This window comes from Oncorhynchus gorbuscha, linkage group LG23 (assembly GCF_021184085.1).
Source record: "Oncorhynchus gorbuscha isolate QuinsamMale2020 ecotype Even-year linkage group LG23, OgorEven_v1.0, whole genome shotgun sequence".
In the NCBI taxonomy this organism is placed as follows: domain Eukaryota; kingdom Metazoa; phylum Chordata; class Actinopteri; order Salmoniformes; family Salmonidae; genus Oncorhynchus; species Oncorhynchus gorbuscha.
In genome coordinates this window covers 43526443-43598531 of record NC_060195.1, presented here as the reverse complement: position 1 = coordinate 43598531, position 72089 = coordinate 43526443, and the positions used below count along the sequence as shown (strand labels likewise).

Here is a 72089-nt window from a genome sequence, read left to right as displayed (position 1 = left end):
ACATCGTTACCGTGAGCTAGCTCGCAAAGTCTGTTACACTGATTATGACCAAAGTCCATAGTAGTGAATACTCTCTCTCTCTCTGTTCTAACTTACCTCAAATTCACATCGTAGCCTATTTGCATGAATCCGTACTGTTAAAGCCTTTTCCTGTCAGTTTACTGTTAGCTAGCAGTCTCAAGCCACAGCAGTAGCTAACGTTAACGTTAACCAAAATGTTAGATACAAGTAGACCTAACTGTCACTAGCGCCTGCAGCAACCTCTGCAGCAGCAGCCCCCTGTCCCCCCAGGTCCTAGTGCCAGCCCGTAAGAAGTTGCAATGGAACGGTTGACAAAAAATAAGAAATAACTGAGAAAATATATTGACTGATATATTGATTTATTTAGGGGGGCTAATGAAAAATAGGCCTAGCGAAATCCCTGGTCAACACATTGTAAATTAATATTAATGAGAATCACATACAGGCTAAAACAACAGCAACACCAGAAAACATTGCTTACTTGTGTAAAGTGTAGCCTAAGGGCCTATTGAGAGAATGTATGATGCTGCTATTCATTAGCCATCTTGACTTATGCTCCACCGTTGAAGTCTAAAGGTTTATTTTTTGTTCAAATCCTAGCTTATTTCCCAGCAGTGTGATTTTATCAGAGGAATTTCTTCTCTGGAAGCAGGCAGCTGAACCAACAAGATGGGTCTAGTAATATCTTTGGATCATAATTATGTGTGCTAAAAGATAAATAAAATGTAATACACCATAAACATTTATTTGCTTTACTCTTCTCTTGTGGTTTAACTGCCACCTGGAAGCATAATAGCCTACCTTTGAATGTAATGTAAAAACCAAAAGAGCTTTACAACCCAACATATTTTTCCTCTCCCAGCACCACTTTGGCACAAAATTATATTTTAAAAAATTCAGTTAAGCAAATTCTTATTTACAAAGACAGCCTACCCCAGCAACACTGGGCCAGTTGCGCGTCGCCCTATGGGACTCCCAATCACAGCCGGTTGGGATACAGCCTGTACAGGACTGGACTGTAGTGACAAACCTAGCACTGAGATGCAGTGGCTAAGATCACTGCACCACTCAGGAGCCCAGAATTCACTCTAATTAATTTAAAAATATGTCACTCTGCATCAGTAAACTGCTTGGAGTCTATGAAAAAGAGAACCCTCCATGTTCTGATCAAGAAGAAACGACACCCACTCCCTGTATGTCCTCAGGCCATGTGAATAATCCATGATCCCCAGTTATCCCACCCAGGTTACAAACACTGGAGACCCAGGCCATGACATTGCCCTACCTACTGACCGAGCCTCCACCCTGGGTAACCAACTACAGTTAGCCTTTTGTGGAGAAAACACTGACTCATGCGTAATGAATGCATTGGTAAACCATGTATGGCCATTTATAAAGGACCATTACAGCAAAATTGTCTTTATACTGCTACAGTTAAAGCTGATGAGGAATGAGGCTTTGAAAAGATGATTGTCGACACACCTTGCTGCTCTAGAAAATACAATTGTAAATCAAATCAAATGTTATTGGTCACATTCACATGGTTAGCAGATGTTAATGGGAGTGTACCGAAATGCTTGTGCTGCTAGTTCTGACCATGCAGTAATATCTAACAAGTAATCTAACAATTTCACAACAACAAATGAATGAATAAGAAAATGTACATATATATATGATGAGTGATGGCCAAACGGCATAGGCAAGATGCAGTAGATGGTATAGTATATACATATATGAGATGAGTAATGTAGAGTATGTAAACATTATATGAAGTGGCAATGTTTAAAGTGACCAGTGATACATTTATTACATCCCATTTTTAATTATTAAAGTGGCTAGAGATTTGAGTCAGTATGTTGGCAGCAGCCACTCATTGTTAGTGATGACTGCTTAACAGTCTGATGGTCTTGAGGTAGAAGCTGTTTTTCAGTCTCTCAGTCCCTGCTTTGATGCACCTGCACTGACCTCGCCTTCTGGATAATAGCGGAGTGAACAGGCAGTGGCTCGTGTGGCTGTTGTCCTTGATTATCTGTTTGACCTTCCTGTGACATTGGGTATTGTAGGTGTCCTAGAGGGCAGGTAGTTTGCCCCCGGTGATGCATTGTGTAGATCTCACTACCCTCTGGAGAGCCTTGCAGTTGTGTGCGGAGCAATTGCCGTACCAGGCGGTGATACAGCACGACAGGATGCTCTCGATTGTGCATCTGTAAAAGTTTGAGTGTTTTTGGTGTCAAGCCAAATTTCTTCAGCCTCCTGAAGCCTCTGTTGTAGTTATTGTTACATATTGAGACATATATAATACTATTGAGCAAAGAAATGTGTACATGAGACCACACGAGGAAGAGAACACACTTTGTGTGCATTTGCCATTCTTGTAAAAACAGGAAACTAAGAAATAACAGACGTAATGGCCAAAGCCATAAAATGCATTATGTTTAGGGTAAAATGCATTGTCTATTGTACAGGTCAGGAAACCAAAGTAAGGTCATGAGAGCATAGGACAGCTGGACATACCAAGGTCAGAGGGACACACAAAGGAGGGGGTCAGCCAACTGACCAACTAATGGAATATAGACATAGTACATATATTATTCTTAGGACAAGAAAGGGTCCTGCAACCATTGTAATCTAATCAAGAGCAGATACAGGCGTTATTGGGCATGAACAAATAGGAAGCCTGAACTGAAAGATAATGGTGGCAGATGACCTGAGGGAAGTAACTTCATAAACATATGGAATGGACTCATATGCTGTGTGTGTATAAAGACAAGAGGGAGTGCTCTGGAAAAGTGTGTGTTCCGGGGACCATCTAGGCTTCTGATATGGTTGTATTAAAAGCCTACATTGAATTCACAAGTTCTTGTAAGTTATATTTTGTAACGATACTCCACGACACCTCCAGCCTTCTTCACCACGCTGTCTGTGTGGGGGGACCATTTCAGATGTGTACACCTTCTCCACTACTGTCCCATCGATGTGGATAGGGGGTGCTGCCTCTGCTGTTTCCTGAAGTCCAAGATCATCTCCTGTGTTTTATTGACTTTGAGTGTGAGGTTATTTTCCTGACACCACACTCCGAGGGCCCTCACCTCCTCCCTGTAGGCCATCTCGTCATTGTTGGTAATCAAGCCTAGCACTATAGTGCTGTCTGCAAACTTGATGATTGATTTGGAGGCGTGCATTGCCATGCAGTCACGGGTGAACAGGGAGTACAGGAGAGGGATGAGAACGCACCCTTGTGGGGCCCCAGTGTTGATGATCAGCGGGGTGGAGATGTTGTTTCCAAACCTCACCACCCGGGGGCGTCCCATCAGAATGTCCAAGACCCAGTTGCACAGGGCGGCAGGGTAGCCTAGTGGTTAGAGCATTGGACTAGTAGCCGCAAGGTTGCAATTTCAATTCCCCGAGCTGACAAGGTACAAATTGTCGTTCTGCCCCTGAGCAGGCAGTTAACCCACTGTTCCTTGGCTGTTTTTGAAAATATGAATTTGTTTTTAACTGACTTGCCTAGTTAAACAAAGGTAAAAAAACATATATTTTAAAAAAGGGCGGGGTCGAGACCCAGTGTCTCGAGCTTAATGACGAGTTCAGAGGGTACTATTGTGTTAAATGCTGGGCTGTAGTCGATGAACAGTGTTCTTACATAGCTTTCCTCTTGTCCAGATGGGTTAGGGCAGTGTGATTGTGATTGCATTGTCAGTGGTCCTATTGGGGCTGTTAGCAAATTTGAGTGAGTCTAGGGTATCAGGTAAGGTGGAGGTGATATGATCCTTGACTAGTCTCTCAAAGCACATCATGATGATGGAAGTGAGTGCTACTGGGTGATAGTTGTTTAGCTCAGTTACCTTAGCTTTCTTGGGAACAGGAACAATGCTGGTCCTCTTGAAGCATGTTGGAACAGCAGACTGGGATAGGGATTGATTTAATATGTCTGTAAACACACCAGCCAGCTGGTCTTCACATGCTCTGAGGACACGGCTGCGAATGCCATCTGGGCCGGTAGCCCTGCGAGGGTTAAAACGTTTAAATGTTTTACTCACCTTGGCTGCGGGGAAGGAGAGCCCGTAGGTTTTTGAAGTGGGCCATGCCGGTGACACTGTATTGTCATCAAAGCGAGCAAAGTAGTTGTTTAGTTTGTCTGGGAGCAAGACATTGGGGTCCGTAACAGGGCTGGTTTTCTTTTTGTAGTCCGTGATTGATTGTAGACCCTGCCACATACCTTTTGTCTCTGAGCCGTTGAATTGCGACTCTACTTTGTCTCTATACTGATTCTTAGCTTGTTTGATTGCCTTGCGGAGGGAATAGCTACACTGTTTGTATTCGGGTCATGTTTCTGGACGCCTTATCCTTGTTTAAAAAATATACATTTTACCCCCTTTTCTCCCCAATTTCGTGGTATCCAATTGTTAGTATGGGCTCGGGAGAGACGAATGTGGAAAGCCATGCATCCTCCGAAATACAACCCAGCCAAGCCGCACTGCTTTTTAGCACAGTGCGCATCCAACCCGGAAGCCAACCGCACCAATGTGTCGGAGGAAACTCTGTGCACCTGGCGACCTTGGTTAGCGTGCACTGCGCCCGGCCTGCTACAGGAGTCGCTGGTGCGCGATGAGACAAGGATATCCCTACAGGCCTAACCCTCCCTAACCTGGACGACGCCGGACCTCCCGGTCGCGGCCGGCTGTGGAGGAGACCTAGACCACTGCGTCACCCGGGAGGTCACCTTATCCTGATTTAAAGCAGTGGTTTGCTCTTTCAGTTTTGCACGAATGCTGCCATTCTGATTGGGGAAGGTTTTAATATTTGCAGTGGGTACAACATCACTGATGCACTTGCTAATAAACTCGCTCACCGAATCAGCGTATACATCAATGTTGTTGTTCGGCGCTATCCGGAACATATCCCAGTACACGTGATCGAAGCAATCTTGTCGCATTGAATCAGATTGGTCGGACCAGCGTTGAACAGACCTGAGCACGGGCGTTTCCTGTTTTAGTTTCTGTCTATAGGCTGGGAGCAACAAAATGGAGTCATGGTCAGATTTTCCGAAAGGAGGGCGAGGGAGGGCTTGTATGCGTCACGGAGGTTAGAGTAACAATGATCCAGGATCTTATCGGCCCGGATTGTGCATTCGATATGCTGATCAAATTTAGGGAGCATTGTTTTCAGATTAGTCTTGTTAAAATCCCAAGCTACAATAAATGCAGCCTCAAGACAGGTTTCCAGTTTATGTAGAGTCCAATGAAGTCCTTTCAGGGTCATCTAGGTGTCTGCTTGGGGGGAATATACATGGTATAGTCGAAGAGAATTATCTTGGTAGATAATGCGGTCGACATTTGATTGTAACGGATTCTAGGTCAGGTGACTTGAGTCCTTTTATGTTGTTATGATCACACTACAACTCGTTAATCATGAGGCATACACCCCCACCCTTCTTCTTACCAGAGAGATGTTTGTTTCTGTCGGAACGCATGAAGAAACCAGGTGGCTGTACCGACTCTGCTAACGTATCCCGAGTGAGCCATATTTCCACGAAACAGAGAATGTTACAATCTCTGATCTCTCTCTGGAAGGCAGCCCTTGCTCGGACTTCGTCTACCTTGTTGTCAAGAGACTGGACATTGGCAAGTAGTATACTCGGGAGCAAGATATCAGATTGTGGACTGTTGGCCACCATATCAACATTTGTCAATGACATCTTTGAGAGAATTACGTAAAAATATACGCCATAATTCCAATAAAACAGGATTTATCTGGTTGAAATTTCTCTCATGTCCTCTTAACACATATAAAAGGTTTCTAAAGGACTACATTGCAAGAAGCATGGGAGGTTTATTGGTGGTAGGAAATGGAATTGTCTAATATGTTGCTAGGGAGAACAGGCCTGTCCCTGTCCTGATATTTACTTCTAGGTACTTGAGTCTCAAATTACATTCAATAGGACAGAACACACTATAATAGATATATTCTGTAGTTATACAGCCAAGAGATGAATAATGATTGTTCCCTCATCTACCAATCAGCAAATCATCCGCAGAAGGGAAATAAAACGGGAGCACTGCCACTTCCCGAATCCCGATCATCTAGCCGGCTTGCTCTTTAGCTCCCTCAGTAGATGCCTACTGGACAACTTGTTTGTATTGCTGTTCATCTTTTTAATGAATGTATCTAATTAACACTTTGTTCTAGCTAGCTAAAAAGATGATGTGTTACTAATCTAACTAGGACAGGGTGGTGTGTGTGTGTGTGTGTGTGGCAGTAGGAGAGTCGGAGGAAACTGCTTGACATGCATTGCATAGATCTTTTGGACAGTGTTTCTTTGGCACCAGGGGGCTCATTTATTAAAGGTGCTTGCGCACCAAAAAATACTAAACCTTGCGTGCGCCAGTTGTTTTCCTCAAATGTTGATATTTATCCATTTTGAACTTGAAGGGAACGTGTGCGTATCACCACACAAATCTCAGACCATGCGTAAGCAAAATTTATTGTGGTTGATAAATTGTTCTGCAAGCAAATATAGTTATTTTTCGGGAAATGGAGAAGTTTGGACAGTATTTAGAATAATGGTAGGCTAATATAAACATCAAAACTTAGGCCTCTAGACCTAACCCTAATGATAGAACAGATGCATTTTCCGTTGGTAAGGAGATTGCATAGCAGCATGTTGCCTAATATATTTATTTTACTTTTATTATATATGTCACGACTCCTACCGAAGGTGGCTCGCCTTTCTGTTCAGGTGGTGCTCAGTGGTCGTTGTCACCGGCCTACTGGCTGCCACCGATCCCCTTTTCCCTTTTCTGTTGGTTTGGTCTGATTTGTTTCACCTGTTTCTTGTTTAGACTTTAGATAATTAAGTCGGTAGGCCCGCCTGCTCTTCGTGCGGGCTTGTTTATTCTCACTTTGTATGTGTGGTAATGCGATCTTGGTTTGGTTCCTGTTTTGGGCACTTGTTTTATGCGTTGTATAGACTATTTTGCCCGGTGCTGAATAAAGCGCTATTCAGAACTTTCTACCTCCTGCACCTGACTCCGCACCCACTACGCCTAAGATTGTCACAATATAGGCCTAAATCATAATAATTTGGCAGGGAATGTCTCTCCTTTTTTCTCAGTACTGGTTAATTTCTGCACAACAAATATTGGGCTAACATTTATCCATCGCTCATTCAATAGCCAACCATAATGAATGTAAATAGACCGGTAGCCTATGACAGTATGGATATGCTACTGTATTGCAATACTAAAGACAGCAACATGATAGCCTATTTAATCTCAGAACCTATACCAAGGCAGGAGATACACAATCATGTATTGATCAGCAAAAAATTGAACAATTAATCTGTTGCATAAAAGTGTGGGCTGATGCATTATTTACTTTTAAATTATAGAAACTGTCCTGGCCCAGTTCCAACATCTCCAAATCATACAGCAAGTTAGGGTGTTTTTGTAAAAGGGGAGTCTCATAATGCTGAGAAACTATAGCATCACCTCAGCAAACAGCTTTAGAGTTGTTATTCCCATTGTAACGGCAGGCTTATCAAACCCAACAAGCCAGCCCTTAGAGAGCTGGAAAGGTGAGATCATTCAGAGAGATCAGTGTGGGACAGAGAGGCAGAGACAAGGTGCAGTCTGCTGAGATCTGGCTCCCTGGGAAACACTCCACACTCCCCCCTCTCCTTAATGTTCTCATCCTTACCTGGCTGCTGAACTAAGCCTGTGGATGATTGCACTGAGACAGCACATCAACTACACTCTAATATTTAGTTTATTCTCAAACCACCAGAAACATCACATCTTCTCAACATCTAAGCTAGTTCATTCTCACAGCCACAAAAGTAAAGAACTTAAAATCAATGTTTAAATGATTCTCACACAAGAAGACACGTGTCCTTGAGTGGAGTTGTTACTGTAAGCTTTTTGCTATGCATTAGGGGTGCTATAACATTTTTGGGATGAAAAATGTTCCGTTTCAAAACAAGATATTTTGTCACGAAAAGATGCTCGACTATGCATATAATTGACAGCTTTGGAAAGAAAACACTTTGGCGTTTCCAAATCTGTAAAGATATTGTCTGTGAGTGCCACAGAACTGATGTTACAGGCGAAACCCAGATAAAAATCCATTGTGACGTCTTTTTAGGCATTTCCATTGAAGAATGGCCGTAAGGGACCATATATAGCATGTGGTCACATGTTGTCTCCCGCAGAAAATCTCGCGTAAAATACTGAGGTAGCCATTTTCCAATCGCTTCATATGAGAAACCAATTGCCTCGACGGATATATTATCGAATATATATGTTAAAAACACATTGAGGATGGATCCTAAACAACGTTTGCTGTGTTTCTGTCGATATTATGGAGCACATTTTGAAAAAGTTTGGCGTTATAGTTGTAGCATTTTCCGGTTGACTTCTCAGCCAAGCATGATAAAGAAACGGGAGCTATTTCGCCTACAAAAATAATATTTTTGGAAAAAAGGAACATTTGCTATCCAATTGGGAGTCTCCTGAGTGAAAGCATCTGAAGTTCTTCAAAGGTAAATGATTTAATTTGGTTACTTTTCTTATTTTCGTGAAAATGTTGCCTGCTGCCAGCAGAGCTAGCATAGCATTATGCCATGATAAACTTACACAAATGCTTGTCTAGCGTTGTAACATATATTTTGAAAATCTGAGATGACAGTGTTGTCAACAAAAGGCTAAGCTTGTGTTTGAATGTATTTATTTCATTTCATTTGCGATTTTCATGAACAGGAAAAGTTTCTAGGGGTATTTATGTCCGCTGCGTTATGCTAATGCGTTTGAGGCTATGATTACACTCCCAGATACGGGAATGCTCGTTGCAAGAGGTTAATTTAGCCCTGCTTACTGTTCTGTATGTCTGGAGCCGTACTGTAGCTGATATGCAGAGAGACCATGTCGGCTCCAAGTAACAAGCTTGCTCTCTGTGCAACACACCCCTCAAAGCTAAATAGGCAAAGCTATTTATTACTGTAAATGTCGACGAGAACAATAGCACATTACAAATCACTACAGAGGAGTAGAATAATAATTGTTTCAGGGGATTAAAAAGATGGCGTTATTTATTTATGGCATCAGCCAATGATGGCCCTGTCACTCCTCCACGTGATTTAGAGGCTCATCGTGTAAAGCAGGGCGGCAGCATGCTGGGCAGAGAGAGAGAGAGAGGGGGGGGTGTATCAGTGTGGTACACTAGTCCCCTGCCCAGGTCTGCACATCCTGTCCCTCCCAGCATCTCAGTCTGCACACCAGCCAACCAAACCAGCACCCAGGTGACTGTAGCAATTAAACTATAAAGGTTAATGAGAATCAATGGGGGTGTTAAAAGTACTTGCATTGCATCTTAGTAGGTGCTCCTGAGCTCTCATTTTTTTGCCTGTAAACAGAGTTCTGGGGCCTCATTTACAAAACTGTGCAGAGGATTCACGTCAAAAGGTGGTGTATGGACGAAACACAGAAAGTTCTTGCTTACGCACAAACATATTCTGATTTGTAACACAGTGCACATGCATGCCGGTTTCCCTTTAAAAATCACAATCAATTTGGCGCATGTGAGCAAGCGCCTTGTCCCACCCTTTTAACGCCCATAGTTGCCAAGTGTGTCTGCTACACACTTTAAACCTGTTGCGACGAGCAATCCCGTATCCGGGATCTTAAATATAGCCTAAAGCTCATTAGCATAACGCCACGTTAGCTATTCATGAAAATCGCAAATGAAATAAATATATTGGCTCTCAAGCTTAGCCTTTTGTTAACAACACTGTCATCTCAGATTTTCAAAACATGCTTTTCAACCATAGCAAAACAAGCATTTGTGTAAGAGTATTGATAGCTAGCATAGCATTAAGCCTAGCATTCAGCAGGCAACAATTTCACAAAAACAAGAAAAGCATTCAAATAAAATAATTTACCTTTGAAGAACTTCAGATGTTTTCAATGAGGAGACTCTCAGTTAGATAGCAAATGTTCAGTTTTTCCAAAAATATTATTTGTGTAGGAGAAATCGCTCCATTTTGTTCATCACGTTTGGCTGAGAAAAAAACCTGAAAATTCAGTCATTAAAACGCAAACGTTTTTTCCAAATGAACTCCATAATATCGACAGAAACATGGCAAACGTTGTTTAGAATCAATCCTCAAGGTGTTTTTCATATATCTATTCGATGATAAGTCACTCGTGGCAGTTTAGTTTCTCCTCTCTTCAAAATGGAAACATGCACACACCTGGAGATTACGCAATAGTTTCGACGGAGGACACCGAGCGGACACCTGGTAAATGTAGTCTCTTATGGTCAATCTTCCAATGATATGCCTACAAATATGTCACAATGCTGCAGACACCTTGGGGAAACGACAGAAAGTGTAGGCCCATTCCTTGCGCATTCACAGCCATATAAGGCGACATTGGAATAAAGCACCTCCCAAATCTGGGGAATTTCCTGTTTGAAATTTCATCTTGGTTTCGCCTGTAGCATCAGTTCTGTGACACTCACAGATAATATCTTTGCAGATTTGGAAACAGAGTGTTTTCTTTCCAAAGCTGTCAATTATATGCATAGTCAAGCATCTTTTTGTGAAAAAATATCTTGTTTAATACCTATAGTTTTCGATAAAACTCAAACTTTCATTAAAACACACATGCAAGGTACTGAATTAAAGCTACACTCGTTGTGGATCTAGCCACCAAGTCAGATTTGTAAAATGCTTTTTGGCGAAAGCATGAGAAGCTATTATCTGATAGCATGCACCCCCCAAAATACCGGAACGTCACCTAAACAACAGATTTTGCGGTAGCCGGCGCTACCCAAAATGCAGAAATAAAATACAAAACATTCCTTTGACGAGCTTCTTTGTTGGCACTCCTATATGTCCCATAAACATCACAATTGGGTCTTTTTCCCGATTAAATCAGTCATTGTATACCCAAAATGTCATTTGCTGAATACCGGTCTGATCCAGGAAAAAAAATGCCCCTTTACAAGAGGCAACGTCAATTTTTAAAATGACAAAAGTTGCCTATAAACTTTTACAAATCACTTCAATTTCACAACATCCTGTGGTGAGCCCCAAGAAAGGAAGTGCCTATACGTCATCTAACCAAGGATAAAGCCGCCAAAAAAATGCCAGTACTGGCGACATCGTGTGGAAGCTGTAGGCATTGTAATGGTGGCCTCGTTTTTTTGTCTGTCACCTTAGACAATACATTGACTGGCGGATTAATATTATTTTGTGCTTTTTACTCCTAAACACGTTCTGTTATAGCCACAGACACCAGTTTTAGAGACTTCAGAGTGTTTTCTATACACACATACTTATCGTATGCATATACTATATTCCTGGCATGAGTAGCAGGACGTTGAAATGTTGCGCGATTTTTTACAAAAAGCTGCGAAAATTCGCATCATCCCTAACAGGTTTTAACAACCTTCAACACCACAGGTAGTATACTAATGGGCCTGTAGTTACTCGCGTCAGCAGGGTCGCCCAATTTAAAGAATACTTATAACACACCAGTAGAGACTTTCTTCTGAAAGTAATATATGGGTTACTTGAAATAGTAGCTGTAATAATGTTACAATATTTGAAGACAGTAACTTGTTATATTACTCATAAGATTAATATATTACTGTGAGTAAATATTACCCAAAACACTGGTCCCAAGTGAATATGTGAAATGTGTCTACTTTTCCATGTTAAAACTTGGAAATTGAACTCTGTTGTGTATTGTTTTGGTATAACTGGGGCATCATCATTGCTTCAATGACAAATGTGAGAAAGTACATATGCTGCTGTAAATATACTAATTTCTGAAATTCTGAGAATATGGTAATCATGTTCTGGGTATTTTTTTTTCAATAGCAACACTACCACTTGAGCCATGTTTTGGCAACATTTTAGGAATTTTACAGATAAAGCTGAGATGTGATTCCTTATAAGAGACATATGTTTGTTCTACATGGTATAGACAGGTTAATTGTTTAGCAACACAACCAACGTGTATCAGAGACGCATGTTTGTTCTACATGGTAGAGATGGGTTGATTGTTCAGCAACACAACTGACGCCTGCGCAACTATGGGGAAAAACATACAGGGTTGGCTTAGATTGTTGACAACATATAAACTATATTTCTTCTCCAATGTTTATTCAAAGCATAAATACATTTGCACAATGAGTACTTTTCTCTAAAATACATTATTACGGTTGAAATCAGTCTAAACACCTAAAAACACATGGTATGAAGAACAAGTTGAAACTAGCATAAACGAGTCACTTACGATTCCCCACATGGCAGTTTCTTATTATTGTTGGTAGTTACCTAGCCATTCAGAATCGCAACGACTCACAGACTGCCCCATTTGAAGCGTGACAGTTACACTGAGTGTACAAAACATTAGAAACACCTGCTCCTTTCTACTACATGATAGACTGTAAGATATGAAAGACATGATCCTTTCTTAATGTAACCTGTTAAATCTACTTCAATCAGTGTAGATGAAGAGGAGGAGACAGGTTAGAGAAAGATTTTTAATAGGGGTGTGTCGAAGTTTGTCAAAACGAGCATCGTAACGGATATGGACAATTTTCCTGATACGATTATTATCAGACTATTTCAAGTTATTTTTGGGTGCCAGCGTGCAGCTTACAATCAAGTGCGAGGTGTATTATGGTCTAACTAACTCAACTGTCTAGAAAGGCTGGCTGTACATTGATCCTGCTGCTCTGATTGGATAAATTGAAGATGTATTTCTCCATCTACTCGCTATGCTCAATAATTTCACCCGATCACTTCTCCTCACATGTTTCGGTCTGATCATTTAGATTGCTACTGCCTCCTGTTACCATGATACTACGATAAATCAAAATTTGATGAGGACGTTTGCTAACCTAGTAAGCTATCAATGTGAATAATATCTATCAAGTGGGGTGAAGGTAGGGGGAAAAATGAGCTGCTGATGCGCATTATGACAGTGACAGCAAACTTGTCATAACAGCTGCTCCAAATCTGAAGATAGTTTGGTCTATAAACACGCAGGGTGACAGGAATTTTGACAACATCTACTTAGGCATCTTAAAACACTTCAGATTTTTCCAGTCATGAGTATCATCCAATCTGATCTAACCATCAACCGTCGGATACGTATATTATTACAGTTTAGCCTACTACATGTTTAGGCTACTACTACTACATACATACATACATACATACATTTAGGCTACTAAATGTCCCCTATAAACATCATAAGGTTGCTACAACCTAGCCTATGACATTTTACAACGTAGGTGCACACAGGTCGGGAGACAAATTTGAAGTGACAGACAGTGACACATGGCCTGCATCTAGCCAATATAATAATGGCGCCGGATGGGATGGCTGTTGTTTTACGGGCTCCTAACCAACTGTGCTATTTTGGATGGTGGACTTCTAGGTAGAGTCTGTCCAGTGTCTTTGTTCTTTTGCCCATCTTTTTATTGGCAGTCTGAGATATGGCGTTTTCTTTGCAACTCTGCCTAGAAGGACAGCATCCTGGAGTTGCCTCTTCAATGTTGATGTTGAAATTGGTGAATTGCAGGTACTATTTAATGAAGCTGCCAGTTGAGGACTTGTGAGGCGTCTGTTTCTCAAACTAGACACTGTAATGTACTTGTCCTCTTGCTCAGTTGTGCACCGGGGCCTCTCACTCCTCTTTCTATTCTGGTTAGAGCCAGTTTGCAGTTCTGTGAAGGGAGTAGTACACAGCGTTGTATGATATCTAAAGTTTCTTGGAAATATCTCGCATGGAATAGCCTTCATTTCTCAGAAGAAAGTTCTTTGTTTCTGGCCATTTGAGCGTGTAATCAAACACACAAATGCTGATGCTTCAGATACTCAACCAGTCTAAAGAAGGCCAGTTTATTGCTTATTTAATAAGCTCAGCTGTCCTAACATAATTGCAAAAGAGTTATCTAATGATCAATTAGCCTTTTAAAATGATAAACTTGGATTAGCTAACACAGCGTGCCATTGGAACACAGGAATGATGGTTGCTGATAATGGGCATCTGTACGCATACAGTATGTATACATTCCATAAAAAATCTGACATTTCCAGGTAAAATAGTTATTTACAACATTAACAATGTCTACACTGTATTTTTGAACAACCTGATGTTATTTTAATGGACCAAATATGTTCTTTACTTTAAAAAACTAGGACATTTCTAAGTGACCATAAATGTTTGAACAGTAGTGTACATATCCCAAACAGAAGCCATGGATTCCAAGCAACATCCAGACTGAGCTATAGGTTTGAGCTGATGCTTTTAAGGAGCGGGACACTATTATAAGAAATCCTGCTATGCCCACAGACAAACAATAAAACAAGCAAAGCATCAATAGGACTAATCAGGACTAAGATTAAATCCCACTACACCGGCTCTGACGCTTGTCGGATGTGGCAGGGCTTGCAAACTTTTAACTACAAAAGAAAATCCAGCCGTGAGGTGCCCAGTGACACGAGCCTACCAGATGAGCTAAATGCCTTTTAGGCTCGCTTCAAGGCAAGCAACACTGAAGCATGCATGAGAGCACCAACTGTTCCGGACGAGAGTGTCATCATGTTCTCCGCAGCCGATGTGAGCAAGACCTTTAAACAGGTCAACATTCACAAGGCCGAGGGGCCAAAAGGATTACCAGGACGTGTACTTAAAGCATGCATGGACCAACTGGAAAGTGTCTTCACTGAAATTATCAAACTCTCCCTGACCGAGTCTGTAATATCTACATGTTTCAAGCAGAGTACCGTAGTCCCTGTACCTAAGAAAGCGAAGGTAACCTGCCTAAATGACTACCGCCCAATAGCCATCACGTCGGTAACCATGAAGTGCTTTGAAAGCCTGGTCATGGCTTACATCAACACCATTATCCCGGAAACCCCAGACCCAATCAAATTCACATAGCGCCAACAGATCCACAGATGACGTAACCTCAATCGCACGTCACACTGCCCTTTCCCACCTGGACAAAAGGAACACCTTCTTTACAGGTCCTCTCAAGCTCTGTCAGGTTGGATGGGGAGCGTTGCTGCACAGCTATTTTCAGGTCTTTCCAGAGATGTTTGATCGGGATCAAATCCGGGCTCTGGCTGGGCCACTCAAGGACATTCAGAGCCTTGTCCTGAAGCCACTCCTGCTTTGACTTGGCTGTGTGCTTAGGGTCGTTGTCTTGCTGGAAGGTGAACCTTCGCCCCAGTCTGAGGTCCTGAGCACTCTGGATAAGATTTTCATCAAGGATCTCTCTTTTCTTTGCTCCATTCATCTTTCCCTCGATTCTGACTAGTCTTCCAGTCCCTACCGCTGAAAGACATCCCATCTGCATGCTGCCATCACCACCATCCCTAGGGATAGTGCCAGGTTTCACCCAGACATGACGCTTGTCATTCAGGCCAAAGAGTTCAATCATGGTTTCATCAGACCAGAGAATTTTGTTTCTCATGGTGTCTTTTGGCAAACTCCAAGCAGGCTGTCATGTGCATTTTACTGAGGAATGGCTTCCGTCTGGCCACTTTACCATAACGGCCTGATTGTCCCAAAGAAAAAAATGGTCCCCCAAGAAAATTGTTGCACATCACCCCTTGTTACTGTTGACAAGCCAATCAAGGTCCTGATTGATAAACTACTGATCCATGCACAGATCATTTTGTGTATTGGCAAGGTCAGGAATACTCACTCATGGTGCTTTTAACTTACATATTTGATACACTTTTAACTTACCTATTTGACACAGTTATCAGACCCCTTTACTTTGTCCACATTTTGTTACATTACAGCCGTATTCTAAAATGGATTAAATAAGTACAAATCCTCAGCAATCTACACACAATTCCCCATAATGACAAAGTGAAAGCAGGTTTTTATACATTTTTGCTAATGAAAATAAACGTATTTACATAAGTTTCAGACCCTTTGTATGAGACTCGAAATTGACTGCATTATCTGCAAAATGAAACAATCCTTAGTAATTTACTCTTTTGACGGACTGATTGTATTATTTGGTGTTAATAGACTGGTTTTACAGAGCACAAACTTTCTTTCCAAGCTGCAAGAGAGCTCGAGGACAACTAAAGTATGCTATTGGCCTACAGGACAGTTGTATTTAAAAAAGTATATGTTTATTGGTTAATGATAAGTATGCTGTTGTATCAAAAATTCATTTCACAATCTGCAATGTTTGAATTCCCCACTTGACTTTTTGAACAAGTAGGCTAAATAAATACATTATTGCCACCAGCCAGCATTCTAAATAGCAGCTTTGCGACACTGTAGCTCTATAGCTTCGTGAAACATACACTTTAGGATTAGGGTGCTCATAGGGCGGCGCACAATTGGCCCAGCGCCGTTCGGATTAGGGGTGGTTTTGGGCTGGGTGGGCTGTCATTGTAAATACAATTTTTTCCTAACTGATTTGCCTAGTTAAATAGACCCGCAGCTAGAACGTAACTACGTGTTTTATGTTTTTTTATGGTTTGAACCGAAGGCGTTGTGAATTTTGGGCCAGCTCTGAAGTATGTGATAGTTGGCTACTAAACGAGTTGGAAAAAGTGGGTTTGGTGTCAGTTTGTATCAGTTTGGTGTCAGAATGATATCTAATTGACTGATGGACGGTGACTTGCTGGTGACTCTTGTCCATTTGCAATATGCTTAAACAGTGAGGTACCATCACCAAAATGACATTCTGAAATCAACCCTAACGAGCGATTGAGATGAACCAGAATCACTGCCCAGCCATCCCGAGTTCATCGGGCCAGTCAATTTCGCATTCCTGCAGGATTTTTATAGCATGACAAAATCGTGATGGTTCATGCCCATTGAACCATATTGCAAATGCACAGTGACTTTGCAAAAGTGAGAAAACATAAACAAATGGACATAATGAAATCAACACAAGGGGCGATTGAGAAGACCCTCTATCAATGCCCGGCCATCCCGAGTTCATCTGGCCAGTCAATTTTGCATTTCTGCAGGATTTTTGAGCATGTCAAATTCGTGATGGTAAATGATGTCATTTGGTAAATGATGTCAATGATGGCATTTGGCCCCAAAAAAGTGACTTTTGACTTCCTATGAAATCATATTGCAAATGGACAAATCATATTCCTTATGCACAAGTTAAAAAAAAATATGATATTAAAATTTTACAAAAGCATATTCATACAGTTCTTACACATGATTATTTGACATAAAATCGAAACAATTTCGAAAAACGGTCCATAAGAACTTTTTTACGAGGGTGATACGTTTTTTTTTTAAAGTTCACATTTTCGACTTTTGACTTCCTAGGAAATCATATTGTAAATGGACAAAACATATGCCTTATGCACAAGTAAAAAAAAATGTTTTTAAATAATGATAATAAAATACGACTGAAGTATATTGATACAGTTCTTATACGTGTGTAATTGACACAAATTTCAAAAGAATTTCGAAAAACGGTCCAGAAAGCACTTTTTTAACGGTGTATGAAGTTTTTTACAAAATTTTAAAATTTTTGACTTTTGACTTTTGACTTCGTATGAAATCATATTGAAAATGGACAAAACATATTCCTTCTGCGCATGTAAAAAATAAAATAATAATAATGATAATAAAATTGGACAAAAGTATATTCATACAGTTCTTACACATGTGTAATTGACAAAAAAAATCGAAAGAATTTCGAAAAACGGTCCAGAAAGTACTTTTTTTGAAAAATCATTTTTTCTAAATTTGGCTTTTGGATGTTGACTTGGGTTACATTTCCAATATGAAAAACCAAGGTGAAACACATTTGCCACCTGTTGGATTTTTAAAGTGTCACAACCGGCAATTGCCATATGGCATTTGCAATACACTTTCCATGAATCAACGCCGAATTGGGTGGTATTGGACAATGTGTATATGGTTTGTCCGATGCCAATGACTTCCCATTCATTTTTGTCCAATACAGGGGGGGTATTCCATTTACATTTACATTTAAGTCATTTAGCAGACGCTCTTATCCAGAGCGACTTACAAATTGGTGCATTCACCTTATGACATCCAGTGGAACAGCAACTTTACAATAGTGCATCTAAATATTTTAAGGGGGGGGAGAGGGGGGGGGTGCGAAGGATTACTTTATCCTATCCAAGGTATTCCTTAAAGAGGTGGGGTATCAGGTGTCTCCGGAAGGTGGTGATTGACTCCGCTGTCCTGGCGTCGTGAGGGAGTTTGTTCCACCATTGTGGAGCCAGAGCAGCGAACAGTTTTGACTGGGCTGAGCGGGAACTGTACTTCCTCAGTGGTAGGGAGGCGAGCAGGCCAGAGGTGGATGAACGCAGTGCCCTTATTTGGGTATAGGGCCTGATCAGAGCCTGGAGGTACTGAGGTGCCGTTCCCCTCACAGCTCCGTAGGCAAGCACCATGGTCTTGTAGCGGATGCGAGCTTCAACTGGAAGCCAGTGGAGAGAGCGGAGGAGCGGGGTGACGTGAGAGAACTTGGGAAGGTTGAACACTAGACGGGCTGCGGCGTTCTGGATGAGTTGTAGGGGTTTAATGGCACAGGCAGGGAGCCCAGCCAACAGCGAGTTGCAGTAATCCAGACGGGAGATGACAAGTGCCTGGATTAGGACCTGCGCCGCTTCCTGTGTGAGGCAGGGTCGTACTCTGCGGATGTTGTAGAGCATGAACCTACAGGAACGGGCCACCGCCTTGATGTTAGTTGAGAACGACAGGGTATTGTCCAGGATCACGCCAAGGTTCTTAGCGCTCTGGTAGGAGGACACAATGAAGTTGTCAACCGTGATGGCGAGATCATGGAACGGGCAGTCCTTCCCCGGGAGGAAGAGCAGCTCCGTCTTGCCGAAGTTCAGCTTGAGGTGGTGATCCGTCATCCACACTGATATGTCTGCCAGACATGCAGAGATGCGATTCGCCACCTGGTCATCAGAAGGGGGAAAGGAGAATATTAATTGTGTGTCGTCTGCATAGCAATGATAGGAGAGACCATGTGAGGTTATGACAGAGCCAAGTGACTTGGTGTATAGCGAGAATAGGAGAGGGCCTAGAACAGAGCCCTGGGGGACACCAGTGGTGAGAGCGCGTGGTGAGGAGACAGATTCTCGCCACGCCACCTGGTAGGAGCGACCTGTCAGGTAGGACGCAATCCAAGCGTGGGCCGCGCCGGAGATGCCCAACTCGGAGAGGGTGGAGAGGAGGATCTGATGGTTCACAGTATCGAAGGCAGCCGATAGGTCTAGAAGGATGAGAGCAGAGGAGAGAGAGTTAGCTTTAGCGGTGCGGAGCACCTCCGTGATACAGAGAAGAGCAGTCTCAGTTGAATGACTAGTCTTGAAACCTGACTGATTTGGATCAAGAAGGTCATTCTGAGAGAGATAGCGGGAGAGCTGACCAAGGACGGCACGTTCAAGAGTTTTGGAGAGAAAAGAAAGAAGGGATACTGGTCTGTAGTTGTTGACATCGGAGGGATCGAGTGTAGGTTTTTTCAGAAGGGGTGAAACTCTCGCTCTCTTGAAGACGGAAGGGACGTAGCCAGCGGTCAGGGATAAGTTGATGAGCGAGGTGAGGTAAGGGAGAAGGTCTCCGGAAATGGTCTGGAGAAGAGAGGAGGGGATAGGGTCGAGCGGGCAGGTTGTTGGGCAGCCGGCCGTCACAAGACGCGAGATTTCATCTGGAGAGAGGGGAGAAAGAGGTCAGAGCACAGGGTAGGGCAGTGTGAGCAGAACCAGCGGTGTCGTTTGACTTAGCAAACGAGGATCGGATGTCCTCGACCTTCTTTTCAAAATGGTTGACGAAGTCATCTGCAGAGAGGGAGGAGGAGGGGGGAGGGGGAGGAGGATTCAGGAGGGAGGAGAAGGTGGCAAAGAGCTTCCTAGAGTTAGAGGCAGATGCTTGGAATTTAGAGTGGTAGAAAGTGGCTTTAGCAGCAGAGACAGAGGAGGAAAATGTAGAGAGGAGGGAGTGAAAGGATGCTAGGTCCGCAGGGAGGCGAGTTTTCCTCCATTTCCGCTCGGCTGCCCGGAGCCCTGTTCTGTGAGCTCGCAATGAGTCGTCAAGCCACGGAGCGGGAGGGGAGGACCGAGCCGGCCTGGAAGATAGGGGACATAGAGAGTCAAAGGATGCAGAAAGGGAGGAGAGGAGGGTTGAGGAGGCAGAATCAGGAGATAGGTTGGAGAAGGTTTGAGCAGAGGGAAGAGATGATAGGATGGAAGAGGAGAGAGTAGCGGGGGAGAGAGAGCGAAGGTTGGGACGGCGCGATACCATCCGAGTAGGGGCAGTGTGGGAAGTGTTGGATGAGAGCGAGAGGGAAAAGGATACAAGGTAGTGGTCGGAGACTTGGAGGGGAGTTGCAATGAGGTTAGTGGAAGAACAGCATCTAGTAAAGATGAGGTCGAGCGTATTGCCTGCCTTGTGAGTAGGGGGGGAAGGTGAGAGGGTGAGGTTAAAAGAGGAGAGGAGTGGAAAGAAGGAGGCAGAGAGGAATGAGTCAAAGTTAGACGTGGGGAGGTTAAAGTCGCCCAGAACTGTGAGAGGTGAGCCGTCCTCAGGAAAGGAGCTTATCAAGGCATCAAGCTCATTGATGAACTCTCCGAGGGGACCTGGAGGGCGATAAATGATAAGGATGTTAAGCTTGAAAGTGCTGGTAACTGTGACAGCATGAAATTCAAAGGAGGCGATAGACAGATGGGTAAGGGGAGAAAGAGAGAATGACCACTTGGGAGAGATAAGGATCCCGATGCCACCACCCCGCTGACCAGAAGCTCTCGGGGTGTGTATTCCCTTACATACACTTAGGTTGGAGTCATTAAAGTTTGTTTTTCACTCAACAAACAATAATTTTGGCAATTCGGTTAGGACATCTACTTTTTGCATGGCGCAAGTAATTTTTTACAGACAGATTATTTCACTTATAATTCACTGTATCACAATTCCAGTGGGTCAGACGTTTACATACACTAAGTTGACTGTGCCTTTAAACAGTTTGGAAAATTCCAGAAAAGTATGTCATGGTTTTAGAAGCTTCTGATTAGGCTAATTGACATCATTTTAACCAACTGGAGGTGCACCTGTGGATGTATTTCAAGGCCTACCTTCAAACACAGTGCCTCTTTGCTTGACATAATAATGGGAAGAAAAAAAATCAGCCAAGACCTCAGAAACAAAATTTCCAAACTCCTGAAGGTACCACATTGATCTGTACAAACAACAGTACGCAAGTACAAACACCATGGGGACCATGCAGCCAGAAAGGGGACCATACCGCTCAGAAAGGAGACGCATTCTGTCTCCTAGAGATTAACGTACTTTGGTGCGAAAAGTGCAAATCAATCCCAGAACGACAGCAAAGGACCTTGTGAAGAAGCTGGAGGAAACAGTTGCTAAAGTATCTATATCCATAGTAAAACGAGTCCTATATTGACATAATCTGGAAGGCCTCTCAGCAAGGAAGAAGCTCCAAACTAAAAGACTACGGTTTGCAACTGCACATGGGGACAAAGAACATACCTTTTGCAGAAATGTCCTCTGGTCTGATGAAACAAAAAATAGAACTGTTTGGCAATAATGACCATCGTTATGTTTGGAGGAAAAAGGGAGACGCTTGCAAGCCGAAGAACACCATCCCAACTGTGAAGCACAGGGGGGATGCTTGTGGGGGTGCTTTGCTGCAGGAGGGACTGGTGCATTTCACAAAATAGATGACATCATGAGGAGGAAAATTATGTGGATATATTGAAGTAACATCAGTCAGAAGTTAAATCTTGGTCCAAATGTACAATAACCCCAAGCATACCTCCAAAGTTGTGGCAAAATGGCTTAAGGACAACAAAGTCAAGGTATTGGAGTGGCCATCACAAAGCCCTGAGCTCAGTCCAAAAGAACATTTGTGGGCAGAACTGTAAGTCGCTCTGGATACGAGCGTCTGCTAAATGACTTAAATGTAAATGTAAAAGCGTGTGTGAGCAAGGAGGCTTATTAACCTGACTAAGGTACACCAGCTCTGTCAGGAGGAATGGACCACAATGCACCCAACTTATTGTGGGATGCTTGTGGAAGGCTACCCAAAACGTTTGACCAAAGTTAAACAATTTAAAGTCAATGCAACCAAATACTAATTGAGTTTATGTAAACTTCTGACACAATGGGAATGCAATGAAATAAATAAAAGCTGAAATAAATAATTCTCTCTATTTTTCTGACATTTTACATTCTTAAAATATAAGGTGGGATCCAAACTCACCTAAAACAGGGAATTTGTCCTAGGATTAAATGTCAGGAATTAAACTAAGTATGTAAACCTCCAACTTCAACTGTATATACACTGCTCAAAAAAACAAAGGGAACACTTAAACAACACAATGTAACTCCAAGTCAATCACACTTCTGTGAAATCAAACTGTCCACTTAGGAAGGAACACTGATTGACAATAAATGTCACATGCTGTTGTGCAAATGGAATAGACAACAGGTGGAAATTATAGGCAATTAGCAAGACACCCCCAATAAAGGAGTGGTTCTGCAGGTGGTGACCACAAACCACTTCTCAGTTCCTATGCTTCCTGGCTGATGTTTTGGTCACGTTTGCATGCTGGCGGTGCTTTCACTCTAGTGGTAGCATGAGACGGTGTCTACAACCCACACAAGTGGCTCAGGTAGTGCAGCTCATCCAGGATGAGACATCAATGCGAGCTGTGGCAAGAAGGTTTGCTGTGTCTGTCAGCGTAGTGTCCAGAGCATGGAGGTGCTACCAGGAGACAGGCCAGTACATCAGGTGACGTGGAGGAGGCCGTAGGAGTGCAACAACCCAGCAGCAGGACCGCTACCTCCGCCTTTGTGCAAGGAAGAGGAGGAGGAGCATAGCCAGAGCACTGCAAAATGACCTCCAGCAGGCCACAAATGTGCATGTGTCAGAAACAGACTCCATGAGGGTGGTATGAGGGCCCGACGTCCACAGGTGGGGGTTGTGCTTACAGCCCAACACCGTGCAGGTGTTTGGCATTTGCCAGAGAACACCAAGACTGGCAAATTCACCACTGGCGCCCTGTGCTCTTCAGATGAAAGCAGGTTCACACTGAGCACGTGACAGACGTGCCAGAGTCTGGAGATGCCGTGGAGCACGTTCTGCTGCCTGCAACATCCTCCAGCATGACCGGTTTGGCGGTGGGTCAGTCATAGTGTGGGGTGGCATTTCTTTGGGGGGCCGCACAGCTCTCCATGTGCTCGCCAGAGGTAGCCTGACTGCCATTAGGTACCGAGATGAGACCCTCAGACCCCTTGTGAGACCATATGCTGGTGCGGTTGGCCCTGAGTTCCTCCTAATGCAAGCCAATGCTAGACCTCATGTGGCTGGAGTGTGTCAGCAGTTCATGCAAGAGGAAGGCATTGATGCTATGGACTTGCCCGCCCGTTCCCCAGACCTGAATCCAATTGAGCACATCTGGGACATCATGTCTCGCTCCATCCACCAATGCCACGTTGCACCACAGGCTGCCCAGGAGTTGGAGGATGCTTTAGTCCAGGTCTGGGAGGAGATCCCTCAGGAGACCATCTGCCACCTCATCAGGAGCATGCCCAGTCGTTGTAGGGAGGTCATACAGTCACGTGGAGGCCACACACACACTACTGAGCCTCATTTTGACTTGTTTTAAGGACATTACATCAAAGTTGGATCAGCCTGTAGTGTGGTTTTCCACTTTCATTTTGAGTGTGACTCATAAATCCAGACCTCCATGGGTTGATACATTTGATTTCCATTGATAATTTGTGTGATTTTTGTTGTCAGCACATTCAACTATGTCAAGAAAAAAGTATTTAATAAGAATATTTCATTCATTCAGATGTGGATGTGTTATTTTAGTGTTCCCTTTATTTTTTGAGCAGTGTATATTTGTAAAGTAAATCTAGTACCTGATTTCGGGAACTGTCAGCTTGAGAAGTTTTTACGGACAGAAAGTGAGCATATTGATTCAGAGTTCCAGTATATTTTGCAGTTAATGAAACAAATGTGTATTGGAAATTCAGTCATCATGACATTGTTTTTCAGAGGGCAGAGATGGTGCATCTTCTCTGACAGAGAAGAACCGACTATAAAAGCTGCATATTGATTGGTCAGGATGGCATCTTCTCACATCTACATAAAGTATTTTTCTCATTTTGCAAAATGCCCTTGAGGGTCAACCAAGTGTCTTTGGTAATGAGATATGCCAAAACAAGGATTTACTTATTTTCAGCCAAAATGGGCAATAAATAGGGGTAATATTTCCAACATTGTATTTGCTAGCTAAGCATTGAATATGTTTGCCTGAGGCTGTGGAAATCTTGTTCCATTAAGGTCAGGTCTGACCAAAACCCCAGAGTAGAGTGGAATATGACACAGACTAGAATAACACTGCAGTAAGGTTAATCCTACGATTGTGAAGAGAAGGAGGATAACTCTGTAAATAACCCTCTCCAATAACAGTGACTTAAATAGTTTTGTTTTCATGAAAACTATAAAAAACTAATATGATTTGAAAACTTCAAGGGGGCAGAAAATTAGACCATTAGCAACTGTGGCCTACCTGCTATTACATCAAATCAAGCATTATTTGTACAGCACATTTCAGACATAGAATGCAACACAATGTGCTTCACAGCATAAAACGAATATAAAACAATTAAAATAAAAACGGAAATATTTACTATTACAACAAACACAAGATAAAAAAAGGAATGACAAACACTTATGACTAAAAAAGCAGCCCAAAGGAAAAGCAAAGCTAAAAATCTAAGTTTTAAGATCTATTTGAAATATATTCATAGTTTCGGCCCTCCTCCGGTTCTCTGGCAGGCTGTTCTAGAGGCTGGAGGCGTAATAACTGAAGGCTGCCTCTCGATGCCCCTTGTTCTTAAAAGGCCAGTGCCAGAGGACCTGAGGGACCTACTGGGTACATAACTTAAAAGCATGTCTGACATATTGGGGTGCACAATCGTGGATTGATTTAAAACTCACAGGCAGCGAAGTGCAAAGACCTTCAAACCGATGTAATACCTGTTCTTCGTCTCGCCTTGGTCATTACCCATGCAGCAGAATTCTGTATGATTTGCAGTTGACCAATGGCTTTCTTGGGTAGACCAGACAAGAGGGCATTACAGTAGTCAAGCCTGCTTCTGAAAAAAGCGTGGATGAGTCTCTCTGTATCAGCCTGAGAGAGAAACGACAAACGGACGCACTATGGCAATGTTCCTGTTTTGGTCACATTCCTAATGTTTGAATTCAAATTTAATTCAGAATCTAAATGAACACCTAGGTTTTTACCTGGTGTTTTATCTTTATTGCCCTTGAATTAAAATGTGGGGTCAGATTTTCTTTCTGTGCTTTGGCTTCAAGAATAGGTACCTCGATCTTGTATTGATTTAGCTGGAGGAAGTTGTGAGCCACCCAAGTATTTACATTTACTAAAACAGTCTAATAATGTATCTGCACACCTAAAATCCTCTGCTGATCCTATGATAAATCCTCTGGCTCTGCAATATATTGTGTTTTGTACAATCACCAATGGCAGGTCAATAGTGCAGACGTCCACATCCTAGACTAATAATAAGACGAACGCTAACTGACACAGTCCTAATGGGTCAGCTGAGAAGTATCAGAGCTCTCTGTACAAGCCTCTCCATTACATATAAGTAACATGCATGGATTTCTGTGCTTGAGGAGACCCAGACCCACTGGAGTAGTTAGGGCTGCAGCACAAAGCAATATTCAGCAGGGCTAATCCTCTGCTGCTGACAGTCTTACATCCCTCTTTGAACTGACTTTAACTCACTGCATAATGCTACAGCGGCAGGCTAAATTTGTATGCAAAACTGACTGACATCCCACTTTCATCCCAATTTATAATGCTAATGCAAAGCCATCCACTACCTACTCTGAGAGAGAGTTACCGTACTCCTTTTGGACAGTGAGGATACCCAAACCAGTTGACAGAGCTGATATGCACTTCATATCCTAAATGTTAGAGTTGCTGAGAAGGACACAAATAAGTATCTTATCCAAATTTGATATCTAAATTCAGAAATTCCCCTTTCATTGATGCATGTCAGCATATCCTGGTTTAATAAATGAAAGAAGGGGTATTGCTTCTAATCCTGAAGGTCTGATTATGTTTATTCAGTATCATATTGTCAGTTCAAACACAACCAGAGCTTTTGCGGAGTGACCTTTGAAGTTGCAGAAGAAGTTATTCAGAAACTTGATTAAAATATTTTTCACTTCAATTTTATTGACAGTTAGTATGTGGAAAAGATAACAACAAAATGTACTGCAAGTCGTTATGTCTCAAATAATTTTTAACAGGTTTGACAGCCTTTTTCATTAAAAGTTTTACACCGACAATAGTAAAACTCAAGCACCGATTGTATTACTAGCTGCTAGTAAAGGTGAACAGAACTATGAAGGCCTAACCTTCCCATGGATACCTTAGGCATCACCCATAAGGGATCATAGTGCTCAAACATTTCCATGATCTGAGCTGTCAATAAATTCATCCCATGCATCAACAAAGCAGTATATCCGGTGACATGCTGTCATGGATTCATGTGTTTTTCGTGCCGTATGAGGATTTTGGAGCCATCATTTAGAGAGATTCATGAAGCAGATCCTGCTGAAATGATGGATCCAGAGGCTCCCGTTACCTCCAGCTGCTGCAGTAACTGATCACTACTCAGCTCACATAGACATATTAAAATATACACATTTGAAACACTTGAAACATTACGGGACATTTTTCATGACGGAAACGTAAATATTCAATTTCTTGGGGGAACCATTTAAGAGCTAGAGTTATTTTACAGTCTGATAGCAGTGGGTAGAGTGGCGTTTCACAGGTTGTTTGAATGGGCAGTTGTACAGGACAGTTTGTGGCTGTTTCTCAGGAGCCTGGTGGTGCAATTACCTCTTTTTGGAGGGAGCAGGTCATTAAGTGGATGGCCAAGAGTGTGCAGCCTGCTCTGCAGTGAGGGAAACTGTGGTTGGACTGCTCCACCGCTGGAGATGATCCTCAAGCCCCTCCTCTGCACCCTGTCTAGTTGGGCCTACTGCCTTTTTCTGCATCCAACTAACAACACTGTATTCCAAATAAGACTTGGCCAGTTTAGTATAGACTGTGACCAGATCTTCATTTCTGTCAGGCGTTTTGAGGCCTTCTTCACTGACTGCTCCACATGTGTGGCACCACTGAGGTTAGAGTCTAGATGAAAACCAAGATACTTAGTTGTTGTTACCACTGGTACTTCCTGTCCTCCTAGGATTAGTGGTGCAGGTTGTGGATGGTCTCTAGAAAAACATATCAGAATTTCAACAGACTTTTTCCTCATTCTGGAGCATGTTGTTGCATGTGGCCCACTCTTCCAGCTGCTTTGCCTCCAAGCCCATGGTACAGTGTCCTCTTTGATGCTGGTTAATGGTATGGCTCAGGACAGCCCTACATCATCTAAATACCCAGTGTCCAGAGTGTCACTGAAGACAACTTTTCGGGTGGACATGGTGCAGGATGTGGATGGTCTCTAGAAAACATATCAGAATTTCCACAGACTTTTTCTCATCCTGGAGCATGTTGTTGGAGGAGAAACAGATATGGTGAAACCACGTCCCCTTGTGGCACACCAGAGGTGACCTCTGACCATGGGCTAAATATCATTTGCCATCACACTATGCCTTCTTACGGTGGTGTAGCTGTGGTGCTAGGATAGTAACCTTGGACACAGTTCAATGTCAGATAGACATTGCAGGAACTTTGAGTGATCTACTCAAAGGCTTTGGACATATCATCAAGTAACACCCTCAACATTGTTGTTTTTTGGAGTCTATAGCTGTTAGACAGGAGAGTGTGGCTTTCACAAGGGTTGTATTTGTGCTGGGATTTAGTAGGTAGGCATATTGATATGTGCACTCAGATAAAACTGTAGGCATGAGTTTCTTTTTAATGAAGCTCTCCTGAATTTTTTCCAAGGCATGAAGTTAGAAGGCCCATCTCTCTATCACTCATTGTACATGGTTTTGACACTTTAGGTATGGAACACACATTGGCAATCTTCCCAGGCAGCAGGAACAGTCCACCGCCAAGTGGATGTGTTAACAATGGGTGATGAAAGGGGCTAGATCTTCTGTACACTCTTTTAGTAGCAAGGCTGGATTGCCATCAGGCCCACACGCTTTACGTGGGCTAAGTCAGAACTTGCTTTATCTGGCCAATGCTGCACAGCTCAACCTGCCTTGTAGGCATGGGCAGTGGGAAGATGGCAAGAGGTGTGGTGCTTGTACATGCTTCAGCAAAAACACATGAAAACATCAGCGTCTTCAATTCCCTCGACCAGATCTCCCTCCTGACGTTTCCTTTCTCCCCAGTCCTTCGTTAATGTACTCCTGCCAGAAAGACAGATCCCCTGATGAACACAAAAAGAAGCCTTGCATTTAATCCCAGTCTTATTTGCAAACCCTGGCAGCCATCAACTGAAGATAACTTCATTAGCTGGCATTCAAACTGTGCATTTCAAAACTCTGTTTAATCTTTGGCTAGCAACACAAACCTCAAAGCAATTCTACTCTTAGCTGGATTTCATGCATAAATTGAACAGCAAAAGTTAGGAAATGGGTTGAGATTTAATTTACGATTATCTTTGTTCTACATGGACGTCTAATTCAGACATCCATGTAGATGCAGTTTCATAGATAATCTCATGCTATTATCATGACACAAGGCGAGACCCAGATGCAGACGCAGATGGTTGAAGTCTTACAATATTTATTGATCCAACAGGGTAAGGCAAGAGAATGGTCGTGGACAGGCAAAATGGTCAAAACTAGTTCAGAGTCAAAAGGTACCAAAGGGCAGGCAGAATCAAGGTCAGGGCAGGCAGGATGATCAGGCAGGCGGGAAAGTAGTCCAGAGTCAGTCTTCCCAGTTTTAACCCTTTGCCTATCAAAGGAAAAACACGCTGGTTGACTTGACTAATATACAAGACGTACTGGCACAGAGACAGGAAACACAGGGATAAATACACTGGGGAAAACAAGCGACACCTGGAGGGGGTGGAGACAATAATGAGGACAGCTGAAACTGATCAGGGTGTGACGGCTATTTTATACATTTTGTCAAAAGGCTGAGATAATTTTGCTGTTTTAGAGTTCAGGGATTCTTGAAAGACCGGACAAACTTTACTTTTTTAACAACAATTCTTCTTAATATTAACAACATTTGAAACAGATTTTTATATACCAGTATCAGCTATCACACCATGTGAAGGAAAAATCTATTTTTTTTTCTTCAGAAAATTAAACTAACTTATGTCAACTCCGTCAGACGCTATAAAACATTTATAAAGCGAACATCATCCCTTACGTCTAGCATAGCAAATACTTAAATTGTTTAAGCATGTGTTGCAGAACAGGAATTGCAATTTGTTTCTGAATATTGAAAGAATTAGCATAATGCAACGGACATAAATATCCCTAGGAAATATTCCTATTCATGAAAATCACAAATGAAATATATTAAGACACAGCTTATCCTTTTGTTAATCACCCTGTCATCTCAGATTTTCAAAATATGCTTTACAGCCAATGCTAGCCAAGCATTTGTGTAAGTTTATCGATAGCCTAGCATAGCATTATGCCTTGCTAGCAGCAGGCAACCTTGTCACGGAAATCAGAAAAGCAATCAAATGAAATTGTTTACCTTTGATGAACTTCGGATGTCTTCACTCACGAGACTCCCAGGTAGACAGCCAAAGTTCATTTTTTCACAAAATATATATAATTTTTGTAGGCTAAATAGCTCCTGTTGTCCTTCACGTTTGGCTGAGAAATCGCCTGGAAATTGAGGTCACCACAACGGCGAAAAATATTCCAAATTATCTCCATAATATCGACAGAAACATGGCAAACGTTGTTTAGAATCCATCCTCAAGGTGTTTTTCTAATATCTATTCGATAATATATCCATCGGGACAATTCGTTTTCCACTAGGACCAATTGGAGTAATGGCTCCCTCTGTATTTTACGCGAGAATCTCTCTCGGAGCCACCATGTGACCACTTATGCAATGTGGCCGCCTACGGCTCTTCTTCAACAGAAATGCGTAAAACTATGTCACAATGCTGTAGACACCTTGGGGAATAGGTAGAAAGCATAAGCTCGTTGATGGAAAGCTCGCGCTTTCAAAACCTGGGTCACTTCCAGATTGGATTTTTCTCAGGCTTTCGCCTGCAACATCAGTCCTGTTATACTCACAGACAGTATCTTTACAGTTTTGGAAACGTTAGAGTGTTTTCTATCGAAACCTGTCAATTATATGCATATTCTAGCATATTTTCCTGACAAAATATCCTGTTTTAAACGGGACCATTTTCTCCAAAAATGAAAATACTGCCTCCTAGTACCAAGAGGTTTTTAAGGGGGTAAGCCATCAGTGATGGAGTTGACATGCCACTGACAGAGTTGACAACAGATACTCAAAGCAGACATGTTTTTGCCTTAAAAATAAAAGTTCAATACAAAATGAAAAATTATTAATTTGAAAATGAAAACTATAAAAACAATCATTCTATCAGATCTTTCAGCACTCTGAAGGAGATGAGTTGATGCTTGACTGAGTTAACAAAAAAAAACGTTTTTCTTCATTCAAGTGGTATACACAGTTTAGTTTTACCTCAGTTGCTTTATGACTCTAAACCTAATTAAATGTAACATATTTGTAACAAAATTCATATTCAATTTTAATCTATCAGGCAGATGGAGTTGAAAGTTTATGGTTGTGACCATGCAAGATATCCTTATATGAACTCAGCAAAATCTTTGAAATTGTTGCATAGCGTTTATATTTTTGTTCAGTATATTTGAGGAGGCTGCATGGGTAATGATCCACCGCATTTCCATCTGGAGGCAAAATTTCCACTTTGGTGTCCCCATCAAAGGCTTGTCCTCCAGGTATTTACCTATGTGTCGTCAGAAAACCCTCTGCTTTCAAGTCCTTTATGTGTCCACACTGCCTGTCATTCACATTATTTTGTATTACCAGGGGACACTGCTGTTACCCAGTATAATAATAGTATCCTTTGAACTGTCTGTGTAATCTACCACTGTGTCTTACCTAGTAGAAGTTACCTTATTCAGCCAATCACCACTGACACTATGTTTCTACGTGCAGTAAATACAGCTGCTGTGATAGTCTGGTCATAGCTCAAATCAACACGATCAACCTGGAAACGCTAGACCAACTCCAATTTGCATAGTGCCCTAATTGATCCACAGTTTACACAATCTCAATCGCACTCCACACTGCCCTTTACCACCTGGACAAAAGGAACACCTATGTGAGAATGATGTTCATTGACTACAGCTCAGTTTTCAACACCATAGTGCCCACAAAGCTCATCATTAAGCTAAGGACCCTGGGACTAAACACCTCCCTCTGCAACTGGATCCTGGACTTCCTAACGGGATGCCCTCAGGTGGTGAGGGTAGGTATCAACACATCTGTCACGCTGATCCTCAACACTGGAGCTCTCCAGGGGTGCGTGCTCTGTCCCCTCCTGTACTCCCTGTTCACCCACAACTACATGGCAAGGCACGACTCCAACACCATCATTAAGTTTGCAGATTACACAACAGTGTCACCTGACAAAGACGAGACAGCCTATAGGGAGGAAGTCAGAGACCTGGCCGGGTGGTGCCAGAATAACAATCTATCAACGTAACCAAGACTAAGGAGATGATTGTGGACAACAGGAAAAGGATCACCGAGCACGACCCCATTCTCTTCGACGGGGCTGTAGTGAAGCAGTTTGAGTGCTTCAAGTTCCTTGGTGTCCACATAAACAACAAACTAGAACGATCCAAAAACACCAAGACAGTCGTGAAGAGGGCACGACAAAGCCTATTCCTCCTCAGGAAACTAAAAAGATTTGGCATGGGTCCAGAGATTCTCAAAAGGTTCTACAGCTGACACATTGAGAGTTTCCTGACTGGTTGCATCACTGCCTGTTACGGCAATTGCTCGGCCTCTGACCGCAAAGCACTACAGAGGGTATTGTGTTCGGCCCAGTACATCACTGGGTTTAAACTGCCTGCCATCCAGGACCTCTACACTAGGCAGTGTCAGAGGAAGGCCCTACAAATTGTCAAAGACCCCAGCCACCCCAGTCATAGACTGTTCTCTCTACTACCGCATGGCAAGCGATCCTGAAGTGCCAAGTCTAGGACAAAAAGGCTTCTCAACAGTTTTTACCACCAAGCCATAACACTCCTGAACAGGTAATCAAATGGCTACCTGGACTACATGCATTGTGTGCCACCCCCAACCCCTCTTTTTACACTGCTGCTACTCTCTGTTTATTATGTATGCATAGTTGCTTAACCATACATTCATGTACATATTACCTCAATTGGGCTGACCAACCAGTTTTCCCACACATTGGCTAACCTGGCTATCTGCATTGTGTCCGCCACCCACCACCCGCCAACCCCTCTTTTACGCTACTGAAACTCTCTGTTCTTCTTCTTTGCATTGTCACTTTAACCATATCTACATGTACATATTACCTCAATCAGCCTAACTAACCGGTGTCTGTATGTAGCCTCACTACTTTTATTGTCTCGCTACTATACATTGTCTGTTTTATTTCTTTACTTACCTATTGTTCACCTAATACATTTTTTTTCTCTATTGGTAAGTTAGCATTTCGCCTGTTGTATTTAGTGCACATGACAAATAAACTTTGATTTGACCGGGAACACCACAGGTGTGCAAAAGTTAAATAAAACACCCCAGATGTAATGAAAATCCTCAAAATGTATTTTATTGTGTTCAGATGCCCTGTGTGGACAAAGTCATGGAACCTTATGACAATCAGATTAAATGAACTACATATTTCATAGAGAACTTGTTAATTGATCCAATTTGACCGGAACACAGCAGGAGGGTTAAACATTCCACATTGGCCATGCTGTCAATCCAGACTTCTGCCGCGCTCAAAACAACTGAAAACTCAGAACTGGGCAATCTCAAACCTCAGTGAGTTCAAGACTACTGGGAACTTGGAAAAATTTGGGCCTCTTTCTAGAGCTCCGACCTGAAGATTACTGATGTCATCGTGATTTAACTTGTTTTCCCAGTTGTCTTGAAAGCACCATAAATCCAGAGAATCGGGCGACTTTGATGACAAAGTTTGATGACAAAATTTGCCCATGAAGGACCGCAGCGCCACCTTCCTGTTCAAGTGAGCACAGCACAACAATGTGAGTCTGAAAGTGTCTTGTATGCTGCTGCATAAATTATGTAATATGCCAGGGAGATAAGTATACTGTAACTAAGAAAGTAATACTAAATGTGTGTTGTGCCTCACCCTTTTACTTCGGTCAATTTTCCCCTCATAATTTATCCTACTGTTCTGACTTGGTAGTGCACATGTAGCCTATAGCCTGTTTTAGAGAAATGTTATCACGAATATTGGAAGAGCTTGTGGACGGAATTGCAGAAGACCTGAGACCTGGATGGAGTCTGAGGACAAAGTGAGGAAAATTATCTCTGAGAAATTGAAGATGGACCACAGGAAGATTGAGGTGGAGTGCGCCCACAGGACTGGAAAACCCACCACCGGCCCAGGTGACAAGCCCGATAGTAGTCAAGTTCCTGAGGTTCAAGGACAAGGTAGCTGTTCTGGAAAGAGACAAGAACTTGAGAGGAATGTATATCTTTCCAAGGACTATCCTGAATCTGTGTGCCAGAAGAGGAAAGAACTGTTCCCAGCCATGAAAGTTGCTGGAGCACGTGGGGACATTGCTTACTTCCGCTATGACAGGCTCATTGTCAACCCTCCCTAAATGTACTGCTGAATGAGAGAGGGTTCGTAGTTTCTACCCTGCAGCGCACACACACACACCAATTGATTAAGGGATAGGCTTCCTGTGAGCAGGACACCAGCCGACAACATCCAGTGAAATTGGAGGGCGTGCAATTCAAATAAATAATCATAATTTTAAACATTCATGAACATACAAATACTTAATATCATTTAAATTCTTAAATTATTGTTAATATAATTGCATTGTCCAATTTACAATAGGCTTTATGGCGAAGGCATACCATGCGATTGTCTGAGGACAGCGCCCCACACCAACATATTTTTCAACCAGCACAGGCTTCATAAAATCACATATAGCGATTAAATAACTCATTAACTTTTGAAGATTCTCCTCTCTTTTCAATCCCAATGCCAGTTACAACATGAATGGTCAGTTCGTTTGATAAAATCCTTCTTTATATCCCAAAAAGTCAGTTTAGTTGGCGCCATCGATTTCAGTGATCCACTCGTTCAACAAGCTACCCCTAAACTTCATCCAATCAAGTCAAACAACGTTTCTATCCATACCTCATGTACTCTAAAATGTAAACAAACTATAATGCTTCATACGGAAAATAGCATGTCCAATAGGAAAGCAAAATTAGTAAGCCCGCACCCTCTCCCTCACTCGCCAAAATACTGATATTGTTCCGGTGCTCTCCACACCAAACGTTAAAATTCTTGCTTTTAAAAAACAAAAACAAGCCTGAAACCTTGAATAAAGATTGTTGACATCTAGTGGAAGCCATAGGAATTGCAATCTGCGAGACAGAATTACATAGGAACAACATATTTCCATTATGAGCCCGGGACCTCAAAAAGGAAAGAAATTCTGGTTGGTTTCGTGCCTGCCATATCAATTCTGGTATATTCTCAGAAACTTCAACATATTTTCATTCCAATGCTACCAATAACATGCATATCCTGGCTTCTGGGACTGAGTAACAGGCGATTTACTTTGGGCACGTCAGTCTGGCGGAAATTCAGGATTGGTTTGTAAGAAATTGATATTAAGAAGATAGTGGGAGCTGTACTGTTAGATTCCAGTGCAGCGTTTGATATTATTCACCATAACCTGTTGAAAATAAATGATGTTTTATGGCTTTTCAACCTCTGCCACATCGTGGATTCAGAGCTATCTATCTAATATAATTCAAAGGGTGTTCTTTAATGGAAGCTTCTCTAATGTCAAACATGTAGTGTGGTGTACCACAGGGCAGCTCTCTAGGCCCTCTGCTATTTTCTATTTTTACCAATGACCTACCACTGGCGTTAAAACAAAGTATGTGTGTCCATGTATGATGATTCAACTATATATGCATCAGCAACCACAGCTAATAAAGTCACTGAAACCCTTAACAAAGAGTTGCAGTCAGTTTTGGAATGCGGTCTCTAAATCTAAGAGCATTGTATTTGGTACAAATCATTCCCTAACTTCTAGTCCTCAGCTGAATCTGGTAATGAATTAATTACTTTGCGTTACCTTAGATTGTAAACTGTCATGGTCAAAACATATAGATTCAATGGTTGTAAAGATGGGGAGAGGTCTGTCTGTAATAAAGAGATACTCTGCTTTTTAGACACCACACTCCAAAAAGCAACTTCTTCAGGCTCTAGTTTTGTATAATCTTGATTATTGTCCAGTCGTGTGGTCCAGTGCTGCAAGGAAAAACCTAGTTAAACTGTAGCTGGCCCAGAACAAAGCGGCACGTCACTTACTTACTTACTGACCTCATTGTCCCCATTGGTAAATTGTGTTGCAGTGTCATGTATATGTTTAAAGTGGTGTTTAAATACAAAACAAAATTCACAATACAACTTTCATAACAGTTATATTCCAATAAAACATTTTTTATTAACTTCTTTGGGGTAGGGGGCAGTATTGGGTAGATTGGATGAAAAACGTGCTCAAATTAACATGTGGTGACACCCCATCCCATGAACGGGACCGTTATCATCATCTGACACTAATTAGCATAACGCAACGGACATAAATCTTCCTAGGAAATATTCCTATTCATGAAAATCACGAGTGAAATATATTGGAACACAGCTTAGCCTTTTGTTAATCACCCTGTCATCTCAGATTTTCAAAATATGCTTTACAGCCAATGCTAGACAAGCATTTGTGTAAGTTTATCATAGCCTAGCATAGCATTATGCCTTGCTAGCAGCAGGCAAACTTGTCACGGAAATCAGAAAAGCAATCCAATTAAATCATTTACCTTTGATGAACTTCGGATGTTTTCACTCACGAGACGCCCAGTTACACAACAAATGTTCCTTTTGTTCCTTAAAGATGATTTTATACCCAAAATACCTCTGTTTGTTTGTCGCGTTATGTTCAGAAATCCACAGGAAAGAGCGATCACGACAACGCAGACGTATATTCCAAATAATTTCCATAATGTCCACAGAAACAGTCAAATGTTGTTTTTTTATAATCAATCCTCAAGTTGTTTTTAAAATATATATTCGATAATATATCAACTGAGTGTGTAGCTTTTTCAATAACAGCGGGCGAAACAATGGCCACTTACTCAGTTGCGCAAAACTCACTCTGAGAGCCCCCACCTATCCAGCTCATTTTTCAAAATAAAATCCTGAAACTATGTCTAAAGACTGTTGACACCTTAGGGAAGCCATAGAAAAGGGAATCTGGTTGATATCCCTTTAAATGAAGGATAGGCATGCATAGGAACAGAGTTTTCAAAATAAGAGGCACTTCCTGATTGGATTTTCCTCAGGCTTTCGCCTGCAATATCAGTTATGTTATACTCACAGACAATATTTTTACTGTTTAGGAAACTTTAGTGTTTTCTATCCAAATCTAAAATTATATGCCTATTCTAGTTTCTGGGGCTGAGAAATAGGCAGTTTCAAATGGGTACGTATTTTTAGCCAAAAACGAAAATACTGCCCCCTACACGCAAAAGTTTAAAGTATTTGTGCTAATCAGTTGTGTTATGACTAGGTAGGAGTGGTATACAGAAGATAGCCCTATTTGGTAAAATTCCAAGTCCATATTATTGCAAGAACAGCTCAAACAAGCATTACTTTAAGACATGACGGTCAGTCAAGAACTTTGAACGTTTCTTCAAGTGCAGTCGCAAAAACCATCAAGGGATGTGATGAAACTGGTTCTCATGAGGACTGCCACAGGAAAGGAAGACCCAGAGTTTCCTCTGCTGGAGAGGATATGAAACTGGCTCTCATGAGGACTGCCACAGGAAAGGAAGTCCCAGAGTTTCCTCTGCTGGAGAGGATATGAAACTGGCTCTCATGAGGACTGCCACAGGAAAGGAAGACCCAGAGTTTCCTCTGCTGGAGAGGATATGTTCATTAGAGTTACAAGCCCAAGGAAATTGCAGCCCAAATTAATGCTTCAAAGAGTTAAAATAAGAGACACATCTCAACATAAACTGTTCAGAGGACACTTTGTGAATCAGGCCTTCATGGTCAAATTGCTGGAAAGAGACCTCTACTGAAGGACAAAAATAATAAGAGACTTGCTTGGGTCAAGGAACACGAGCAATGGATATAAGACCGGTCAAAATCTGTTTTGGTTGCAACTGCTGTGTCTTTGTGAGATGCAGAGTAAGTGAATGGATGATCCCCGCATATGTTGTTCCCACCGTGAAGCATGGAGGAGGACATGTGATGGTGCTTTGTTGGTGACACTGTCAGTGATTTATTTAGAATTCATGTTACAGTTAACCAGCACGGCTGCCACAGCATTCTGCAGTGATATGCCATCCCATCTGGTTTGCGCTTAGTCCCACTATCATTTGTTTTTCAACAGGACAATGACCCAACACACCTCCAGGTTGTGTAAGGGCTATTTGACCAATAAGGAGAGTGATGGAGTGCTGCATCAGATGACTTGGCCTCCACAATCACCTGACCTCAACCCAATTGAGATGGTTTGGGATGAGTTGGACCGCAAAGTGAAATAAAATCAGCATAGGTGGGAACTCCTTCAAAATTGATGGAAACGCATTCCAGGTAAAGCTGGTTGAGGGAATGCCAAGAGTGTGCAAAGCTGTCAAGGCAAAGGGTCACCACCTTTTGAAGAATCTCAAATAAAAAATATATTTTATTTAACACTTTTTTTCGTTGCTACATGATTCCATATGTGTTATGTCATAGTTTTGATGTCTTCACTATTATTCTACAATGTAGAAAAAAGTAAAAATAAAGAAAAACCCTGGAATGAGGAGGTGTCAACTTTTGATTGGTACTATATACTTAAAAATTGTTCAATTAATCAATAAGTACTGTATGTAAAAAAAATGTTTTTACATTTGACTCATTTAGCAGATGCTTTTATCCAGAGAGATTTACAGATCATGCATTCAACTTAATTAATTAAAATATTGTAGCTAATCCCAGGCTATGTCATTACCGGCCGTGACCGTGAGTCCAATAGGGAGGAGCACAATTGGCCCAGCGTTGTCCGGGTTAGGGGAGGGTTTGGCTGGGGGTGCTTTGCTTGGCTCATCGTGCTCTAGTGACTCCTTTTGGAGGGCAGGTTGCCTGCAGGCTGACTTCGGTCGTCAGTTGAACCGTGTTTCTTATGACACATTTCTGCGGCTGGCTTCTGGGATAAGTGCGGGTGTTAAAAATGATCAATCTTGTAGCGTCATACCCAAGAAGACTTAATGCTGTAATCGCTGCCAATGGTGCTTCAACAAAGTACTGAGTAAAGGGTCTGACTACTTATTGTAACGGTTTTCTTGAGGTGAAGGAGAGGCGGACCAAAACGCAGCGTGGTGGTTATTCATGGTCTTTAATATAGACACTATACATGAATAAACTAACAAAACAAAAAATGTGAAAAAAACAAAACTGCCCTATCTGGTTCAAACACAAAGACATGAACAATCAACCACAAACACACAGTGAAAGCCAGGCTACCTAAGTATGATTCTCAGTCAGACAACTAATGACACCTGCCTCTGATTGAGAACCATACTAGGCCGAAACATAGAAATACTCAAATCATAGAAAAGGAAACATAGACTGCCCACCCCAACTCACGCCCTAACCATACTAAATAATGACAAAACAAAGGAAATAAAGGTCAGAACGTGACACTTATGTAAATGTGATATCAGTTTTTTTTTGTTAAATACATTTGGCAAAAATGTCTAAAAACCTGTATGTGCTTTATCATATTGTGAGTAAATTGATGAGGGGGTAAAAACTATTTAATACATTTTATGCACTGCATACAGTAATCAAATGGTCCATTCCAGCAAAAAAGTTTGAGTTTTACAAAAAAAATATATGTAATAATACACGCACGCCTACATTTGTTTGGAACAGCAATATTTCACACACACACACACGCACGCACGCACGCACACACACACACACACACACACACACACACACACACACACACACACACACACACACACACACACACACACACACACACACACACACACACCCATAAGCAATCTTGTATTGTAAAAAAAAATAAGAAAAAAAGAGAAATTAGCGGACATAGCGTTTTGGAAATAAACTCTTAAAAGATTAACAAAGGGGTGAGAACAATTGGGATATAGAATGCTGATCATAAAAACTCATTTTATGTGACTGAACAAAGGAGCTCCGCCAAACACTGCTGTACTCAAACAGCATAGAGGCCATTTGAAATATACCCAGGAGGTTGCAGCAATGGAAATGGAACTGTTATATTGTCACTGAAAATATGCAATATTTAATGTTTGACATAATTAAACAAAATAATGACACTCTTTATTGATGCATGAATGACTGAATAACCTTCAAGTTTATTAGGTTTTGCATTCCTATCTTCACTACTCAAAGAGCAGTGACCTAATTTGTTTGAGATTACTCATTTGAAGGTAAACTCAGTTGACAAAATGCTGCCTTCAGCCTTTCTGGCTGTGGTGAAAAAATAAAGAAACAGCGACAGTTGGCACAAGCTCCTGTTCTGTTTTTAGCAAGTGGCACTGAGGCTAAAACTAAGATAATTAACAGTGACAAAAACACTATTAAATAAGGAGATGGCACGAAGGGCTGTCAGGTTTGCACAGACTTTGTTCAGAAATTATTTGGTTGTCCAAACACAGTTTCATCAGCTGTCCGGGTGTCTGGTCTCAGATGATCCCGCAGTTGAAAAAGCCGGATGTGGAGATCCTAGGCTGGCGTGGTTACACATGGTCTGCTGTTGTGAGGCCAGTTGGACGTACTGCCAAATTCTCTAAAATGATGTTGGAGGCGGCTTATGGTAGAGAAAAACTTAACATTAAATTCACTGGCACTAGCTCCAGTGGACATCCCTGCAGTCAGCATGCCAATTACACACGACCCAAAATGTACTGTTTTGTTGCACAACACAATGCCACAGATTTCTCAAGTTTTGAGGGTGCATTTTATTGTCCCCAGCAAAAGGTGCACCTGTGTAATGATCATGCTTCTTGATATGCCACATCTGTCAGGTGGATTGATTAAGGAGAAATGCTCATTAACAGGGATGTAAACAAATTGTTTATTGAAATTAGCTTTTTGTGCATATGGAAAATGTCTGGGATCTTTTATTTCAGCTCATGAAATATGGGACCAACACTTTACATGTTGTTCAGTGTAAGAGGAACTCTGCTTTACATCCTTCAAGATCACGACCACCAGCACTCCACCCAGAGAGACCAGCATCACCCTACAGCACCGGGCCACATACAGATAGGCCAGCTCTTCCCTGCACCAACAGGCTCCATCCAGAGAGGCCAGCTCCATCCTACACCATCCAGAATGGCCAACACCACCCTGTACCATCGGGCCCCTTCCAGAGAGACCAGCTCGACCCTACACCACCAGGCCCCATCCAGAGGCCAGCTACACTTTACATCAGGCCCCTTCCAGAGTGCACAGCACATTTTGTGACTAAACTAAAATAGATTATATTACCAAAACAAAATAAATGACAATGGGAAAAGACTTTGGAGCATCAAAAACCCAATTAATCTCCAACGTCATTTATAATGAAACCTTTTGATATAGCCAATTATTTTAAGGACTATTTCAACAGTAAACTGGACACACATAGAAGTGAAATTACAACATTGAACCATCATATTGGTGAATTGAAGATCTAATAATGAAAAAGAAAGAATGCAGTTTAGTCTGTATGGAAGAGGTGGAAAAGGTTGTTATCCATCAATAAAGATAAGCCACCAGGTATAGACACCCAAGATGTTTCTTGCCACTTGTGTTACAAGAAGCTAAAATGACTATGTATGCTGTTGATTGTGCATTCTACACATCAGCACCTACAGCCAGTGAGCTCATTGAGTTACAGTCAGTGTCTGAATTGGTAATTAACAATAAACTGGTCTTAAATACATAAAACCAAAAGCATTGTACTTGGTTCAAAGCATTCTCTTAGATCTAAACCTCAGGGTAGCCTAGTGGTTAGAGTGTTGGACTTGTAACTGATAGGTTGCAAGTTCAAATCCCAAGGTACTGACAAGGTACAAATCTGTCATTCTGCCCCTGAACAGGCAGTTAACCCACTGTTCCTAGGCCGTCATTGAAAATAAGAATTTGATCTTAAACTGACTTGCCTGGTAAAATAAAGGTAACAAAACAACTGGAGTTGTGCATAAAGGGTGGTGAACAAGTTCAAGAGGCTGAATTCCTAGGAGACATATTGGATGGTCAGTTGTCATGGTCAAGTCATATTGGCAAAGTTGTTGTGAACATGGGGATAAACATGTTTGGTGTTTTTCACACAAAAATCAACTGTACTAGTTGTTCAGGCTTTGCTCTTGTCCAATCTTGACTACTGTCCGGGAATATAGATAGTTGCAGCAAAGAAATACCTAGCAAAGCTGCAGCTGGTTCAAAACAAAGCAGCAAGCAGTCTTGCCCTTAACTGCACACTCATAACTAACATCAACAACATGCATGATAGTCTTTCATGGTTGAGGACAAAATATACTACTTCTCTTCCGGTCTTAAGACATTTTTGGTTGAAAATGCCTGTTTCACAAGTGGTTACTTGTATAATCTATTTGCATACACTTCAAACAGACATACATGCCCGAACAGACAATCTACTATGGGTTTCTTCACGGTACCCAAAACAAAAATAGATTTAATGTGTCGCTCCGTTATGTATAGAGCCATGTCATCATTGAATGCTCTAACACCAGAGTTTACTCAGGCAAAAAGCAAGTTTAGCTTTAAAAAACAGATTTAAAAAAACATGTATCACAGCGCCTCTCCTCTTTCTAAATATCTAATTTAACTGTACGGTGTACAATAATAGGTATATATGATGTGGCGTACAACGGACAAGACACCACGGGGAGACTTGTTGATGCCTGGTGAAATATGGAGTCTACATCATGCAGCAGTGGCTCCCTCTGTTGGACATGCAAGGTCTCAACAGGTCCTCCAGCCAGGACTAATTGTGGCTGATTGAGGCTGGTGAGTAATCAAGGGGCTGATTGCTTACCAGCCATACGGGGCCATAAAGCTGCAAGGAGGGCAGCACACGGGAGGGTTGGCGGTAGTCTACCGGATAGACGTCCTCACGGTCTGCTACAACCGAAGGACTCTGTGTTCTACCCCAGAGGAGACAATAACCCGGAAGAGGTCTCCTGGGAGAACTGCTTCTTTAATTTTTCTTTATTGGTTTAAATAAACACATTCGAAACTGAGGTATCACACTTGTGTCCATGTATGACCTGTATAAACGTCTAGCTCAAACCCCCTGGTATGCCACAATGAATAGTCTGTAACATTTTATATATCGTATTTTTTTTGTCACTTGGTGTCTCTCCTATACAACTCTTATCTTTATTTTGAATTTAATGTAATATCTCATGTTATTCTTGTCTATTAGTGTTTTGTACTTTGTCAAGTAGTTGTACGTTTTATGTGGACCCCAGGAAGAGTAGCTGCTGCATGTGCAGTAGCTAAATGAGGATTCTTGTAAACTAAACCTGTTAGAGAGGTATGAACCTGTTCTTTATCTCTCTGCTCTGTTGTGGGCCAAAGAGGGCTCTGCCTGAGAATGATGACTCTTTAAAAGGCCCTTGTCCAGAGTGTATTTGAATAGCAGGCTCCCCAGAGGAGCAGTGCTGCCCTGTAATGGCCCTCACATCTCCACACATGTTGGGAGTATTTATTTCTCACACAGAATAGGTCAACTTTTGTCAAATGGGAATAGTAGGTTGACATAGGCTAGTGTTTTTGCTGTTCATTTAGGCCTACTCATCTTGTTGGCTGACAAAGTAAATGTGGACAGTACTTCCAATATCTTCAATATGCACCTTGGAAATGGACAAGGACGCGTGCAGTTGTGTCCCTGATGTGTCTGTCTCCACTTGTAGCCTATGAGAGAGCCAGGTGAGTGAGAAGTGCTTCGTGGCATGCAGAGCACAATGACAACAAAAGGCATGGATTATATTCGGGTGCTTACGGCCAAACAAAGGGGACGCCGCCGTGAAATTCGATGCATTATCAAGTGCTTGTCAAATTGTGAATGAGAGACTGATGAAGTGTACAGTCCTTAAAAAAACAAAGCAGAGCTCATGCCTTTCAAGCAACTTTTTTCAAATCAGAGTCTCATAACGCAGCCTTACAATGTATTAAAAATCAAAACATATAGCCCGACGTTTGTAGAACAAATAATAATAATAATAATAATAACTCTAATTTAAGCATATAGGAGTACCTGTTTCTTTGTTAACCTGTTACTCCTACCCCCTACTTTTTCGAACACTCTGTTAAAAATCGCGCAATATTTCAGAGCCCTGCTGCTCATGCCAGGAATATAGTATATGCATATGATTAGTATATGTGGATAGAAAACACTCAGACGTTTATAAAACTGGTTAAATCACGGCTGTGACTATAACAGAACGTGCGTTTCATCGAAAAGTGCAGGAAAATCTGATCACTTAAAATGGAAAAATATATAAAAATATATCAATGCGCCACTAAAATATTCTAAAAAAGAGTCCTCTACTCTCAAAATACTCTTTGAAAGCACCTGATTTTAAGGGGGCATCAGGAATTGAACCTGGGACCTCTTGATCTGCAGTCAAATGCTCTACCACTGAGCTATACCCCCTCTGCTAGAAACTATCTAAAGGTGGAAACATATTCTAATAGGGGACATAATCCCCTATTATTCTAATAGGGGACATAATGGTCCTTCTGTAGCTCAGTTGGTAGAGCATGGCGCTTGTAAAGCCAGGGTAGTGGGTTCGATCCCCGGGACCACCCATACGTAGAATGTATGCACACATGACTGTAAGTCGCTTTGGATAAAAGCGTCTGCTAAATGGCATATATTATTATTATATTACATAATAGCTGGAGATCAACAAAAACTGATGAAGAACACCTTCTCACTGAAAACATACCTAGGTAAAATATTTGATTTCAAGATGACAACGAAATTACAATCTGAGACCTATTGATCTGAAGTCTGTTGCACTTCCACCTCTGTTAGGAACTGTCTGACAGAGAAAAACCATTGAATGAGGGACATTTTAGACTGAGTAAAATAACCAAAAAAGCAGCACTCCCTCTCTCAAGATACACTTAGAAAGCACCTGATTTCAAGGTGGTGCCAGGATTTGAACGTGAGAAATTGTCTAATAAGGCACATTTTTCACAGAGTAACATATTCTAAAAGAGAGTGCTCTACTCTCAAAATACTCTTTGAAAGCACTTGATTTTATGGGGGCATCAGGATTTAATCCTGGGACCTCTTGATCTGCAGTCAAATGCTCTACCACTGAGCTATATCCCCTCTGCCAGAAACTATCTAAAGGTGAAAAAATGGTCTAATAAGGGACATTATAGCTGGAGATCAACAAAAACTGATAAAGAAAATCTTCTCTCTGAAAGCATACCTAGGTAAAATATTTGATTTCAAGATGACAAAAGAATTACAACCTGAGACCTATTGATCTGAAGTCTGTTGCACTTCCACCTCTGTTAGGAATTGTCTGACAGAGAAAAACCATTGAATGAGGGACATTTTTCACAGAGTAACATATTCTAAAAAAGAGTCCTCTACTCTCAAAATACTCTTTGAAAGCACTTGATTTTAAGGGGGCATCAGGATTTGAACCTGGGACCTCTTGATCTGCAGTCAAATGCTCTACCACTGAGCTATAGCCCTTGGTTGGGTTTTGTGGGTTATTGTTCCTGTCTCGTGTTTGTTGCACCAGGTTGGCTCAGTCACTTTTGTTTTTCTTTTTTCCTTGTTTTGGAAGAGAAGAGAACGAGCGCCATTCTCCTTGCGGAGATGGTGCTAAATACATCAACACGGTCGGTCCCTGGGATTGGGCTGGCCAACACGATTCGGTTTGCTTGGAAGGAAAATGAGTTGGAGCCTTTAGGACGGGAAACTTTTGGAAGGATAATATTGATGGGGATTCTAAAGCTGACGGTGAAGGACGTGTTTTGTTTCCTAGGCAACTTGTTGGAGGGAGCATACGACGTGGCACTATATACAGAGGAGAAACACGATGATATCCTGAGAAGAGGTTCCTGGGCACAGCAGGGTACTTCCGGGTTGGAGCGAGCCGTCGCATCCCCACTTCGGTCCGCAGGTAGTATAACGTTTCATTACATTTCATTATAGTACAACGGTTTGATTTGTCTAATCTTAGCAATTTCTTCTTAGCTAGCTACATAGCCGTCCTTGTATCAAAGATAATTGCGTAATTATCGTATTTCGTCGTCATCCTAACGTAGTCCACACTACTATCTGCCCAGCAGCTAGCCAGCTAGCAAACGTCCACTGTCTACCGAATTGCAGCACTTTAGAAACTATTACACTCAACTGAACGACTTGATTAGTGTAGTGTTAACTAGCTACATAGTTGTCTTTGCTGTCTTCATATCCAAGATAATTGTGTAGTTTAGAGTGTGTAGTCTTAGAGTGATTATCTTAATTTACAGAGGTTAGCTAGCCAGCTATTTGTCGTCCTTAACGTAGGAGACACTGCTAGCTAGCCAACAGCTAGCCAACGTCTACCGAATAGAACTCAACAACCCGGTCGCATTCCGCTTCGCTCCACAGGTAGTCCACATTTTAATTTCATTTCATTACAGTACAACGGTTTGATTTGTTTGATCGTAGCTAGCTACATAGCTACATAGCCGTCTTTGTATCAAAGTTAATTGTGTAGTCTAGAGCGATTTTCTAGGTTAGCTAGCCAGATATTGTCGTTCTTTTAACGCAACGTAACGTAATCATCACTGCTAGCTAGCCAGCTAGCCCCCGAATAGCAGCACTGTAGAAACTATTACACTCAACGGAACGACTTAGTGTAGTGTCAACAACGCAGCCACTGCCAGCTAGCCTACTTCAGCAGTACTGTATCATTTTAATAATTTTAGTCAATAAGATTCTTGCTACGTAAGCATAACTTTCTGAACTTTCGAGACGCGTAGTCCACTTGTCATTCTAATCTCCTTTGCATTAGCGTAGCCTCTTCTGTAGCCTGTCAACTATGTGTCTGTCTATCCCTGTTCTCTCCTCTCTGCACAGACCATACAAACGCTCCACACCGCGTGGCCGCGGCCACCCTAATCTGGTGGTCCCAGCGTGCACGACCCACGTGGAGTTCAAGGTCTCCAGTAGCCTCTGGAACTGCCGATCTGCAGCCAACAAGGCAGAGTTCATCTCAGCCTATGCCTCCCTCCAGTCCCTCGACTTCTTGGCACTGACGGAAACATGGATCACCACAGATAACACTTCTACTCCGACTGCTCTCTCTTCGTCCGCCCACGTGTTCTCGCACACCCCGAGAGCTTCTGGTCAGCGGGGTGGTGGCACCGGGATCCTCATCTCTCCCAAGTGGTCATTCTCTCTTTCTCCCCTTACCCATCTGTCTATCGCCTCCTTTGAATTCCATGCTGTCACAGTTACCAGCCCTTTCAAGCTTAACATCCTTATCATTTATCGCCCTCCAGGTTCCCTCGGAGAGTTCATCAATGAGCTTGATGCCTTGATAAGCTCCTTTCCTGAGGACGGCTCACCTCTCACAGTTCTGGGCGACTTTAACCTCCCCACGTCTACCTTTGACTCATTCCTCTCTGCCTCCTTCTTTCCACTCCTCTCCTCTTTTGACCTCACCCTCTCACCTTCCCCCCCTACTCACAAGGCAGGCAATACGCTCGACCTCATCTTTACTAGATGCTGTTCTTCCACTAACCTCATTGCAAATCCTCCAAGTCTCCGACCACTACCTTGTATCCTTTTCCCTCTAGCTCTCATCCAACAGTTCCCACACTGCCCCTACTCGGATGGTATCGCGCCGTCCCAACCTCCGCTCTCTCTCCCCCGCTACTCTCTCCTCTTCCATCCTATCATCTCTTCCCTCTGCTCAAACCTTCTCCAACCTATCTCCTGATTCTGCCTCCTCAACCCTCCTCTCCTCCCTTTCTGCATCCTTTGACTCTCTATGTCCCCTATCCTCCAGGCCGGGCGCGGTCCTCGCCTCCCGCTCCGTGGCTCGACGACTCATTGCGAGCTCACAGAACAGGGCTCCGGGCAGCCGAGCGGAAATGGAGGAAAACTCACCTCCCTGCGGACCTGGCATCCTTTCACTCCCTCCTCTCTACATTTTCTTCCTCTGTCTCTGCTGCTAAAGCCACTTTCTACCACTCTAAATTCCAAGCATCTGCCTCTAACCCTAGGAAGCTCTTTGCCACCTTCTCCTCCCTCCTGAATCCTCCACTCCCCCCCCCTCCCTCTCTGCAGATGACTTCGTCAACCATTTTGAAAAGAAGGTCGACGAAATCCGATCCTCGTTTGCTAAGTCAAACGACACCGCTGGTTCTGCTCACACTGCCCTACCCTGTGCTCTGACCTCTTTCTCCCCTCTCTCTCCAGATGAAATCTCGCGTCTTGTGACGGCCGGCCGCCCAACAACCTGCCTGCTTGACCCTATCCCCTCCTCTCTTCTCCAGACCATTTCCGGAGACCTTCTCCCTTACCTCACCTCGCTCATCAACTCATCCCTGACCGCTGGCTACGTCCCTTCCCTTCAAGAGAGCGAGAGTTGCACCCCTTCTGAAAAGACCTACACTCGATCCCTCCGATGTCAACAACTACAGACCAGTATCCCTTCTTTCTTTTCTCTCCAAAACTCTTGAACGTGCCGTCCTTGGCCAGCTCTCCCGCTATCTCTCTCAGAATGACCTTCTTGATCCAAATCAGTCAGGTTTCAAGACTAGTCATTCAACTGAGACTGCTCTTCTCTGTATCACGGAGGCGCTCCGCACTGCTAAAGCTAACTCTCTCTCCTCTGCTCTCATCCTTCTAGACCTATCGGCTGCCTTCGATACTGTGAACCATCAGATCCTCCTCTCCACCCTCTCCGAGTTGGGCATCTCCGGCGCGGCCCACGCTTGGATTGCGTCCTACCTGACAGGTCGCTCCTATCAGGTGGCGTGGCGAGAATCTGTCTCCTCACCACGCGCTCTCACCACTGGTGTCCCCCAGGCCTCTGTTCTAGGCCCTCTCCTGTTCTCGCTATACACCAAGTCACTTGGCTCTGTCATAACCTCACATGGTCTCTCCTATCATTGCTATGCAGACGACACACAATTAATCTTCTCCTTTCCCCCTTCTGATGACCAGGTGGCGAATCGCATCTCTGCATGTCTGGCAGACATATCAGTGTGGATGACGGATCACCACCTCAAGCTGAACCTCGGCAAGACGGAGCTGCTCTTCCTCCCGGGGAAGGACTGCCCGTTCCATGATCTCGCCATCACGGTTGACAACTCCATTGTGTCCTCCTCTCCACTGGCTTCCAGTTGAAGCTGGCATCCGCTACAAGACCATGGTGCTTGCCTACGGAGCTGTGAGGGGAACGGCACCTCAGTACCTCCAGGCTCTGATCAGGCCCTACACCCAAACAAGGGCACTGCGTTCATCCACCTCTGGCCTGCTCGCCTCCCTACCACTGAGGAAGTACAGTTCCCGCTCAGCCCAGTCAAAACTGTTTGCTGCTCTGGCCCCCCAATGGTGGAACAAACTCCCTCACGACGCCAGGACAGCGGAGTCAATCACCACCTTCCGGAGACACCTGAAACCCCACCTCTTTAAGGAATACCTAGGATAGGATAAAGTAATCCTTCTCACTACCCCCTTAAAAGATTTAGATGCACTATTGTAAAGTGGCTGTTCCACTGGATGTCATAAGGTGAATGCACAAATTTGTAAGTCGCTCTGGATAAGAGCGTCTGCTAAATGACTTAAATGTAATGTAAATGTAAATGTAAGGGCAAGAGCAGTGGGAGGTGAGAGGCCGATGAGCCACTATGAAATAACTAGCCTGGCGAAGAACAACTTTAGGGTTGTAACTGTCAACATTTACAACCCTTACGTTAAGGACGAAGAAGTGAGGGCCTTTCTGGGGAGATACATGGATAACGTCTCCTCAGCAAGGCACCTCAAAGACTCCCTTGGATTTTGGATTGGGGGTAGAGGCTTCCAGGCCATCCTCAGGGAGGACCCAAAGGGACATGGTGGCTACCTCCATCCTCCTGCTATGTTCTCCCTAGGGGCTGACAGGGGACGTTGTTTTATGCACGTCAGCCCCCATTTTGCAGACGCTGTATGGCCTAAGGCCACATATTCGCTTCGTGCAGCACAAGAAAATGCAGATTTTGTGGATCTGAGGAACACGAGGCGAGGGATTGTGACAAGCCTAAGGCGTACCACGGGTGTGGCTCGTCAGAACACCTGTGGCGGGGGTGCCCGGCTTGTCAGAGGTCATATGCGTCTGCGGCTGGGGGGGAGCAGGAGCGGGGGATGGGGGAAGAAGAGGAGGGGAAGGAATCACGCCTCATGACCAGAGTACAGGCCCAGAGGGGAAGGCCGCAAGGAAGGATGAGGAGCAAGAAGCGGCGGATGGAAGAGAGAAGGAAACGGAAGGCACGGGAGTAGGAGAACCAGGAAAAGTGGCGGAAGAAGGCAACCGAGTGGAGGAGCATGAGAGAGAAGAAAGCGAGGGAGGATTGTTGGAGAAGAAGACTGTGGAAGAGCAGGTGGACTGGGGGGAAAGTGCCCTGGTGGAAGAGATGAGGGGTATGGTGGAGGAGCTGGCGGGGGGGGGGTGGTATCTCTCCTCTGCCGCCATCACCAAAGAAGAGAATGAAGAGGAGGGTGCGATTGGCCGACAGTGAGAGGGAGGGGATGGCCAAGAGAGTGATGGGGTGGAAGAAACCTCTGGGTTGCTGCTGGTTTCCCCAGGCCCTCAACTTCTGTTGGGTGGGGACACACCTAACAAGACTCAGGACTGGGTACAGGAGGAGGTGGGGAGTTTTTTGTTTGGGGACTCAGCATCCTCGATTTTTTTCCAATCCAGCTGCAGCACTGGGGAGGGGGAGGATTGTGGGGGTAGACCTAGGGTGCAGGGCAACCTGGAGCCAAACACTATTCCTGCATCCTGGGTTGGTGAGATGGAGGAAGAGGGGGGGATGTCGGGAGTACGGATGGTGTTCTCACCAGTAGATATAGAGCAGGGGAGCATCGGGTGAGTCTCCTGGGTTTTTTTTCTGTCTGGGTTTAGAATTTGAGTGTCTGACGTGCCTGACATGTTTTTATTTTATTCTTTCATGGGGTCTAATTTTACTTTTGTCAGTTTAAATGTAAGGGGTTTAAGAGATTTTGTTAAGAGGAGGGCGGTTTTTAGTTATTTGGAGGGTGTGGGGTTTGATTTTGTTTTTTTACAGGAGGTTCACCTGAGGGATGGAGGGGATGTTAGTAGGTTTAAGAGGGAGTGGGACAAGGGGGAGTCGGTTTGGGGTATTGGGGGGGTGCACTCATCGGGGGTAGGGATTTTGTGTGGGCACAGGGAGGTAAAAGTGGAGGATTTCTTTTGTGGTAATGCAGGGGAGGGTTATAGGGGTGGATGTCACGATAAGAGATTGTAAATTTAGATTAGTGGTGGTGTATGGGCCACAGGTGGTGGCAGACAGGAGGGAGATGGTGGACTGTCTGACGCCCCTGTGTGTCACAAATAGGAAATTAGTGATAGGGAGGATTTTAATACAGATTTGGGAATAGGGGGGATAGCAGTGCAGGCGCCATTGCCGGGCTAATGGCTTTCCATGGTCTGGTAGATGGTGGTCTGCACACTACTCCGAAAATGGCCGGTCCTACATGGCGCAACTCCAGGGGGGTTGAGCGGAGGCTCGACTATATTTTTGTACCCAGGTCTTTGGGTAAGTTGTCTGGGCGGCTGTTGCCTGTTTTCTTTTCGGATCACGGCGGGGTGCTCCTGCAGGTGGGGTCGCCAGTCTGCCTCTTTGGTAGGGGGTACTAGAAGTTAGATCGGGAAGTGCTGGAGGAGCAGGCTTTTGTTGACTGGTTTTATTGTTTCTTTTGGAGGCTTGAAGGCCTCCGGTCCATGTGCGAGGGGGTGTTAGAGTGGTGGGAATTAGTTAAGGTGAGGATTAGGGCTTTTATAATAGGGTATTGCAAGAGGAAAAAAAGGGAGGAGAGGAGGGAGGTGGATCGTATCCAAAGGTTAATTGAACTCGAATACGAGGCAGGCAACCTCGGCGGGTCGTTTGACTGGGAGAGATCCGCAACCCTAAAGGCGCAGCTCAGGGAGTTGCAGGAGCGGAAGGCTCGAGCTTTCCTGGAGCGTGCGCATAGTGGCTTTATAGAACATAATGAGACTTGTTCTGCTATGTTCTTTAAGTCGGTTAAGGCCAGACAGAGTAGGAAGGTAATGCATGGCAGAAGGAAGAAAATGGTAGTATAGTTAGAGAACCAGAGGATATGGTCAGGGTGACAACTGATCATTTCCAAGGTTTATTTAAGGAAAGGGAAATAGATGTAGAGCAGGGAAATGTGTTTTTAGAACACTTGTCCAGGCGGTTGCCGGAGGACATGAGAGAAGTGATGGAGGCCCAGATCTCACTAGAAGATGTAGAGAGCGCTCTTAGGAGGATGGGAAAAGGGAAGGTGCCTGGGATGGATGGGCTGCCGGTTGAGTTTTATCTCAAGTTTTGGGGTATACTTGGACCAGTGGTCCTCGAAGTCTTGAAGGCCATCCTTGAGACGGGGGTCCCGGGGGGATCAATGGCTGTTGGTGTGCTGTCACTTTTATATAAGAAGGGGGAAGTAACAGACCTTGGCAACTGGCGGCCGTTGACCATGCTGTGTGTAGATTACAAGCTACTTGCAAAGGTTTTAGCAGACCGGTTGCGCACAGCCCTTCCCTACGTCGTCCATGAGGATCAGACGTGCGGGGTAGAGGGCCGCTCTATTAGATGGAACCTACAGTTAATCAGGGACTCCATCGCTTGGGTTGAAGATAGAGGACTGCCTTTAATGGTAGCAGCGCTAGATCAGGCGAAAGCCTTTGATTGTGTGAATAGATCCTTTTTATTCAGAGTGTTAGGTCGATTAGGATTTGGGGAGAAGTTTGTAGGATGGATTCGTACATTATATGTCAGAGCGGGGTGCCGAGTTAGTGTAAATAGTCACTTGGGTGACGTTTTTGACCTCTCGTCTGGGGTCAGGCAGGGGTTCCCACTCTCGGCTCTCCTCTTCGTTCTGTACATGGAGCCTCTGGGGGCTGCCATTAGGGCAGACACAGGGGTGGAAGGCTTGTTGATCCCTGGAAGTGGTGGGCTGCCTGTTAAGATGACGCAGTACGCCGACGACACTTCCTTGCTGCTGTGCAAGGACTCGTGCCTGACAAGGTCCCTTGCCATCTTTGGGGATTTCACCCGAGCGTCGGGAGCAGTTCTGAACCATGCAAAGTCTTCCGTCAAGTTTTTCGGAAGATGGCGCGGTAGAACGGTTGTGCCTGGGGGGTTATCTCTCTGTGAGGGGGCCCTGAGGATTCTCGGGGTCCATTTTGAGACCTCCGGCTCAGCGACGCTAAACTGGAACATGCGTATCACAGTGGTACAGAGGAAGCTAGCAATGTGGAAGGCTAGGTATTTGTCTTTTATGGGCAAAGTCCTGGTCCTAAAGGTGGATGTGTTGCCGTCTCTTTTGTATTTGGCGTACATCTACCCATTGCCGGCTTGTCTGAGGAGGCCTCTAGTGAGGCTTGTGTTTCAGTTCATGTGGAGTGGCAGGTGCGAGTGGGTCGCCAGGGCACGCATGATCTGTCTCATCGGGGAGGGACGTAGGGGGGTACCACATTTCCCCCTCAAGCTGGACACAATTTTTGTTTCTTTCTTGTTAACGGAGCTTGCCCATCCAGTGATACACCCGTCCGGTTACCTCCTGCGGGTGTTCTTCTCGTATCAGGCGAGAAGCGTAATGGTGTGGTCTAACACGGGTCCTCGGGCGCAACAGCTGCCGTGGCACTTTGGTCATGCGGCCAAGTGGCTGCGTGCGCACCCTGAGGTTGAAGTTGCCCGAGTAGGTTTAGATCACAGGCACCTGTACGAGGAGGTCAGAAAGGCAGGGAGTCCGGCGCCTGTAGTGGGCATCTCGGAAGTGGTCTGGGAGGGAGTGCAGGCGCGGGGTCTGGACAACAGGCTCAAGGACCTGAATTGGTTGAGCCTCCATAAGTGCTTGCCGGTACGTTCCATCATGTACCGGTATAGTTTGGTGCAATCCCCCACCTGTCCAAGATCCTCTTGTGGCAGGGAGGAGACTGTGCGCCATGTCTTTTGGGACTGTGCCTTTGCCGGAGTAGTATGGGCTAGGGCACAGGTGTTGTTAGGTTTGGTAAGGGGTGATTTTGTATTGACATGGGCCAGGCTAGAGAGAGGTGTAGGGAGAGCGAGAGGGACGGATAGGGACAGGTTTCAGCTCTGGCTTCTCATGAGTCTCTTTAAACGGGGGCTGTGGGAAGCCAGGCAGAACATGGTGAAGACAGGGAGAGATTGGGGGGTGGAAGGGATAGTGAGGAGGGTGGAAGGAGATTTGAGGGGGAGGATGAAGAGGGAGGAGAGGAAGTGGGGGCAGCATGCTGCTCGGGAGAGGTGGAATGGGGGTTTAGGGCTGGGTGTCATTTAGATTTGTAAGGGGATAGATTAGGGACGGGGAGATAGGGAAAGGTATTTTGTAGGGTGACGGGGAGGGAAGATGCTCCCCTGAGGTTTTGTTTGGGGTTTTTGTTTAGTTAAATTAAAATACCATTGTTGGAGTATGTATGAAAATTATGAGTTGTAAAGAATGAATGGTATTGAAGGTAATAAATTATTTTTATTAAAAAAAGATAGGGCTGTTTCGGTTTTCCATGATTTCTTATTTTGTATTATACATTGTTCAAGTTATCATCTTTATTACAGATGTTTCGAAATAACCACGCTGCGTTTTGGTCCGCCTCTCCTTCCCAGGAAGAAGCCCGTAACATATATTTTGATTTGGAAAGCACTTTTTTGGTTACTACATGATTCCATGTGTGTTATTTCACAGTTTTGATGTCTTCACTATTATTTTACAAGGTAGATAATTGTACAAATAAAGAAAAACCCTTGAATGAGTAGGTGCTCTCAAACTTTTGACCAGTAGTTTGTATATAATTTTATTTCACCTTGTTTTTTGTGATGTCCAATTATGAACTTGTCTTATTGCTGCAACTCCCCAATGGGCTTGGGAGAGGTGAAGGTAAAGTCATGCAGCCTCCGAACCATGACCCGTGCTTCTTAACACCCGATTGCTTAACCCGGAAGCCAGCCAGACCAACGTGTCGGAGGAAACACTGTTCAACTGACGACCGAGGTGAGCTTGCAGGCACCTGGCCTTCCACAACTAGTTGCTTTTGCGCAATGAGCCAAGTAAAGTCCCCTGGCCAAACCCTCCTCTAGCCTTTTGGGATTCCCGGTCATGGCCGGTTGTGACGCAGGATTAATCTCTTAAGTCAACCCTCTACTTTTTCGAACATTCTGTTAAAAATAGCGCAACATTTCAGCGCCCTGCTACTCGTGCCAGGAATATAGTATATGCATATGATTAGTATGTGTGGATAGAAAACACTCAGACGTTTATAAAACTGGTTAAATCACGGCTGTAACAGAACGTGCGTTTCATCGAAAAGTGCAGGAAAATCTGATCACTGAAAATTGGAAAATATATCAATGTGCCACTTGCATGTATTGTCTATGGGAAAGCAAATTACCTGGAACCGAGATTGCAATTCCTACAGCTTCCACACGATGTCAACAGTCTTGTCATTTGCCTAGGCTTTGTTTCTTGGTCAAACGAAGAAGAGACAGCCCATTTCTTCAGGTCTCGGACCGGATATTTTGGTTGAGATTTACCCGGACATTATTTCCAGACGTACCCCTATAGAATATACATCGCCTCGTGATCAATTTGATCGCTTATTAACGTTCACTAATACCTAAAGTTGCATTACAAAATTATTTCGAAGTGTTTTGTGAAAGTTTATCGTCAACTGTTTTAATTTTTTTTAAATGACGTTACGTTATAAGACGCTATTTTTTTTGTTTATCACACAGTCTTCATAGATCGATATCTAGGCTATATATGGACCGATTTAATCGAGAAAAAAAGACCCAATAGTGATTATGGGACATCTAGGAGTGCCAACAAAGAAGATGGTCAAAGTTAATGAATGTTTTATATTTTATTTGTGCGGTTTGTGTAGCGTCGACTATGATAATTATTTTGTTTACGTCCCCTGCGGGTCTTTTGGGGTGTTACATGCTATCAGATAATAGCTTCTCATGCTTTCGCCGAAAATCATTTTAAAAATCTGACTTGTTGCCTGGATTCACAGCGAGTGTAGCTTTAATTCAATACCCTGCATGTGTATTTTAATAAACGTTTGAGTTTTAACTAGTACTATTAGCATTTAGCGTAGCGCATTTGCATTTCCAGATGTCTAGATGGGACGCCTGCGTGTCAGGTAGGAGCAAGAGGTTAAACCCCAGGCTGTAGTGACACCGTAATACTGTGATGCAGTGCCTTACACCAATGCACCACTCGGGAGACTAACATTTTTTTTTCCACTACAGAGGCAGATAGTATGTTATGAATTTTGAGAAATTAATGATGACAGTCAATTTTCTTTTTCAAGATGGGGGTGCCTCATTTTCATTTTGAGCAACTGCCCCTGGAAAGGTCTGTGAACGGCCCTGTGTAGGATTTACACTTCTATCTGCATCCAAACACCAGAGGAATAAAAGTCTCTCTGATAGGTCAGAGAGACGTTTCCCCCTCCATTATGATATCAGCTTTAATTGGAGATGATATTTACAAAAATAAGCCTTTCACTGGTACAGGAGGAAGACAAGGAGCTACACTGAACTATAGACTGTCTGTATTACTACTGACGTCTCTGTTTCTGCTCTAACTTGAGAGGTAAACATAATAAGTAGAAGGTATGCAGTCTTAATCACAGTCTTTGAGGCTCCCTAAAATAATATTTTAAGTTTAACTTCTCATGGTATAGGGGACGCTTGCGTCCCACTTGGCCAAAAGCCAGGGAAATTGCAGCGCGGCAAATTAAAATAAAATGATATAAAAATCAAACTTTCATTAAATCACACATGTAAGATCCTAAATTAAAGCTACACTCGTTGTGAATCCAGCCAACATGTCAGATTTAAAAAACGGCTTTTCGGCGAAAGCATAAGAAGCTATTATCTGATGATCTTACAACATTAACCCTTTTCACACGTACCATCACACGTGTGTGATCGTTCTACAGTGGTCCCTGACGCGTACGATCACACCCGTGTGTTTAGAACACTCATTTAGAATGCTCGTTTAGAACGGCAGTTTAGAATGATGCAACAATCAGCTTTTGAGCTGGCCACACTTTTTTCAGAAACTATTTACACAAACACAGTCCTTGCAAAGTTATGTTCAGAATGTCAGCATTTTATTTTTGGATGCATTGTTCAGATATTCACAGAAGTAAATATAGCATAACACAATCATCCTAAACGGAAAAATGTAGGCTACATTTGTCCTAGCGCTGAGAAAAGATTGACCCAACACAAGCAGTCATATTTTCTAACTCTCGGCTGACGTAAACTACAATATGAATTAGCTAATAGCAATTACTATATATAATTAATCACATCACAGTTGAGCTCACCATTGATCGAAATAACTAGGTAAAACACTTTATAGAAATCGAAAGTAATCCGACGATTAGTTTCAGCGCGCAGCCATGCATTTTTTCCTCACAGAAACCGAAGATAATAAGAGAAGACGAGATGAGTTTGGTCTGTTTGTAGTATGCATGTTGAAGGGGTGTGTCATCTATCGTCGTTCACATCCCCCCATTAATTTCCGTAAGTCCTCAAAAAATTTGTGAACTCTTACTCACCTCATTTTGTTATAACATCTTTGGTCAAACAGACGTGAATCCCAGAATGCATTGTATGTCAACAAACATGACTACACAGCTGGAATTAGCTTAGCTCATCATAATCAGTACAACCTTCAAAAAAGTATTTTACACACATAATATGTGCCCATTACAATCTGTAATGATGCTGGTGGTGATGGAGGCAGACCGACAGTGGATGAAGTACAGGAGTTCTGTGGTAGCTGGAAGGCCACCAGTCATTTCACCCCACCTGGCCCTGCTGTCTGCTTTGACGAGTCCCAGTCTGGAGTGCAACGCCCCTTGCCATTTCCAACTGAGGCAGAGTGCTTCAAGTTGTTTCTGACAGAGGAGCTGGTGGGAGAGATAGTTCAGGAGACCAATCGCTATGCCTTAGAGCTACAGGAGAAGAGAGAGCCAGGAGTGAGGGGGAAACTCGCTAAATGGGTGACAACCACAATTAGTGAAATGTGTACCTTCCTGGTGACAGTCCTTCTCATGGGTATAGTAAAGAAGAACTCCCTAAGAGAATACTGGAGCACAGATCCTATGTTTGCAACTCCCCTCTTTGCCTCCCTCTTTTCCCAACATCGCTTCCTAGTTCTGCTGCGATGCCTGCATTTTGTCAACAATGCTACTGCCATCCTAAGTGACCCGTTTATACAAAATAAGAAATGTTCTTATCAGCCTGACATCAGCATTTGGTCGGGTATTTGTGCCATACAAGGACCTATGCATTGATGAGTCCCTGATGTTATGGAAAGGTAGGCTGGCGTTCCGTCAATATATTCCCTCCAAAAGGCACAGGTATGGAGTCAAGTTCTTTGTCATGTGCGACGTGAAGACAGGATTTGTCCAGGATATTATAGTTTAGACAGGGTCCACCACTGACATCAAACATTATGAGGGGCTTGGGGTGTCAGGGTCCGAGGTGATGACCATGCTGGCTCCTCATCTCGGCAAGGGACACACTTTGTACGTGGACAATTGGTACAGCAGTCCCACACTCTTCCAGCATCTGCTCTCCAACAGCACAGGGGCCTGTGGCACAGTCAGGTCGAACCGGAAGGGGATGCCGGCATTCGGATGCGGGAAGATGCAGAGAGGGGAGGTGGAATTCCAGGAGAACGGTCAACAGCTGGCAGTAAAGTGGCATGACAAGCGAGACGTCCATGTCTTCTCCACTGTCCATACAGCAACCATGTCGGCCACAGGGAAGGTGGACCACCTGACCGGAGAGAGAAAGATCAAACCAGATTGTGTGCTTGATTATAACCTCAAAATGGGGGCCGTGGATAAGGCAGACATGATAAACAGCTTTGTGGAATGCACACGGAAAACGAACAAGTGGTATAAGAAGATATTCTACCATCTGATCGACACTGCTGTCCTCAACGGCAGCATAGTTCACCGCCAACTAACAGGTGAGATGATTACTGAACAAGGTATTTTTGTAATTGGATGTACAGTTCACATACAAATCCATTATGCAATTATAGTGACAATATCTCACCCACCTACCCACTGCCTCATCATCCTCTAACTTTCCTCATCCTCCCCACTCCCTCATAGGTAAAGTAATTACCTACCAAAAATACAGAGAGAACCTCATGAGAGAGCTGCTGGAGGAGCACCACACCCCTCGGCGCCCATCCACTGGGGGTCGTCCTGCTGTAGACAATCCCCTACACCTCACTGCACGACATTTTCCCTGCAAAGTCTCTCAAACTGCTTATCAAGGTAGTCGCACACGGAGGCATTGCAAAGTCTGCCTGTCTGGCGCCAGGAGAAGTAAGCAGAGGAAGATGACAAAATACATGTGTCTAGCTTGTGATACACCTCTATGGATTTCACCATGCTTTGAGGAGTATCACATGCTTAAGCATTATTGAGCACATCTGCAGCAATAGGTGACTGACTGACCTGACATGTGACTTAACAGGTGACCAGACACCTCACAACCATAGGGAGGGTCCGGGTGGGCGTCTGTCCATGGTGGCGGTACCGGCTCGGGACGTGGACCCCACTCCATTAATGTCATAGTTCCTCCCCTTCGCGTCCTGGGATAATCCACCCTCGCCGCCGACCATGGCCTAATAGTCCTCACCCAGAACCCCATTGGCCTGAGGGGCAGCTCATGACTGAGGGGCAGCTCGGGACTGAGGGGCAGCTCGGGACTGAGGGGCAGCTCGGGATTGAGGCAGCTCAGGACTGAGGGGAAGCTCGGGACTGAGGGGAAGCTCGGGACTGAGGGGCAGCTCGGGACTGAGGGGAAGCTCGGGACTGAGGGGCAGCTCGGGACTGAGGGGCAGCCCGGGACTGAGAGGAAGCTCAGTACTGAGATGAAGCTCAGGCAGGTAGTAGGCTCTGGTAGATCCTGGCAGGCTGGCGGATCTGGAAGATTCTGGTTGACTGGCAGATCTGGAAGAGACTGGTTGACTGGCAGATCTGGAAGAATCTGGTTGACTGGCAGATCTAGAAGATCATGGCTGACTGGCAGATCTAGCTGCTCTATGCAGACTGACAGCTCTAGCTGCTCTATGCAGACTGACAGCTCTGGCTGCATCATGCAGGCTGACAGCTCTGGCTGTTCCATGCAGGCTGGCAGCACCTTGCAGACTGGCAGCTCCTTGCAGACTGGCAGCTCCTTGCAGACTGACAGCTCTTTGCAGACTGACAGCTCTGGCTGCTTCATGCAGACTGACAGCTCTGGCTGCTTCATACAGACTGACAGCTCTGGCTGCTTCATGCAGACTGACAGCTCTGGCTGCTTCATGCAGACTGATATCTCTGGCTGCTTCATGCAGACTGACAGCTCTGGCTGCTTCTTGCAGACTGACAGCTCTGTCTGCTTCATGCAGACTGGCAGCTCAGGCTGCTCCGAACAGGCAGGAGGCTCCGGCAGCGCTGTAGAGGAGGAAGGCTCTAGAAGCGCTGAACAGGCGGGAGACTCCGGTAGCGCAGGAGAGGAGAAAGGCTCTGATAGCGCTGAACAGACAGGAGACTCCAGCAGCGCTGTAGAGGAGGAAGGCTCTGATAGCGCTGAACAGGCGGGAGGCTCCGGCAGCACAGGAGAGGCGAGGCGCACTGTAGGCCTGATGCGTGTTGCTGGCACTGGTGGTACTGGGCCGAAGACACGCACAGGAAGCCTGGTGCGGGGAGCTGCTACCGGAGGACTGGTATGTGAAGGTGGCACAGGATGGACTGGACCGTGAAGGTGTACTGGAGAGCCTGAGAGCAGGACTGGCACAGGACATGCAAGGCTAGGTAGGTACACAGGAGGCCTAGTGCGTGAGGCTGGCACATTTTTCACCAGCCGACTAACACGCACCTCAGGACGAGTATGGAGCGCTGACCAAGGTGCCATCAAATCCCCGACACACTCCGTCGGACGAATCTTGTACCTAACGCACCAAGCTATCAACTCCCTCATTACTCTCCACTCCACATTCCCCATTAACTCCCTCACAGTCTCTGCTTCGCTCACCTCTAACACCGGCTCTGGTTCTGGTCTACTCCTTGGCTCCTCACGATTAACAAGGAGAGTTGGCTCAGGTCTATCTCCTGACTCAGCCACTCTCCCTCTGAGCCCCCCAATACATGTTTTGGGGCTGACTCACGGGCTTTCCTCTGCGCCGTCGTGATTGCCTCTCTAACTCCATTCTCCTATAGCCCTCCTCGCACTGCTCCAGCGAATCCCAGGAGGGCTCCGGTACTCTCTCTGGGTCGACCGCCCACCTGTCTATTTCATCCCACGTCGTATACTCCATACTTCTGCTATCCATAACGTCCTCATAACAGCGTCTCTCAGCTCTCGTAAATGCCTCCTTTCGCTGCTCCTGCTCTCGTTGCCTGTTACCACGCCACTCGGTCCGTGTGTGGTGGGTGATTCTGTAACGGCGTTCTTCGTTTGTCGAGAGTCGGACCGAAATGCAGCGTGGTTGTTACTCATGTTCTTTAATGAAGAGAATGACGATACATGAAATAACTAAATAAATACATAAACAACAAACGGAACGTGAAACCTAATACAGCCTATCTGGTGAACACTACACAGAGATAGGAACAATCACCCACGAAATACACAGTGAAACCCAGGCTACCTAAATACGGTTCCCTATCAGAGACAACGAGAATCACCTGACTCTGATTGAGAACCGCCTCAGGCAGCCAAACCTATGCTACACACCCCTAATCATCCACAATCCCAATGCCTACAAAAAACCCAATAAGACAACACAATAAACCCATGTCACACCCTGGCCTGAACAAATAATTAAGGAAAACACAAAATACTATGACCAAGGCGTGACACCAGCCATGATACTATGCCTTAGAGATGGGGGTGGAAATGCAGTTGTTGTTCAGTCACTGCATGGATATTAAATATGGGTTATGCATATTCAGTTTTTTGTCCTCTAGTAAAACAAGTTGTTGAACCAACTACCAGTACTGCAATAAAATAGATGAATATTACCTATTGGCATATGTGTTTTCTTGTTGTGTTTTCATCCAGTACAACTGTTAAGGAGTGTACGTTAGCATACAAAAGCTGTCCTCATTCTTCAGCTCCAAAGATGTCCAGCTCCAGTTATGATATTGGCAAATCATTTCTGGTTTCTGAAAGTCCCGAATAAAGAGGAATTATTCATTAGAATACAATATTTTTATTTTTTATTTTTTTATTTCACCTTTATTTAACCAGGTAGGCTAGTTGAGAACAAGTTCTCATTTGCAACTGCGACCTGGCCAAAATAAAGCATAGCAGTGTGAACAGACAACACAGAGTTACACATGGAGTAAACAATTAACAAGTCAATAACACAGTAGGAAAAAAATGGGCAGTCTATATACAATGTGTGCAAAAGGCATGAGGAGGTAGGCGAATAATACAATTTTGCAGATTAACACTGGAGTGATAAATGATCAGATGGTCATGTACAGGTAGAGATATTGGTGTGCAAAAGAGCAGAAAAGTAAATAAATAAAAACAGTATGGGGATGAGGTAGGTGAAAATGGATGGGCTATTTACCAATAGACTATGTACAGCTGCAGCGATCGGTTAGCTGCTCGGATAGCTGATGTTTGAAGTTGGTGAGGGAGATAAAAGTCTCCAACTTCAGCGATTTTTGCAGTTCGTTCCAGTCACAGGCAGCAGAGTACTGGAACGAAAGGCGGCCAAATGAGGTGTTGGCTTTAGGGATGATCAGTGAGATACACCTGCTGGAGCGCGTGCTGCGGATGGGTGTTGCCATCGTGACCAGTGAACTGAGATAAGGCGGAGCTTTACCTAGTATGGACTTGTAGATGACCTGGAGCCAGTGGGTCTGGCGACGAATATGTAGTGAGGGCCAGCCGACTAGAGCATACAAGTCGCAGTGGTGGGTGGTATAAGGTGCTTTAGTGACAAAACGGATGGCACTGTGATAGACTGCATCCAGTTTGCTGAGTAGAGTGTTGGAAGCCATTTTGTAGATGACATCGCCGAAGTCGAGGATCGGTAGGATATCAGTTTTACTAGGGTAAGCTTGGCGGCATGAGTGAAGGAGGCTTTGTTGCGGAATAGAAAGCCGACTCTTGATTTGATTTTCGATTGGAGATGTTTGATGTGAGTCTGGAAGGAGAGTTTACAGTCTAGCCAGACACCTAGGTACTTATAGGTGTCCACATATTCAAGGTCGGAACCATCCAGGGTGGTGATGCTAGTCGGGCATGCGGGTGCAGGCAGCGATCGGTTGAAAAGCATGCATTTGGTTTTACTCGCGTTTAAGAGCAGTTGGAGGCCACGGAAGGAGTGCTGTATGGCATTGAAGCTCGTTTGGGGGTTAGATAGCACAGTGTCCAATGACGGGCCAAAAGTATATAGAATGGTGTCGTCTGCGTAGAGGTGGATCAGGGAATATAGCAATAAAACAATACTACAAAGAAGTAACATAATAAACACTGCTATAAAAAAATAGTTTATTGCATTGACAAAATCACAGATTTGAGTTATAACAGTAAGAAACTAACTTTTGAGCTCCACAAGGGGGCAAAGTAGGGCAGAACAGAGCTATGCTGAATAGACCAAATAAACAAACCATGATCATATTTTTTATTTATTTAACTAGGCAAGTAATTTAAGAACAAATTAGTATTTACAATGATGGCCTACACCGGCCAAACTCGGACAACGCTGGGCCAATTGTGCGCTGCACTATGGGACTCCCAATCACAGCCAGTTGTGATACAGCCTGGATTTGAACCAGGGTGTCTGTAGTGCCATAGACCGCTGCGCCACTTGGGAGTCATAAGGCCAGGGTAGCTTCAAAATACAACACAAGCTAATAGTTTTCTGACGCAACTAGCATTGTTTTACAGAGCTAATAGAATAATGTAGCTTGGTAAGCATGATTGACAATAACACCATAAAGGTTATAAAATATGTAACATTACCTCACGTGTCCGCAGTTATAAGGAATATATTATGATCTACAGCTACTGTCACGTCTAATCAAGGTGGGTGGAATCAGGCGCAGAGAGCAAATAGCGATAATAAGTTTATTCTCCGGTGAACAAAATAAACACGGTCAACCCAAATACAAACAGGGTGAAAATGATCCAAAACAGGATAACAGACTAAACGGAGAATAATAAACACAAAAAAAACGACAGACAAAATGAATGACAAAATAAACAATCCCGCACAAAACAAGGGCGGGACAACCTACATTATATACAGACACTAATTGACTAAACAACACACAGGTGAAAACAATCAGGCAAAACCAACAGATACACGAAAAGGGATCAGTAGTGGCTAGTAGGATGGTGACGACGACCGCCGAGCACCGCCTGAACGGGCAGGAGAGCCAACCTCGGCAGAAGTCGTGACAGCTACAGCAGAAACGGCATACGGAAACTGTTATTATAACTATTATAACATAATAAGGCACTTACTTTGATGGAAACGCAGCCTGGATTTGAACCAGGGAGTCTGTAGTGACACCTCTAGTACTGATGTGCTGTGCCTTTGACCGCTGCACCACTTGAGAGTCATAAGGCCATGGTAGCTTCAAAATGCAACACAAGATAATACCTCTCTGACGCATTTAGCATTGTTTTACAGAGCTAATAGAAGAATGTGGCTACATAAGCACGATTGACTATAACACCATAAAGGTTATAAAATGAGTAACGTTACCTCACGTGTCCGCGGTGATAAAGAATAAACACAAATATATTATGCTCCATACATACAGTACGCTACAATAGAAATGTGGAATAGAAAATGTGAACACGTGTGCAGATCCTGTTCTGACGGGAGATGAGCAAATGTCTGCAGACGTGAACTGCACAAACAATTGGGAAGTGCTTGGGGAATTTTGTCCGTGTCAGAAATGTCCCAAAAATGTAATTATCCGCAAAAGTAAAAATGACTATTTTTATGTGAATGAATGAGGAGGCGGAACACACCTAAATTCAAACTGTTTTTAGAAAATAAAAACTTGTTTGGAAATCATTTGAAATTGAAGTTAAAACAACATATAAATATAAACAGGCTGCGTGCTTTAGTTTGAGGGCAGCGCGGATAAAATGTGCTGTTACGTATCAATTACATTCTGGAATGGAGAGAACATTCTAACATCACGTGCATACAAAAACTCATGCTGGGGCGACCGTTAGAGATATTTGGAACTCACGCATGAAAGGGTTAAACAAAGAGTAGCATATTTCAACCCTGCAGGCGCTACACAAAACACAGAAATAAAATATAAAACATGCCTTTCCTTTTGACGAACTTGTTTTGTTGGCACTCCAAAATGTCCCATCAACATCACAATTGGTCCCTTTGTTCGATTAATTCCGTCCATATACATATCCAAAATGTCAATTTATTTGATCCAGAAAAAAACTGCTTCCAAATTGCGCAACATCACTACATAATATCTCAAAATTGCCTGTAAACTTTGCCAAAACATTTCAAACTAGTGTTGTAATACAACTTTAGGTATTTGTAAACGTTAATAATCGATCAAATTGAATACAGGTCTATCTGTTTTCAATAGAGGACGAGAGGAAACTATCGCTACTTTTCAAGTCTTGGTCAACTCTCAACATTGTTACCCATTTCCTAGATGGCCGTACTTCTTCATTGCACAAAGGAATAACCTCAACCAAATTCCAAAGACTGGTGACATCCAGTGGAAGCGGTATGAACTGAAAACAAGTGCCAAAGAAATATCGTTTCCCAATGAGAGCTCACTGAGCAGTCAGAGACCTTTAATAACAAAATTATGAACGGTTAGTCCTCAGGGTTTTGCCATACTCACAGACATGATTCAAACAGTTTTAGAAACTTCAGAGTGTTTTCTATCCAAATCTACTAATAATATGCATATCTTACATAGCATTATGCCATGATAAACTTATACAATTGCTTGTCTGAGATGACAGTATGATTAACAAAAGGCTAAGCTGTGTCTCAACATATTTCACTTCTTATTTTCTTGAATAGGAAGATTTTGTAGGAAGATTTATGTCCGCTATGTTATGCTAATTAGTTTGAGGCTATGATTACGCTCCCGGATCCGGGTTTGAGAGCCACAAGAAGTTAATAGGTTAAACATTTCACCGCTTTTTTTCAAGATACGCAAGTACATTATTTTGTACACATATTTCATATTTCCCGTCACCTAATGAACAACCACAATACCAGTCTGGTGTTAAGTTTTCTGTGCTGTTTTGACATATCCTGACAATAACATCTGCTGCTTTAGATTGAACTGTCATATCTCAGTTATTGTTTTCATATCTACAAAAAAGAAGCTATTTTCTTTCATTTCAGATGGCGAGTGTCACGGCCATTGTTGGAAGAAGACCAAGGTCCAGCGTGGTGAGTGTACATTTTCCTTTTTATTTCAAAATGTCGCCAACAAAACAACAAATTAAAAAACAACCGTGAAGCTTACAAGGCATTAGTGCCACAAACAAAGTTAACTACCCACAATGAAAGGAGGGAAAAAGGGCTACCTAAGTATGATTCCCAATCAGAGACAGCTAGTTGATAGACAGCTGTCTCTGATTGAGAACCATACCCGGCCAAAACATAGAAACACAAAATCATAGAAAACAAAACAGAATGCCCACCCCAAATCACACCCTGACCAAACCAAATAGACATAAAAAGGCTCTCTAAGGTCAGGGCGTGACAGCAAGCTGATCAAGGGGTTGAAAATGTAGATATTGTCAGATGTTCACTGTCCCAGGAACAGGCCGTGGAAGCTTTAATGCTGGCAGAGAAATGTCCATAACCAGAGGTAATTAGACTGTTCTGTGTTCATTCTCTCTTCCTCTCTGTCTATCTTGTTGTACATGGAACCTGTCTCACATGCACAGTTTGGAGGAAGAAGGATATCTTGACCTGTCGAATTCTATCCACCTCTTCTGTGTGGGGTATGTGTTCCTACCTCGTCTGCGGGCAGATCTGCAGCATTTCACAGAGAGTTGGAATAATCACTCTTTAAGTCCAGAGGCGAACCAGCTGTGGCATATCGGAATGTTCCAAACACCTGTGCACATTTTTGTTTTTGCCTTAGCACTACACAGCTGATTCAAATGATCAAGTCATCATCAAGCTTCAAGTGGTATTTATGTCTAATAATGACATTATCTTCTATTGTTTTGTCTTTGTGTGTCTGTTTGGACACCAGGTGAGATCACACATACACACAATAACAGTCTCTCTCCTTCACTTCATCCCTCTCCCCCTTCTCCCTAAATCCTCTAGGTTATATCAGCTGTGTCGGTGAAACCCTCCCGCATCTGAACCTGCTGACACAGATGGCACAGCATGATCATAGGTGAGAGGTCAGGTCAACAGGAACTATTATTAAAGAGATGCTTTACATTGAAATAGAGATGTAGTAGTCCCAGAGTTAATGATCCAAAGTCAGTTTTGCATTTCACTTCATGATGATTATGATGACTGACCATGTTAGAATAAAAAAATCTCGTCTTATAAAGTCTCTCGTCTGCAGGTATGTTTTGATGTGAGAGAGAAAGCCAGTTCTGTCATCGCCACCTCTCCCGCTCTTAACCTGCTTCATTATTTATGTATTACCAGTTGATGAAAAACAACTCCAATTTTAAACATTTGCCTTGGAAAAATTAATAATAAACATTTTCAAATAACTTCTCAGATTTGATGGAGACATTATACACAGTAGTAATACCTTAGGTCCTGATCAATTTATAATTTGCATCAAAGTGGACGAGAGACAGGGGTGCAGGAACAGAGTATTGCTGAGCAATGCATCGAAGCTAGATCATTCTGGCAATTATACCTGCATAATCTACATGCTGCAAAGACTTGTACCCAATGGCCCAATGCTCTGCGACTTCCTTTGATCATTGTCAAGCCCGCATGGGGGCATCCTTGCCTTAATGTCGCTGACTTTCTGGTCTAACTCTTCATCTGACATGTCAGAATAGCATTCCCTGACAGACATATTGTGTTCTTTCATCCTTCTGTAAACAAAGCTAACCGTTACAATGTCTTGAAATATGATTATATATCGACAATGAAACAAATAGGACATGGCCTGCTTATGAGTTGCCATGAAAGAAAGTTAGATTCAATTCAACTGAAAATGGAGAGAAAAGGCATTCGTAGCAAAACATTTTTGGTTAGCTTGAGAATAATAATTGCATGATTTATCACTACTGTAAGTATCTATGTCATATTGTACAATGTTATGAACCGACACTGAATCGTAGGAGCTAACTACTAACTATGTAAATGTTGAACGGAAGAACGCCCAGTGCTGCTTCTCTGAGATGTCATCATCACACTGTCCTTCTTCGTAGGTGTCCGCTATGACTTCTTTTGTGTAGGGAAGAAAGGCTTAACAGTATTGGTTGTAGCCAAACTGACAATTTTGCCCTCTATTACAAAATGTTTGATTGCAAACATTATTTTTTACTTTGAAGCCTTGTTTTTGCATTCAGAACAATTATGTTTTATTTGAAAATACAAATGTTTTGCTCTCGACAAAAAGACGAGTTGGGGAGGGGGGTTATTAGCTGAACAATAGACTATGCAAACTTTACTAAAGTTTAGTCTAATAGCCGAGATAGGACGGGGGGTTTTCACACCTGTCACAGACCAGATTTGCCTTCACTGCATTGTTTAAGAGCTTGTAAGTATTTCACTGTAAGGTTGAGTAATGCATGATGATTTCCTTTTCTGTTATGCAGATTTGGACAGGAGCCATGTCATGTTTTGTTGATGCAGTGGCCTAATTAGCCAACTTTCTACTTATGCCACATTTATATTAGATAAGGATAATATTTTTGGTTGCTTAGTACAAGCATTCAAATCGCAAGCTGTTCCCTAATTGATCAATTACAGTTTATGTGTAACGGAGTTCGTCTGTTGAAAGAAGAGAGTCGGACCGAAATGCAGCGTGTTGGTTACTCATGACTTTAATGAAATGAATCACGGTACATGAAATAACTTATAAAGACGAAAACAACAAACGGAACGTGAAACTTATTACAGCCTATCTGGTGAATACTACACAAAGACTGTCATGTTTGTCATTTATTGTCATGTCTTGTCCCTGTGCTCCCCATGCTATTCGTTTCCCTCTGCTGGTCTTGTTTGGTTCTTTCCCTCCTTCTATCCCTCTCTCTCCCCCTCCCTCTCTCACTCTCTCGCTCTCTCTTCTCTCTGTCGTTCCGTTCCTGCTCCCAGCTGTTCCTATTCCCCTAATCATCATTTAGTCTTCCCACACCTGTTCCCGATCCTTTCCCTGATTAGATTCCCTATTTATTCCTTTGTGATCCGTTCCTGTCCCGTCGGTTCCTTGTATTGTATTCACCATGCTGTGATTGCGTTTCGCCCTGTCCTGTCGTGTTTTTGCCGTGATTGTGTATCACCCTGTCCTGTCGTGTTTTGTGCTTTCATCAGATGCTGCGTGTGAGCAGGTGTCTCAGTCGACTACGGCCTGCGCCTACCCGAAGCGACCTGCAGTCTGTGGCCGCTTCTCCAGTTGTTTCCCCTCTACAAGTCTAGAGGATTTCTGTTATTCCGTTTTGGACTTTAATAAACTCTGTTTCTGTTAAGTCGCGTTTGGGTCCTCTTTCACCTGCATGACAGAAGGAACCGACCAAGGAATGGACCCAGCGACTTCAGACGCTCGTTACACTGCCGTCGAGATCCAAGGAGCCATGCTCGGCAGACACGAGCAGGAATTGTCTGCTGCTCGCCATGCCGTGGAGAACCTGGCCGCTCAGGTTTCCGACCTCTCTGGACAGTTCCAGAACGTCTCGTGCCACCTGTTACTCCCTGGCCTGCCGAGCCTCCAGAACCTAGGGTTAATAACCCACCTTGCTACTCCGGGCAGCCCACTGAGTGCCGCTCCTTTCTCACGCAGTGTGAGATTGTGTTCTCTCTCCAACCCCACACATACTCTAGAGAGAGAGCTCGGGTTGCTTACGTCATTTCACTCCTTACTGGCCGGGCTCGAGAATGGGGCACAGCTATCTGGGAGGCAAGGGCTGATTGCTCTAACAAATTCCAGAACTTTAAAGAGGAGATGATTCGGGTTTTTGACCGTTCAGTTTTTGATGGGGAGGCTTCTAGGGCCCTGGCTTCCTTATGCCAAGGTGAACGGTCCATAACGGATTATTCCATTGAGTTTCGCACTCTTGCTGCCTCTAGTGAGTGGAACGAGCCGGCGCTGCTCGCTCGTTTTCTGGAGGGACTCACGCAGTGGTTAAGGATGAGATTCTCTCCCGGGAGGTTCCTTCAGATGTGGACTCTTTGATTGCTCTCGCCATCCGCATAGAACGACGGGTAGATCTTCGTCACCGGGCTCGTGGAGGAGAGCTCGCATCAACGGTGTTTCCCTGCTCCGCATCGCAACCATCTCCCTCCTCTGGCTTTGAGACTGAGCCCATGCAGCTGGGAGGGATTCGCATCTCGAATAAGGAGAGGGAACGGAGGATCACCAACCGCCTGTGCCTCTATTGCGGAGTTGCTGGACATTTTGTTAATTCATGTCCAGTAAGAGGCCAGAGCCCATCAGTAAGCGGAGGGCTACTGGTGAGCGCTACTACTCAGGTCCCTTCATCTAGATCTTGTACTACTATGTCGGTCCATCTACGCTGGACCGGTTCGGGTGCTACATGCAGTGCTTTGATTGACTCTGGGGCTGAGGGTTGTTTCATGGACGAAGCATGGGCTCGGAAACATAACATTCCTTTCAGACCGTTAGACAGGCCTACGCCCATGTTTGCCTTAGATGGTAGTCATCTTCCCAGTATCAAATTTGAGACACTACCTTTAACTCTCACAGTATCTGGTAACCACAGTGAGACTATTTCTTTTTTGATTTTCCGTTCACCGTTTACACCTGTTGTTTTGGGTCATCCCTGGCTTGTATGTCATAATCCTTCTATTAATTGGTCTAGTAATTCTATCCTATCCTGGAACGTTTCTTGTCATGTGAAGTGTTTAATGTCTGCCATCCCTCCCATTTCTTCTGTCCCTACTTCTCAGGAGGAACCTGGCGATTTGACAGGAGTGCCGGAGGAATATCATGATCTGCGCACGGTCTTCAGTCGGTCCCGAGCCAACTCCCTTCCTCCTCACCGGTCGTATGATTGTAGTATTGATCTCCTTCCGGGGACCACTCCTCCTCGAGGTAGACTATACTCTCTGTCGGCTCCCGAACGTAAGGCTCTCGAGGATTATTTGTCTGTGTCTCTTGACGCCGGTACCATAGTTCCTTCTTCTTCTCCGGCCGGGGCGGGGTTCTTTTTGTTAAAAAGAAGGACGGTACTCTGCGCCCCTGCGTGGATTATCGAGGGCTGAATGACATAACGGTTAAGAATCGTTATCCGCTTCCCCTTATGTCATCAGCCTTCGAGATTCTGCAGGGAGCCAGGTGCTTTACTAAGTTGGACCTTCGTAACGCTTACCATCTCGTGCGCATCAGAGAGGGGACGAGTGGAAAACGGCGTTTAACACTCCGTTAGGGCATTTTGAGTACCGGGTTCTGCCGTTCGGTCTCGCCAATGCGCCAGCTGTTTTTCAGGCATTAGTTAATGATGTTCTGAGAGACATGCTGAACATTTTTGTTTTTGTCTATCTTGACGATATCCTGATTTTTTCTCCGTCACTCGAGATTCATGTTCAGCACGTTCGACGTGTTCTACAGCGCCTTTTAGAGAATTGTCTCTACGTAAAGGCTGAGAAGTGCTCTTTTCATGTCTCCTCCGTTACTTTTCTCGGTTCCGTTATTTCCGCTGAAGGCATTCAGATGGATTCCGCTAAGGTCCAAGCTGTCAGTGATTGGCCCGTTCCAAGGTCAATGCAGCGCTTTTTAGGTTTCGCTAATTTCTATCGGCGTTTCATTCGTAATTTCGGTCAAGTTGCTGCCCCTCTCACAGCTCTTACTTCTGTCAAGACGTGTTTTAAGTGGTCCGGTTCCGCCCAGGAGCTTTTGATCTTCTAAAAGAACGTTTTACGTCCGCTCCTATCCTCGTTACTCCTGACGTCACTAGACAATTCATTGTCGAGGTTGACGCTTCAGAGGTAGGCGTGGGAGCCATCCTATCCCAGCGCTTCCAGTCTAATAAGGTTCATCCTTGCGCTTATTTTTCTCATCGCCTGTCGCCATCTGAGCGCAACTATGATGTGGGTAACCGTGAACTGCTCGCCATCCGCTTAGCCCTAGGCGAATGGCGACAGTGGTTGGGGGGCGACCGTTCCTTTTTGTCGTTTGGACAGACCATAAGAACCTTGAGTACATCCGTTCTGCCAAACGACTTAATGCCCGTCAAGCTCGTTGGGCGTTGTTTTTC

General features: G+C 43.7%; 3 non-coding genes across 3 annotated transcripts; all 3 read right to left on the bottom strand.

Annotated features, from left to right (window-relative positions):
- Positions 1 to 43977: 43977 nt before the first annotated feature.
- trnac-gca lies at positions 43978 to 44049 on the bottom strand. Its single transcript has one exon. It is a non-coding gene; the product is annotated as a tRNA-Cys (tRNA).
- Positions 44050 to 44664: 615 nt separating this feature from the next.
- Positions 44665 to 44736, bottom strand: trnac-gca. Its single transcript has one exon. It is a non-coding gene; the product is annotated as a tRNA-Cys (tRNA).
- A 303-nt stretch (positions 44737 to 45039) lies between these two features.
- trnac-gca lies at positions 45040 to 45111 on the bottom strand. Its single transcript has one exon. It is a non-coding gene; the product is annotated as a tRNA-Cys (tRNA).
- Between the last annotated feature and the right edge of the window lie 26978 nt (positions 45112 to 72089).